Genomic DNA, 72,089 nt, shown 5'->3' on the forward strand with positions numbered 1-72,089 from the left:
ACCTTTTATACCGTCTTTACACTATACTACCGCCGTCTGTTTATGTGCGTATCGTTATCCCCTGACTCAGTGTATGGTTGTAGTAGGAATGAGAAAAGAGTGAAATGTAAAAATAAATGAAAACAATTATCTTAGAGCCATATGCGCTGTTTTAGTATCCTTAGGGTGATAAGAAACTCTACCAGTGACATGCCATTTCACGTTTAGTCGAAAAGGACTGGACTACGAATAACTTTGTAGGGCGAGCCAACATGTGAGAAATCTTTTTATCTTGCCTTTACAGTCTGATGAATTGGAATAAATAAATAACTAATCAGTATCGGGCCAAGTAATCAGCTACTGTTCCATAAATAATATCAAAATGACCTTTTCGGGAAGTGCGATGATTTGATAATGGATGCCACATATCACTAGGGATAATAGCCATTAAATCTTGTTCTAAAACTGTTCGCAGATGTCCTTGAGTCATGATGTCACGGGTAACGACTTCCTAATGACAGCTAAACATACGACATATTATCAAGCAACAACAAAAAGGAAAAAAAACTGCTTAGCGTATTCTCAGTTACTTTAAACTGCAATTCGCTTTCCTAACACCTAATGACACTAACAATCAGCTGCGCTCCTCTTGTGCTCCTCTTACCTGACTACATACGGAATATCACAGTTGAACTGTACCACGAAATATCAGTTGTTCATTCAGCAGAGACATCGTCACAGACGATTGGACTGTTTGGAAAACTGAAACTCACATGCACCACAGTCAGAAGTTGCACCTACAACACGTGTCTGTTAGTTCTACGCGTATCTTATCCTCACACACCTCTGTTTTCAGTTCTTACAGACCATTTATAATTTCAACAATCATTCGAAGTCAGCCCCACACGCGATTATTGTCTTTTTCACTGTATCGCTACTGCCACGCAGCGTACTTCATACCTTCACATTTTGACCCTTCGTATTTTGGCAGACGGTAACTGTTTTAGCTTTCACGACAGTAACAGCTGGAACGCTGTAAAATACTCTTTTCGCACGCGAAGCATGTAATGGAAATAGTATCTGGGGGTTGTGGTTCCGCTGATTGTCTCTCAAGCAGTATATTTGCAGTGCTCGCTCATTCTGTTTGTACGCCCAGCACAGGGTCTGATGCCAGAAAGACGGAGACCGCATTCCATTGAAGAGCCCTTCAAAAGGCCGAGTGCCCTTTTCTCTCTACGTAGAACGCTGGAGTAACAGATTGCTGCAAGGTGGGGAATTCTGCTCTCCACGACGAAGAAATTTCAAAGGCATTCCAGGTGTTAAGCACGTAACCTGTGGGCTCTTCTAGAAATTACCGAGAACGCTTACTTCGTTATTCGACGTACTGTGAAGGTGAAAGGAGCAGAGAGATTGTGTTGTTGCGTGTAATTCAGTATGGTTCTGGACAATTGCAATGGGTATACGTAATTCACTGATTAAAACAAAAACATTTAAGCAAAACATCCGAGGCTTTACTTTGTCGGGCAACTCGGCTAGGAGAAATGTACGAAGAAAAAAGTATCATACGATCGTCGGCACAAGACAGATAAATATTTACCGAGAAAAGGAGTGGAACGTTTGGTGTAATGCAAACTGAGGTACATAATCAAAAACCACGATTTCATACAAATATTTAGTTCTTTACTAGAAGAACTAAGCTCTACAGTTCCTCCGAGGCTTAAGCTGATAAATTTAAGAGCTTTCATTTATTTTTATTTTCGTAGACGAAGCATGCATTTCAGGCAGCCTGTGAAACCAATTAATGAATCTCTGGCACCACATATAAAATAAGAAATGTGAGCTCTTCTGCCACCACGGCAAATGGAATGGTTCAACGTGACACGTGACAGGCGTGTTATGCCTTGTACTGATCGTTGGAATGACAGTCAGCGCCATATGGTCGCGGTAAGTCTCTGCGTGCACTATGAGTGGAACACAGACCTTTTTTAAGTTGTCTGTTACATTTGAAAATTTCAACATTTTATTTGCCACTATTACAATTTAATTAATTTATATACTAGCTTCCCAGGCTTTCTGAAAAGATGCAGTTCTGTACCGAATAATGATTTTGAACAAATTAGTTATCTTTGGATCAGTCTTTGAAGTATACAGGAATACAATCGAATCAGAGCCTTCCTCGCTGGGAATAATGGGGCATGAATCTGAAAAAGGCACTCTTGTGTTCTGCTTAGGTGGAGGTCGTCGGGTTTTGCTGTACATTGAGTGGTGATATACGAGGTGCATTCAAATTCTAAGGCCTCCGATTTTTTTTCTCTGGACTGGAAAGAGATAGAAACATGCGCATTGTTTTAAAATGAGGCCGCGTTCATTGTCAATACGTCCCAGAGATGGCAGCACCGAATGGCAGATGGAATTTTACCGCCAGCGGCGAGAATGAGAACTGTTTGAAATACTTAAAATGGCGACGTTTTCCTTACTTGAACAGCGCGCAATCATTCGTTATCTGAATTTGCGTAGTGTGAAACCAATTGAAATTCATCGACAGTTGAAGGAGACATGTGGTGATGGATGGATGTGTCGAAACTGCGTTCATGGGTGCTACAGTTTAATGAAGGCAGAACATCGTGTGACAACAAACCGAAACAACCTCGGGCTCGCACAAGCCGGTCTGACGACATGATCTAGAAAGTGGAGAGAACTGTTTTGGGGGGTCGCCGAATGACTGTTGAACAGATCGACTCCAGAGTTGGCATTTCTGTGGGTTCTGTGAACACAATCCTGCATGACGACCTGAAAATGCGAAAAGTGTCATCCAGGTGGGTGCCATGAATGCTGACGGACGACCACATGGCTGCCCGTGTGGCATGTTGCCAAGCAATGTTGATGCGCAACGACAGCATGAATGGGACTTTCTTTTCGTCGGTTGTGACAATGGATGAGACATGGATGCCATTTTTCAATCCAAAAACAAAGCGCCAGTCAGCTCAATGGAAGCACACAGATTCACCGCCACCAAAAAAATTTCGGGTAACCGCCAGTGTTGAAAAAATGATGCTGTCCATGTTCTGGGACAGCAAGGGCGTAATCCTTACCCATTGCGTTCCAAAGGGCACTACGGTAAGAGGTGCATCCTATGAAAATGTTTTGAAGAACAAATTCCTTCCTGCACTGCAACAAAAACGTCCGGGAAGGGCTGCGCGTGTGCTGTTTCACCAAGACAATGCACCTGCACATCGAGCTAACGTTACGCAATAGTTTCTTCGTGATAACAACTTTGAAGTGATTCCTCATGCTTCCTACCCACCTGACCTGGCTCCTGGTGACTTTTGGCTTTTTCCAACAATGAAAGACACTCTCCGTGGCCGCATATTCACCAGCCGTGCTGCTATTGCCTCAGCGATTTCCAGTGGTCAAAACAGACTCTTAAAGAAGCCTTCGCCGCTGCCATGGAATCATGGCGTCAGCGTTGTGAAAAATGTGTACGTCTGCAGGGCGATGACGTCGAGAAGTAACGCCAGTTTCATCGATTTTGGGTGAGTAGTTAATTAGAAAAATAATCGGAGGCCTTAGAACTTGAATGCACCTAGTACAGCTAGGCAGTGTGCAAGCTGAGCGCATTTACAATACTATTATGCTAATCATTCACAGTGAAAGTGTGCTTCATGGGAAACGATTTTATGATTCGCATCGCGAAGATGTAACTTTCAAGAGTTGAAATCGTGCCTCACGTGTGGGGATTCGGTCATTGTATCGTTGTGAGGAGAGTGTGTTTCGAGGCACAGTACAGAGTCTTTTTGCTATTAATTCATCCGAATGGTTGTACAGTCAGTGTTTTCACTCTCCCCATCTGTCAATGTTTTGCGATTTGTAAGTATTTACTTTGGTTTTCATACATCTTGGAACTCCATATGACAGGTGTTTTCTGAGCAGTTATATTACACGTACTAATGGATTGACTTACTTTCTGGAAGCCTGTTAAATGGATTTACATTCAAATATTCTTTCAAATCAATTTTCCTTTACACTAATTTACCTATTTTGATGAATTAAGGCGAACTGCACTCAGTAGTTGGAATTTGATGGCTTTATGTGGAACATAATATTTGCTTCAACAGTTAGTAGAAGCTTTAGAGATTTCTTGCTACAATTAATATCAACAAGAGTGATAATCACTATAAATTTTATATTTCCCAATTGTTTGAATGATTTTCAGCAGAAAAGGCTGGTAGGTGATGATGTTGACGCAGCTGGCAGAGATTATTCCTAATGCCATGGTGAACAGAAAATGTGCGTATTCGGTGGCTTGTAACCGTGAGCTATTATAACAGAGTGGGTCCACATGCCTACAGAACTTTTTAGGGCTATAAGCCACGTTGATTTACACACCTTTATTTTTCTTGTAATGTATGGTGCGATCTCTCATGCTCATTAAATTCAATTTTCTTTTGCTACGCCAAGTGTGAATCGTTGTGCAAAGAAAGTCCCTACTGGTAGGTAATATCCTACAAACCTTTTGCAGTCAGATCGCCTTTGCAATGTGATTCATGGGTCTAGACATTAATACCAGGCATATCCGAATACACTTTCACACGTAATCCGTATTCAAAGCCCGTCAAGAACCTTACAAGTTCATACTGCTAAGGACATGCTGCCTATAGAGTGCATCCAACAGTCGTGGATTGCAACAGCAGATGGATAGGCCAAACTGCAGGAAATCACTGACAGATTCAGTGCTGAACTACAGTAGCCACTACCAAGCAAGCACATTATCCACAACGTCCTCATTACCGCTGGGGACAGAAAACACCGCCCCAGTAAACTTGATGGCAGTATACGAGTACCACTAAGACCTTATGAAAAAATGTTCAAATGTGTGTGAAATCTTATGGGACTTAACTGCTAAGGTCATCAGTCCCTACGTTTACACAATAATTAACCTAAGTTATCCTAAGGACAAACACACACACCCATGCCCGAGGGAGGACTCGAATCTCCGCCGGGACCAGCCGCACAGTCCATGACTGCAGTGCCCGAGACCGCTCGGCTAATCCCGCGCGGCAAACCGAATGAGACAATACATCCTGCTGTCCGATTGAGCTCCACTCTACGAAGTGGTGATGGTTGTGGTAATAGTATTCCCGTGATTTGCTGTTTGCGTGGGAAGAAGTGGGGACGCTAATGTACCTGACACTGCGTCTCAGCGACCATCGACTGAAGATTCTAGTATCCGTTCCGTGTGTACAAAAGCCTATTGCTTCCCATATTGTCACACAATGGTTTGAGTCACACTACAGAAGTGTGAGATTACCTGTGGGCCTCTCTCAGGTTGCCTGTCCCTTTCAATTTAGATGTACATGGCTGAGACCCAGGTCTGAGAAACGTCCATAAGATGTTGATGGCGGTGTCTCGTGCAGTAAGCATAAAAGTGGAACGATTTGATACACTTTGCTTGGCTGGCGTCTAATTCAGTTGCTTAAAACTGCAATGCTGAACTAAATAATTCCTTCTTCTTCTTCCATTTTCTGACAAATATCTTCTCTGCGGTGTGTAATGCATTGCGCAAAATGAATAAAATTCGTCCATTACTTTCTTTACTGACTCTGTCACTACCCATACATTACGAAAAAAACGCGATTCTCTCTCGTATTTCATAATCCGCGTTTCACAGTTAAATAACGTTGCTGCGTCGACTACTATAGTATAACAGTATGATAAATAGCAAGAACTGAATGTGCGACACAAGTGGTTAGATTTATTGCTGCCCTGTCTGCTATATTTAGCAAATTAAATAGATTGATTTAATCTTCTTACGGTAAGCATTGTATATTTGCAGAGCTGTTGACATGAAAAATGCGCTGTCATAAACTGATGAACGTGTAGGGGCTTTCATTTGAAATTTAATGCGATGTAAGCGCCCTGTTTTGTTATATGCAGAGAAACACCCGTTTTCGTTTTTGTACGGGCTTCATTTATCACACTTTATTTCGTTGTGCTGCTATCACATCATCACACCCTCCAGGTGGTATGTTTTATAACATATTTGATAAGTTTTTTTTTTTTAAGTTCCATGTTTTATTTTAAACAATCCGTATTATTTTATTCCCTTGTAAGTCTGTCGGTCACTGTATGTGTAAGGTGTCAGGGAATATGATCGACTTTTGCCGGGTCTGTGAAGAGGAACTGTGATTTCAGAAAATAAATTGCTCAAAACATGTTTTGTACCACCTGCGCACGTGTGAACACGAATGGCCTTAGATAAATGGGAACTAAGGAAAGGAATAATAAGTCTGATGAATTCTATTTGAATGTGCACGTCTGCGAAATCAAAATCTACTTCTCGACAACATTCAGTACTCATTGAACACGTTCAGGAATATAATCTGAGCGTCATTTTAAGTCCACGTCACATCAGTATCAACTATTTGACTTGTATATTATGTCATATAGAATAAAGCACTGAAACTAAGAAACTGAATCGATAGCAACAGTTGGTAAGAATAATGGAATGCAGTTCTGTAAACAGTACCGTTATGAAGTCATACACTTCTACCTTAGGTTTTTAATCGCATTCGGGGATTTATGTCTTGAGTAATCTACACACTGTTGCAAGTATTTTGCCGAGAAGTAGTTCACCAAGAAGAGAAGTAAAAAGGAGGAGATACCACGCAAGTTATTGGAAAGCGAAGTTTCAAGAAACGGTGAAGAGGGCGTGTGCTCCATTTGACGAAGGACTGATTCAGTATCTGCGGCTTTAATTTTACTCCGAACTGATTTGCCACTAACTCGATGTCATTTTTCTACAGTTATTCTCGACACCCCTATTCGACATTGGGAACACTTAACCGTACGCGAATTGTGAACGGTCAAAATTAAATATAGCAACGATATCTGGAATGGAATGCTATTGTACTGTCAGGCACTCTTGTACTTGTGAGATGAAAATGTCAGATTTAAATATGGTTAATGTCCAGAAAAGGTCATGCGTCCGCCTACGCGCATTCAACCGTTCTTTGTTTAGGTGCGTATGTGGACGTGTATGTCAGAGCTGTATAGTTTTACCTTAACAGTATACTTACTGCAGGCGCGATAGCTTCCCAAAGAGTAATTACTCTTGAAATTCAACTTAACTGTAATGGGTATAAATGTACAACCTAAAGTGATACATGAAAAATTGAGCCACACTGGGGGCTCTATCGCGGATTTACTAAAAATCCGTATTCGAGTACCGGTACAGGGTACATTTTCATATGTCACATTAGGTATGTACTACATCTATTACAGTTAAGCTGAATATCAAGAATAAATTTCAGTATTGGAAACGGCAGCTCGTCGTCAAATATAAAAATTCCGTAGAGCAGTTATCGTGTATCCCCACGTCACTCCAGGCAAATCCGGGATGGTTGCTTTGAAAAGGGCACAGTCGACTTCCTTCCTCAGCTTTTCAACTTGTGCTCCGCCTCTATTGACCGCACTGTCAACGGAACGTCAAACTCTGATCTTCCTTTATTTCTTCTATGGAGCAGGAATATCTATGAATTGAGCATTCATATTGGCAGAATATATTTTTGCCGCCAACGTACATTGCCTCAATTGAGGTGACAACGATAGAGCATAAGGTTTTCCCAAATTGCGGAGTTTGAGTGTCACTGTATCTCTAGTTCAGACTGATAGCGTTCAGAAATACTGTAGTAGCTGCACACGCGTTTTAATAGTTCTCATTTCATATTTAGAATGAATTCGGATTACGGCCTTGAAGAGATAAATACAACGGCTTTTTCGTTGTTTGTCGCAGTGTCACAGCCGAGACGTCAATAATTCTGTTTTTATCGTATGGAGCTTTGAAAAACAGCAAATTCGCCATTTAGCGCACATGGAAATATTTTAAGGGTGTGATTCTTCCTTTTTTTCCTTCTTTCTTGTACCTTATGTTGGCTCATCCTTGGAGGAACTAAAATATTCTCCACTATGATACAACAGTTTCTATTTTGATTACATTCAACTAATAATAATTGTTTGTATATCTTCATGATCCGGAGGTTCTGGCTTAGACTGTCGCATAAAAATCAGTCCCGCAGGTGAAAATTACTCGAAATGTACTTACCTTCAAGGGACTGACCAGCAGCACACTCCCACATTAGCGATCTTATCTAGCATTTGTAAATATGTGTCCGTACACTCAAATTTAACTCTATAATATTTGCTTTACGTTGCACTTCGATAGTTTTCAACACGTAAAGCACCTCTCGCTATTACAATACTAATTAGACGTTTGTGGTTCTTAACAACAAAAAGTAAAGTGTTCTCCTTTGATTCTTTCAATCTGAATCCGTAGCAGCAACGATTTTTCACCATTGCTGTTAATAATAAATACATGTGTAAAAACAAGGCAAATAACTGTCATATTAAAGTTTCGGTCTTAGCATGAAACATAAACAGCGTTATACTGAAGTGAAGTGAGAACTGACTTTTATGTTTGCAACATGCACGGTACGCTATGCTGATTATGCAGACATTTGTACTCTATGTAGCCTACTCTCGTATATGCCTGCTGTTTCCAAGTATGAGTTACGGCTCTGTTGTGTGGTTAGGCGCCCGAACACTATAAACTGCACAGATAATGTACCCCGATAAGAATACCGTCCTTCAAATGGCAACGGACTTCTTTCGCATTGCTGTTTCAGTTCACTTATGGTTTGATGAACACAAGGATGACATTCATACCACCAGTAAGCAGAAACTACTGTGGGAACTAGGGAGGAGATGGCCTACAGAATCAATCGGCGACCACAAGCAGATGGAAAATAAAAGCTGACAGCAACAGCTTACACAAAATTTGATGGTCCTTTAAGTCATCTGACTTCTCGGTTTCGACTTAGAGAAACAGAAACAGCTCTCATACACCCATAATTTTGGACACTGGTAAAAAATTCTTTGAAAAGCACTGAATTCTTTTCATTCTTTCCGCGTCCGACCACAACTCGTAACGTTTCTGGTCACACTGCACACCCATTTATTTTGCCTGAAAGAAGAAAAACGTTTAATTATAATCAGTCCCCTGGAGTGGACAGCGTTCTCACATAATTACCGAAACCCTTTGGAGAACTACTCATGATAAAATTATTCCACTTTGTATGCAAGGCACATCAGACAGATTAAATATCCTCGGAGTTCAAGAAGGCTGTAATAATTCCTATTCCAAAAAGCAAGGTGAGAATTTTATCGAAACATCAGTTTCATAAGTCAGGGTTGCAAAATATTGGCAAGAATTATTCATAAAAGACCAATATTGGCAAGAATTATTCATAAAAGAACAGAAAAGCTAGCAGAACCCGATCGCGGTGACGACCGGTTGGGTTCCGCAGAGATGCACCAGTTCACGAGGTCATACTGACATTACGGCTAATAAGATAGTCTGAATAGAGGGAAACCTACATTTATAGCGTTTGAAGGTTTGTGGAAAGTTTTTGAAAATGTTGAATGGAATATACTCTCGAAATTCTGAAGGCAGTAAGGTAAAATATAGGAAATGAAAGCTTATATACAGCTTTCACAGACAGCAGACCTCAGTTATAAGAGTCGAATGACATGAAAGGGAAGCAGTGTTTGGGAATGGAGTTAGTGTTGTATCATATCCCCCAATGTTATTAAATCTGTACATTCAGCAAGCAGTAAAGAACACCAATGAGAAATTTGGAAAGGGAATTGAAGTCCAGGAAGAGAAAATAAAAACTTTGATGTTTGCCGATGACACAGAAATTCTGTCAGGGACCGCACAGGATGTGTAAGAGCAGGTGAAATGCACGGTAAGCGTCCTGAAACGAGGTTATAATATGAACATCAAAAAAAGTAAAGTAATAAAATAATGTAGTGTAGTAGAAGTAAATCAGGTGATAGAGGGAATTACATTAGAAGTTAGATACTAAAAGCAGTAAATGTGTTCTGTTGTTTGAACAGCAAAATAATTGCCGTTCTCCGAAGTAGTGGTATATAAAATGCAGACTGGTGATAGAGAGGAAAGCTTACTGGTGATACCAAGAAAAGCGTTTCCGAAAAAAATCGGAATTTCTTGGCATCAAATTAAATTTCGGCATTAGGAAATATTTCCTGAAGGTATTCGAGTGGAGTTCAGAATTGTGCGGAAGTGACACGTCGTGAAATGTGATGGTACAGCAAAATGTTGACACTGATTCGAATAGGAGATAAAAAATTTACGGCATAATTTGACTTACAGAAGGGATTGGTTGACAGGACATATCCTGAGGCATCAATGAATAGTTAAAAGTATTGGATATAGGTTAGGCCTTCTATGCAAACCAGGGTTTTTTCTTGTTACGCAAACATGTTTCTGCACCTCTCTGCCATGTTCATTGGGTTTTATTTATTGAATAACTGTAAAAAGTGACCATACTTTAGGTTATAACTGATCTAGCAAAACGATGTCCAAAGACAGTTTTTGTTCTTTTGTCTTCTTGCTTCGATTTTACAATAATTGGTTGTCCAGGACCATTTGTATAGTGTTCTGTACTGGTAACTTGTCATCTGCAAACCAAAATGATGTAAATGGGAATTTTATCAATGAGTTAACCCATCCCTAGATTTTTAAAGAAATATTTTGATGTTGCAAAATATTTTGCGTGTGTATTTTGTTATTACTGACGTTTTATTGTGACTTATCCTCCTTCTTTCCAGTTCTGAGGACACTACACACACATATTAAACGTACTTTGCGTATTTTCGGTTTTTCGACGCCTTTTGATTTCACGAAAACGCGGTGCACGCGATGTTTGGTGTCCTGACCCCTCGGCGTTCGTTCGTTGTTTGCCTTGTGCTTCTTCTATGGTAGTTTGTGACAGTGTGCGATTTGCAGGGGGAAGGGGGGGATTTCCCCCCCCCCCCCCTCTGCATCAGACCATGCCCTCCTCTGGTTTTAGTTTATGTATCCCAACCTGGGATGTTTATTTCCCACGCACTGGAGTAAAACTTTACATATAATGTAAATTTGTGGAGCCGAGCACTGAAAGTTTTTAATAAGTCTTACTATTAACACTATTAATATGTTTCAGTTTTCTATCATCAGAATAAGTACAACTGTTCACAAATGTGCTTCTACGTTTTGAATTCCCCTCGTATATCTGTACCCGCATGTAGATGATTTTGTAAATAAGCTTTACCTATAATTTACTTTTAAAGATATAACAAGGGATGGATTTTCTGATAATGCATACAAGTCAATAGTGAGTTTCGGCATTAACATCTATTTATAAATAGCTGTTTAACCATGCGTAACACCACGGTCCAAGCTAGTAACATACATAATTCTACTAACCCCCTAAGACATCCCCCCCACTGGTAGAAGCACAAATCGCACCCTGGTTTGTGGTGTAGGCTGTCGTTGGATTTCAGTATTTTTAAATCTGTTGCTATTGTAGTTGGATGGCGGTTATGGGCTATTAGGCGGTCAGCACTTCAACCATCAATGAGATCTACGATTCTCTTGCACGTGAAACCTGCTGTGGAATCCTACCACTAGACTACTGCCATCACTCATTGTTTTAACTGTCAGTGTTTTGGGTATGAATCACAGGACCGCAGCCGTACACCGAGTTGAGTCGAACGTGCAGGCAAGTATCTCAAGCGACAAAAGTGCCACATCAAGCACCAAAATGCAGGTAGTACAACCAGTCAAATACGGCTAACTATGGAAACTGTGAGGTGTACCAAAAGATACTGGCAGCTTTAAAACCCACGTCCAAAATGGATGCTGCAGGCTCATCACAACCAACAGCGCCAACTCCTGCACTGTCAAAGTTCCCGATGCACCAAAACTCTGGTCTTCCGCCACATGTTCCTTCAGACGAGCAGCCGGCCCCTGCGTTTCAACAGGGTGCCATTCCACTCCATCTCAAGGTCATTGTGTGGCTGGCGACTAATCCTACACCTCAAGTTACTCCTCACCTCCCCTTATCCATATCTCACATATGCCACAGACCAATTAGCGCTATTAAAATAACTCAACCTTGTCAAATTATACAACACGTTGAACAACCAACCAGGCAAACGAATGCAGTGCCAGATGCTCTGAACAAATCCACAGTCATTGTGTCAGCCCGTAATAATTTCGCACCATTTTATAATTGTATTTAATGCATCGATTTTGCCTTCGTTGCAGAAGCTCGCGTTAAACCGCACAACTCCTTCATTCTCCATATTTATCACGTACTTCTTCTAGATGCAGCAAATCGGTCACAAGATGGGATCCCCATTCTGATGAAACAGGACATTCCACATAGGAGTCAGAAAGTACCTTCGCTTGAACGCATGGAATTCCCCGAGCCAGGTGGCGCACTGGTTAACAAGCAGGACTCACTTTCTGGAGAACAACGGTTCAAACCCGCGTCTGGCCCTCCTGATTCAAGTTTTCCGTGATTTCTCCAGATTGTTACAGGCAAATTCTGGGATTTTATTCCCCATCCTTTCCTAATCTGAGCTTCTGCTCCATTTCTAATGACCTCGTTGTCGACGGGACGTTAAACACTAATTTCCTCCTCTGTGGAATCCACAGCTGCCTACCTGTATATCTACCAGAAATCAGTCACTTTCGTGGCATTGTAACATCCCCCAGCTCAGATTCTCCCTCACACCGATCTAGATTCTCTTAGGCTTAAGCGATCGAATAATCTTCGAAGGCACCTTTCTTCTTGTTCTACCGTCTACCCGGTCTCTATCTACAATAACTGTCTTTCCCACTGCTACTTCCATACTGAATGGAAAACAGCAAAGATCATCGCTCTTCACAACCATGGAAAGATCCCCTTTTCCTGAAAAACTATATCCCTCCTAAATTTCCACACCTCCTTGGAGGTATCTTCTACTCTCAGCTCCTCTCTCTCCTCGATACCAATTCCATGAACGTCCCTCGGCAGTTTCGATTCCAGGCCGGCCATGGTATCGCTTATAATACACTCCTGGAAATTGAAATAAGAACACCGTGAATTCATTGTCCCAGGAAGGGGAAACTTTATTGACACATTCCTGGGGTCAGATACATCACATGATCACACTGACAGAACCACAGGCACATAGACACAGGCAACAGAGCATGCACAATGTCGGCACTAGTACAGTGTATATCCACCTTTCGCAGCAATGCAGGCTGCTATTCTCCCATGGAGACGATCGTAGAGATGCTGGATGTAGTCCTGTGGAACGGCTTGCCATGCCATTTCCACCTGGCGCCTCAGTTGGACCAGCGTTCGTGCTGGACGTGCAGACCGCGTGAGACGACGCTTCATCCAGTCCCAAACATGCTCAATGGGGGACAGATCCGGAGATCTTGCTGGCCAGGGTAGTTGACTTACACCTTCTAGAGCACGTTGGATGGCACGGGATACATGCGGACGTGCATTGTCCTGTTGGAACAGCAAGTTTCCTTGCCGGTCTAGGAATGGTTGAACGATGGGTTCGATGACGGTTTGGATGTACCGTGCACTATTCAGTGTCCCCTCGACGATCACCAGTGGTGTACGACCAGTGTAGGAGATCGCTCCCCACACCATGATGCCGGGTGTTGGCCCTGTGTGCCTCGGTCGTATGCAGTCCTGATTGTGGCGCTCACCTGCACGGCGCCAAACACGCATACGACCATCATTGGCACCAAGGCAGAAGCGACTCTCATCGCTGAAGACGACACGTCTCCAATCGTCCCTCCATTCACGCCCGTCGCGACACCACTGGAGGCGGGCTGCACGATGTTGGGGCGTGAGCGGAAGACGGCCTAACGGTGTGTGGGACCGTAGCCCAGCTTCATGGAGACGGTTGCGAATGGTCCTCGCCGATACCCCAGGAGCAACAGTGTCCCTAATTTGCTGGGAAGTGGCGGTGCGGTCCCCTACGGCACTGCGTAGGATCCTACGGTCTTGGCGTGCATCCGTGCGTCGCTGCGGTCCGGTCCCAGGTCGACGGGCACGTGCACCTTCCGCCGACCACTGGCGACAACATCGATGTACTGTGGAGACCTCACGCCCCACGTGTTGAGCAATTCGGCGGTACCTCCACCCGGCCTCCCGCATGCCCCCTATACGCCCTCGCTCAAAGTCCGTCAACTGCACATACGGTTCACGTCCACGCTGTCGCGGCATGCTACCAGTGTTAAAGACTGCGATGGAGCTCCGTATGCCACGGCAAACTGGCTGACACTGACGACGGCGGTGCACAAATGCTGCGCAGCTAGCGCCATTCGACGGCCAACACCGCGGTTCCTGGTGTGTCCGCTGTGCCCTGGGTGTGATCATTGCTTGTACAGCCCTCTCGCAGTGTCCGGAGCAAGTATGGTGGGTCTGACACACCGGTGTCAATGTGTTCTTTTTTCCATTTTCAGGAGTGTATAATCCGACTCTATGAGGAGATCAACAGGGCGGAATTATAGCGTTAGAACACGAGACTTTTATTCTTCAACACGGGAAAGGCTTTTGGTGGGGTTTGACACAAGGGTCTTATTCTTCGACACGGGAAAGACTTTTGATGGGGTTTGACACAATGGTCTCCTCTTCAAACTGCACCACTATAATTGTCTTTCCACCTTGTCAATATTCTACATCATACCCTCTCTAACATATCCTTTTATGTTACACACCAGTCCTGTAACTATTGTCTCAAGGCTATAGAGGCTGGAGTCCCTCACAGTCTGTCTTCCATCCTCTATGCTGTAAGCTGTCTATGCGAATGACACCACTTCACGTGTCAATAATCATATGGTTCCTTATGCCGACGACACTTCGTTTCTATCGCCCATAGCAACCTTAACTTCATTTTACTTCATTGTACTGTACCTGATCCGGCATCTTGAATTGTTAATACAGTGAGGCACTAAGGAGAAGATCAAAATTAACAGCAAGACACAAGCAATGGTCTTCAGAATGAAGTGCAATCTAGCTGCTAGTTACGTTGGCTGGCAGAATATATCATGCAGTACTAGGGCTTATTATTGATCACAGACCGATCTGGAAATATCATTTTTGAAGTCACATGCTATGTCAGCTCTATCCACTCCTCAAAGGGCCGGCTCTTGCCAGCCACAGAATGATGAAACTTTGTATAACATGTATTCTTTAGAATATGATATACAGTTGTGAACTCTGGGGACTTCATGCAGAATAAGGCGCGCCTTATTATCACAAACTCCTTATGGTTAATCCCTAATGCCCCCATTCGACGTTATGTTCACCTCCCTTTATTCCCCCAAGTCATCCAACGTCATACATCAAGTACCCTCGTCTATCTCAGGACAAAGCTACACCGTAAACTTTCTCTGTTCTTTAGTAAGTCAGCAATGACGACTACGCTTACCCTGCACATATGTCAAGAAAATTTTATTCATATTAGAAAGATTTATTCATTTTTGTCTTTCTCTTATTGTGTGTTTGTAGTGAAAGGCTTTGTCATAGAAATTATCACACTTAGAAGGCACACTGCAAAATAGACTCCTCCAAATTATAGATGGACAAATAGCCTAGACAATATATGTTGTTTCATTAGTGTTATTAGAGGAGTAGGCTTGACCAGCTTTAGAAGCGTTGAAATGTCCCTAATTTGTTTGTTACTCAGGGGACATCCAAAGTCACTGGCTCCTTTGACTGTTGTCGTTGTTTACAGTTCCATTATCTGCTGGAACGGTGTTACAGTTGCGTCAGAAAACATAATAGGAGGAAAATAATAAGAATCATAAATCCTAAAACGCCACATTTGTTAATTTAAATGGAACTTTGTAATTGACAGTATGAAAAAATATTAAAAACCCAATAAATCTAATAAAAATCAAACTTAACCCATTTATTTGAAATATCCGGGTTTTCCTCAACGCTGCTTATAAGCCGCACATTTCTGTAATCAGCGCTAAGAGACGCTTGAGGTGGCGTAAAGAGAGAGGCCACTCAACGGTGGATGACGGGAAACGAGTGAATTGGAGTAATGAATCATGCTATACCATGCGGTAATCCGAGGAAAAGTTTGGATTTCGGAATTACTTGGAGAATAATAACTGTCGTCATGGTCAGTGCCAACAGTGAAGTATGGAGGAGGTAGTGTTACGGTATCGCGTGTTTTCCATGGTTAGGATGTGGTCCCTTTAATGCGTTTCAGAAAACTCTAAATGCAGAAGGAAAGTTATGAACATATTTTACAGCGCTATGTTCTGTGTACAGTAGAGCAACAGTACAGAGACGATAATTGTATCAGCATGACAATCACCGTGCCATAACCCAGCTACTGTGAGGGACTGGTTTGTGGATAATAGCATTCCAGAAATGGACTGGCCTGCTCAGAGTCCCTACATGAACCAAATGGAATACCTTTGGGATAATTTAGATCGTCGACTTCACTACAGAGGCCAGAGTCCAACATCACTGCCTTCTCTGGGTAAGGATCTTACAGAATAATGGTGCTGCCATTCTCTCACAGACCTGCAGACACCTTACCGAAAGTGTCCCCAGCAGAATTCAAGCCGACACAAAGGTGAAGGGAGGACACTACTGATAGGAGTCCGGATACGTTTGATCAGATATTGTATGTTTTTCGCATTATAGCCCTTGATAAGCGGCTGCCAGGTGGGAGCAACGACGGCAAAAGGACGGCAAGTGATGGTCTGGCGGCGGAGTTTTTGCGCCATTTCCATTTCCATTGGAGGATCAACGGTAATTCGGCTGAGTAGGGAGCCGATAACCGTGTTCTTGGAGTGGTATCACTTTCTTTAATCTCAGATATGCGAGGAGCAATATTTTGAAACTTCCTGGCAGATTAAAACTGCTTGCCAGCCCGAGACTCGAACCTGGGACCTTTGCCACTCACAGGCAAATACTCTACCGGCTCTCCTCTCCGGCTCCAGAGCTTCCCTCACAGTCTCACTTCCACGAACAATTCTTCTCCCACTTTACAAATTTCACAGCTCTCTTGCATACCATACGGGAAGATAGGAAGTTGGGAGTAGAAGGAACGGTTCGTGCGAAAATGAGGCTGTCATGATGTGTTGTTAGTCATGTTTAGGTGGCTCAGCCGGTAGTCAACAAAAAATTTGCGTAATTATTTCGTTTTATTTGCAGGGGCATGTCTGTAGTCCTGCTACACATGGATATCCCGCCCCACGGTACCGTAGTTCCCCAATAGAAGAGCCAAAAGATAATCGCACAGGCCACGGATAAACTAGAGGCTCGTATTGTAGTTTGCTTTCTGCTTTTGAAGGGAACAACGCTGTAACTATACGTAACAACTGGGGGCGTTTATGGCAACAATGCAATATAATGACATTAATCGTGAGTGGTCTACACACTTCCAAAATGGTTCAAATGGCTCTGAGCACTATGGGACTCAACATCTTAGGTCATAAGTCCCCTAGAACTTAGAACTACTTAAACCTAACTAACCTAAGGACATCACACACACCCATGCCCGAGGCGGGATTCGAACCCGCGACCGTAGCAGTCCCGCGGCTCCGGACTGCAGCGCCAGAACCGCTAGACCACCGCGGCCGGCTACACACTTCCACTGTGGTCAGACGAGTCTGAATGGCGAAGAATGAAGTGTCATACCACATTTGAGCGCAGAACCGCGAATCTCAAAATAAATGCAGGCCGTGTTGCTCAGAGACACAGTCAAGGTGGGATAGGAAAAAGTTAAAATCAGTCATGGGTCGGTTTTAACACTTTGACACTATTCCGAAATCGTCGCCAGCTGATTTCGGCGTTTGCTCACACCCAATCAAATAGCCTGCTGAATCGCGGCAGCATAGAAATGTTGCAGTAATGAAGCCAATCCGGATGACTTCTTTCGTCGCCTGTTCCCCATAGACGAGTGCTTTGTGTATCAGTTTGACCCCAAGACAAAGGAGTAAAGTAAGCAATGAAAAAATCTGGATTCACAAACTCCGAAAAAGTTGAAGACCCAGTCATCATCGCGCAATCTAAAGCCGTCTGTTTTTATGGGACTCCCACGATACAGTAATAAAAGGTTATGCTCTCATGGGGCAAACCGTCGCAATACCAAGGCGAATCGTCGAGTGGAATTGTTCAAAGGGGTTCATGACAACGAACCAGCATTTCTCCGCAGGAGACGGTTACACATGATGCAGCTTTGGGCTACCAAACTTTTTCTCACTACTATAATTTCCTGACTTCTCCTGTCTTCTTCCTGTCTCTTCGTACAGAATAACCAATGCGTGTGAGGCATTTCCAGAATGGCGGTGAGGCTATTTTACAAGTGAAAACTCTACTGAAAATCCAAAATTAAAACTTCTACAATTAGGTCTGCGCCAATCGTCCACCATTCGGAAAAATGTATCGAGTTGTGTGAGAATGCGGGAGAAGGATTAATACCCTTGAAATGTTCAACGAATGTGCTAGTAAATAAACGCTTTTTAAATATTTCTACGCAATATAACTTTCTCAGAGACGCCGCCAATCACCTAACTGGATTTCCAGTTAACTACACTGAGGTGACAAAATTCATGAGATACCTGCTAATATCGTGCCGGGCGTTCTTTTTCCCGGTGTAAAGCAACAACTCGACGTGGCATTGACTCAACAAGTTGCTGGATGTCCCCAGGAGAAATATTGCTGAGGTGTTGCCAGTGCAGGATTTCTTGCACGAACCGACCTCTCGATTATGTCCCATTAATGTTCCATGGGACTCACATCGAGTGATCTGGGTGACCAAATCATTTGCTCCAACTCTCCAGAATCCCGAATAATTGTGGCCCGGTGACATGGCGCGTTCTCACCCACAAAAATTTCATCATTTTTTGGGAACTTAAAGTTCACGAATGCCTGCAGATGGTCGCCAAGTAGCGGAAAATAACCATTTCTAATCAATGATGGGGTCAGTTGGAACAGAGGACTAGACCATACCACGTAAGCACAGTGAAGACACCACAAGCTCGCACAGTGCCTTGTTGACAATTTGGGTCCATGGCTTCGTGGGGATTGCGCCACGCTTGAACCGTAGCGTCAGCTCTTACCAATTGAAATCGGAACTCATGTGATCAGGCAATGATTTGTCAACCGTGTAGGGTCCAAACGATATGGTCACGAACCCAGGAGAAGCGCTGCAGGCAATATCGTGCTGTTAGCACCGGCTACGTTCATTGTACACATTCATTTCTGTGGTTATTTCACGTAGCGTTCGTTGCTTGTCTGCTTCTGCCAAAACAGTATGCCCCTGCCCTGGGTCGTTATGTGAAGGCCGCCGGCCACTGCGTTAACCATCGTGAGAGGTAATACCAGTAATTTCGTATTCTCGTCACACTCTTGACGGTATGGGTCTCGGAATCCTGTATTCCATAGCGATTTCCGAAATGGAATGTCCCATTCTTCTAGCTCAAACTACCATTCCGCTTTCAAAGTCTGTTTATTACTGTCATGCGGATATAATCACGTCGGAGACAGTTTTGGATGAATTACCTGAGTACAGATGACAGCTCCGCAATGCACTGCCCTTTTATACCTTGTGTACGCGACACTACCGCCATTTTTGCTTGTGCATATCGCTGTTCCGTATCTTCCGTCTCCTAAGTGTATACACTCAGTTCATTTGTTATGGTCCCACGCCATCTCTTTTTACTTTTAGACATTCTATATGCTTGTGACTTTTACTTTACTCTTAGCCATTTTTCGGGACACCTACATCGTCCATTCCAGTTACAATTTCTGTGCGTCTCTCACGTAGCTGGAAGATGTGAGGCTGCAAATGACCTAACAAATATCGTCTTCAGTATCGTTTCACTCCGAGGACATGATTTTAAACATATTTATAACAATATGAAATTTGTCATGAAAAATATATCACTTTTTCAAACCAACAGCTCAGTTCATGGAATCAATACTAGAAATAAGAATAATCTTCACAAGGATTTAAAGTCACTTACTCTTGTACAAAAAAAGTGTGCATTATTCCTGAACACACATTTTCAATAACTTGGCAGAAGCCAGAAAAGCTTAACAACCAATGAAATTAAGTTTAAGAGAAGCGTAAAAGATTTATTGGTGGCCAACTCCTTCTACTACATTGATGAATTTCTCAGTAGAACCAACTGATTGGTATGTGTGTGTGTGTGTGTGTGTGTGTGTGTTTGTGTGTGTGTGTGTGTGTGTGTGTGTGTGTGTGTGTGAGTGAGTGTGCATGTGTAAGTACAATATAATCTTCTGCACAATTGTAAATAAGTGTGTGTGTGTGTGTGTTTGTGTGTGTGTGTCTGTGTAAGTACAATCTAACTTCTGCACCCTTTCAGTGCAGTAATGTGTTCATTGTAAATAAGTATTATAGTAGTTCTATTACACGTTTTTTTACCTTAAAAATAAAAAAAATCTTTTTTATTTTCAATTCAGTGCATTAGTGTTTGTAAAATGATTCTTTCTTATCGTGTTCATTAAAAAAGAATGACCATCATTCCGCTTGGGACCTGTGGATGGTACGTTAGCTTATTTGTTTCAGTTGTAAATATTCGTCATGTATTATTCTATTTCTGACATGTTCTACATCCTGGAGGACCTCCTCACTATCAACTGGAATGAAAGTAAATCTAATCTAATCTAATATTGAGGTGATACAGTACAACCTAGTATGGCGTCTAAAGCCCGTCTATCAAGCTTACTTGAAAGCGGCCGTTTTCTGCGCAGTAAGACGCAATGCCTAATTAACCACTCTGCAGCGCTGGTTTGGTGTCGACGGTGACTGCTGAAGCTCCATGAAATGTAGAGTGTGGAGGGGAGGGGCAAACAAGGACAGTCTTCAGCAGGCACACACAGTAGGCGACTGTTGGCGCGGCCTCGCTTCTCCGAAGAAGCTCCGTCGTTCATACGGACCGCTACAGCTACCCAGCCGCGCCGTTGCTGACGTTAATGTGACCTTCATGTTTTGAAGATTTGTACGGTCAGCCTTAGTAAGTATGCAGGCTTCCATACGGAAATAAATGCCTTCCATGTGTCCCTCAGTTAGTCCCATTAACTATAATAACTGAGTTGAAAGTAAAGCGAAATTACATTTTTTTTTCAAAAAATCATCACCGTTTTCTTGTGAGCGCGACGTTTCGGATAGGTTACTCTCTCTTTCCATCTTCTGGTGGAATTCCAAAGTGTCGCAGTCCATCTCCCTATACATGATGGGTATCAGTAGTTGGAGTTTAAAGCCCATAACAACCGGCTGTCTACGTGGATGGCAAATCGCGACCGGCGTTCATAGCTGCCCTATGCGATGCAGATCGTTGCCTCTCTCTTCTTATTGCTTTAAAGGCTGATTGCGAAGTTGCGCTAAGGGCAAGACCTTTATCTCAATTAACAAGATGGATCGTGATCCGTGCCTCGATTGGCTTCCTTAATAATGCTTTCACGGAAATCATTAGCTGAGCAAATGACATTTTTTAGAATTCGAACATCTGCTTTTCCCTTAATCTATGCTCGGTCAGAGCAGATTTGTTTTCCTGTCCAAGTTCTACGTTGTGCATATATTCTGTTCAACGTGAGAAGACACAGCGCTGAGCCTGTCACATGTAAGATATATCGAAACGGAAGTGATGGATCTCGCTTGTGCAAAGTCTGCCTGGACATCCAGAAACTGGAAGTCGTTAACTTTTAAAGGCCTGCGGTAAATTTGACCTTTGAAGAATCTTTTTGTGGTTTTGAGGAATTCATCTACAGAGTGTCTCCCATACTGCCGTACCGTGAACGTGTCGTCGACGTATCCGTAAAAGTGCTTAGGTGGGCGAGACGCTGTTCTTAGTGCAATCTCTTTAAACTTCCACATTGATGTTCAGCATGACAGGTGAAAAAGGTGAGTCCGTCTGAAACCAATCATTTCATTCGTAGTATATTATTCCCAAGCAGAGACGGAGCATGTTCAACACGTGAGGTTCAAAGCACATTTCAGAAGAACTAGAGTCCTTTGTATTTTGAACAGGAATCGTCGAGAACAATGAAACAAAGTCAAAATCCACTAATATGTCTCCTAGATACAGTGAAGTGGTTCTAGGATATCCAAAAACAGTGCCGAATTTATGATGTGATAGCTGCAGTGACCCACGTGCTCACCTAGTACAGTAGCCAGATGTTCTGTCAAAGCTTACATCAGTGACCCAGTGGAATCAACTATGGGCGTTAATTGCAAACCCTCTTTGTGTACTTTAGGGAGACATTATATTCCAGGTACCACTAGTACTTGTGGTTTTAACCCGCTTCACGAGGTTTCGCGGTATCTTCGAGGTGCCTAGCATTGTGGTCGTTTTGCTTGTGATGATGTACACTACTGGACATTAAAATTGCTACACCACGACGATGACGTGCTACAGACGCGAAATTTAACCGACAGGAAGAAGATGCTGTGATATGCAAATGATTAGCTTTTCAGAGTATTCACACAAGGTTGGCGCCGGTGGCGACACCTACAACATGCTGACATACGGAAAGTTTCCAACCGATTTCTCATACACAAACAGCATTTGACCGGCGTTGCCTGGTGAAACGTTGTTGTGATGCCTCGTGTAAGGAGGAGAAATGCGTACCATCACGTTTCCGCCTTTGATAAAGGTCGGACTGTAGCCTATCGCGATTGCGGTTTATCGAATCGCGACATTGCTGCTCAGGTAAATTTCATCTCTTTGGTTCCACCAAAGGTGACCAAAGGACCGTCTCAAAGATGATCATATATTGCACATTCACTATCTGCGGTTAGCAGACGACCATACATTCATTAATTTCGCAGATCTCACCAAATTGGATATGGAGATTTATTTTGTGGGAGTGCAAATGTGATCAATTAAATAAATAAATTGTCCTTCCTTCCTACACTGGTATCCTGCTTCGGTGTATTAAGTGAAATTTAGTTATTACTACAAAAAATATTTTGTTCTGACAAGAATAACGAAGAATGTTGCACCTCTTTTCAATGTCGGGAGGTACTGTACCCTTTCACCACCGGCTATCCATGCAGAAAAAAATTACACGGTAATATCCTTGCAATGCGAATGTAGTTCCGAACATTTTTTTAAGAAAACTGTATTCGAACAAACGTAGCAAGTCATCATAATAACCAGAAGGAGACCTTAGCCCCTGGTGACCTCGAATAGACGACAAAATGCTGTTACTTTACCAAATTATTCACACAGTTGTTGCATTATTGTACTCTCCACAATACGGAGTAACGTACACATACAAATTTACAACAATCCAATTGACAAATAAAACATTACATCATACAAAAAAAATAGTGGTGAGATAAAAATTTGCTTGGTTACCGGGATCTCCGTTATTTATAGGAGTAATCCAAACTTCCCTAATTCTATAACAAATATAAAAATACTAATTGTAGTCATAAAATTTTAAATAGCTCACCGTCCAAACACAGAGCAAGTAATCTGACATTCAGAAATTGCGTTGTAATAATCTTTACACGGCAATGTCTAAATACAAAACAAAATCAACAAAAGTAAAAAATTGCGTACACTTGTTACAGAATAGGTCTAGAAGTCAGTTAACCTTGACACCACCACACTGTCAACATGCCATACCTTTGCTCCCTTATACTTAACCACATAACGGATGGAGTCGTTTGGGAGATAGCATTCCAGTCTGCGATTTCGTCCTTTCACTCCGGCACCTCTCTCCATCGGCTTACATCTGCATTCACTTTACCGATTATTCATCCTGCTAAATATCCACTTAGAATTGTGACATTTCGTCTAAGAACAAAAAATACACAAATTATTCATCCTGAAAAATAGCTGTACACATTCTTGGTACCGTTTTGATTAGTTATACTGTTACCAGGCTTCAACAACAACAAAAAATATTATTTTTGTCATATTGCAAATGTTATGGTAAGAATTAGATTTACACTTATATTACATCTTACGTCAGTATTCCACAACGTTCACCCTCTGGATATCATACTCCCTTTATGTCCCTTCACGTTGTGCAGTTGTCCTCATCTCTTCATTCGTATTTCGGCTCTCCGTCCGTCCATTACTCCATCATTTCCTGGTCTTCCTTCGCCATTCGCATCAATCTCGATTGCAGCATACACAGGCCTCTTTGTAACATACATCTATGACATCTCACACAATTCAATTCTACTCACCTCTATTTACCACCGTTTCATCACGTCGAATCTCTCTCTATCTACCATCTTTATCAACTCATTAATCATCACGCCGTTTCTGCTTGATCCTTATTCATATGACAAAAAATACATACATACACCACTCTGTTGACTCCTGTTCATGACTCATTCGACCATACTTCCTGACATTCCGCCTGAAAATTCTTATGTTCGATTTGACGCTGCACAACGTTACACAACTCAAATAAATACACTGACTATCTACCATAACTTGCCTACTTTCTATCTATCCTTAACTTTTCCATAATTTGATGTTAGAAATGTGATGAAGCCCACACGATCGTTTTCCCTTGATCGCCTCAATCAGTACAGCATTTTCATAGACAATTCACCTCACTCTGAATGGTCCACTGTACACAGCAAAGAATTAGCTAGTTAGGAATCTGTGCTTACATGAAAATTAAGTGTGTGCAGAGAATATACAAGCTGGGAGAAAGGGACAGCACAAGTGTTAGAAACTTTGGTGCCAGTGGCCTCTTTCCCTAAAACCAGATTCAGAACAACCATACGCTGCACTTCATTATAACTGTCACCACGATAATGACATACTATAGATCAGATGGCAGCTAATCTAAAAACTTTGATCACATGGCTGATGTTACCTGTAACATCAGTGTAAACGTACCACATGCCATACAGATAACAATGTTGACTTTTTACATTGCGTGTTAAGTACCTGCAATAGTCAAATCACATTAATTAAACTGGACTCAATCGCATTATTACATAACATTTTAGCAACTGGTTTTTTTGAGGAAACAGTCCTTTTACTTTAGTGTTCCAAATCAAAATTTGCAAATTTTTTGTAAGCCTTAATGTCTTTTTGCTCTGAGAGACCAGCCTAACAGGTGCCATTATTGGTGTTTTATTCTATGATCAGAAGTATGGTATTTCCTACATATCAGTAGAGTATGTCTGCTACATAGACAATTTTCAGTGCCAGCGGCATGTGTTTTAAGGCAAGATGCTAAGGGCTGATATGTTGGATTAGTTTCTCCTATCCATCAAACCATTATGACAAGAATGAAATGCCAGGATTCCATGCTCTCCTGTCATTCTGATAGTTTCTGCAGTTCCTATCCTCGACTCTGTCTGACCTATGAGTCGTGTCTCCATTCACGATGTTGCTCTCGTTACCCAGTTCCTGTAACAAGTGCTGAAATGACGCAGAATCGCCTAAGCCTCTGCCTGTTATCGCTATATATCTGCGCAATTTCACTGGCAACTTCGTTATACAGATCTTAATGAGCTCCCCAGGTTCGTATGTCACATCCAAATACCTATTCTGACTCAGCATTTCCTGATAGCACGCCGCTGGATCTCTTATACCACCTTCGTTACAATTTGGCATCATAAATATGCTTTGCTTAACCTGGTCCTGCTTACTTTTCGAGCAGAATTCATTTAAAAACTTGTCGCAAAATTTCTTGTAGCTACCACAGTCTTTAATAACTTCCTGCAATTTCGCTCTAGCCTCGTCCCTCAAACGGTTACACACAAACTTCATTTTGAGGTGTGGTCCCCACGATGAAGGTCATGAATCATGAAACTGAGACAGCCTTGGACTATACCCAGTTGGGTTTGCCACCTGTTTTATCCGACACAACCGTTCTTCTGACTCTCTGAATTAGTCTTCCTCTTTCTGCCTATTTTCCTTTTTTGAATTTATCTCACTCTCCGTCTGCAATCTACCTGGTGGTGTGTCACCTTCGCTACTGCACGCTAATTGCAACTGTGCTAGTTCTTCCCTATGTTTCCTATTTATTTGTAATTGTGCCTCTTTAAACTGTAATAGTGATTGTACCTCCTCCTGGTCGGCATATACCTCTCGCTGCGTACTGTCAGACCCTGTCTCGCCTCTTATACTGATCTTTTTTACATCTGCACTAATCTTATTCATTCTGACCCCTACCTCTGCAACTTCATCCCTGTGTCTATTCAGCGACACTTTCTGCCGGGTGACTTGATGTTCCACGCTGTCTAATGCCCCTTGTTTCTCTGCAATTATGTCCTCCACTACCTCTTTGATTCGCTCATTCGGCAACACGTCCCTAGGGTCTGTAATATCACTCTCTATTGCAATTATTCGTACCTCCAAATTATTGGCTTTTTCTTTCACGGCGTCATGTACTGGCTACAACGCACCCAGATTCTTCTCCCCCTCATCTAACCGATTATTAACTACGGACAGACGTTCATTCATAACTGAGAGTAGCTTCCTCATTGCCTCTTTATTTCCCTTATCCATTGCCTCCAATCTTTCCTTTGTCTCCCTATCTCTCTCCTTATTATCTCTATCCATCCTCTGTAAAAACTGCAGTAGCACATTGACATTTGCTACTTTCGGCGCGCTCACATCGTTCGCCTGAGAAACCATAGCTTCGCAAAGGGTAACTACACTTCCACTGCATACCTGACATAGTCCCGGCTCGGCCGCGTCGTCGGGAAAAGCCGCCGTTTGTGGACAAAGCCCGCTGCCTAACGGATCACCTAGCAACGGTCCGCTGACCAATTCAGCCCCTTCTGAATATTCGCCGTTCTCGCTCATTAACCCAAGGTCGACAACTACTTCCTGCTCCGCTATGCCGCCTGCTACGTTCACCCCAGAATCACTCTTCTCCATGGTGACTACACTTTTCGATTGCGACCTAGTTACTACGGACATTACGCAAAAAAGATTTATACAACAATCTTCCAGCCTTGGACGACGTAGCAATTAATTACATAAAAAAATAAAAGATCCTCACTAATCCAGAAAGAAAAAATCTTATCAGCAAACCCCAACAGCACAATCCTGGCAGGGTCGAAATTATGAGAGACACCCACATGCCTTGCTCATACTGTGGCATCAAGCAGTCAGGCCTGCAAGATGAGTGGTCTGCCAAGCGAATGGATTCATTCTTATTTACCGAGTATCATGAGCTGTAGTACTCACAATTAAGTTACAAATTATTCTCCTGTTTGAGTATTATGCAATGGAAACGGGTAACGCACATCTGACTATTAGTAATTTACACAACTCTAACTGTTCACTACGCACTGGCAATACCACGTTTTATTTCTTACCCAACGGCTTTGATCAACACGTGGCCATCGCACAGAATATGAATGGCGCACACATTATAAATTCTGATATCATGACAACATACTATTCGAAGGAAAAGGCCATCAATCTTTTTCTTTTCACTGTCTTTTTTATTCCGATAAATTCTATAACCTAAACACACCATTACATTTTCTACAACAATTACACATTAGAAACTCCACCCAGTGGGCATGGCTTTACATTCTCTATCTTATGGTCTCGTAATTATCTAACACTACAGTCCACTTTCTGGATAGGATGGTGGATCTTTTGCTATATCTCACACTTCGACTCTCACACCCATCATCACGAAAATTTCTTCCAGACCGAGTGGTACAAAAAGGAACATGCATAACCCACTGCCTCTGAACCTATCTTGCTACTCTCCCACGCAAATCACACATACTTAAATTGCATGAAATACACCACACTGGCAACATGGAATACAACACAGGGAATAGTCACAACGTAATAATTACATCACTTTCAGCTTTCCCACTTCAATTAGTATTCATCCAAGTTTCACACGACACTGCCCCACTTCGTAACTTTTCTTTCCTAGTATGAACTCTGGAGGATATATGCACGTCTTCTTGTGCAATGCAAGCCAAGTGGCGTTGCTGGATAGACGGCTGACTCACCTTTCTTCACTCTCAGAGTATTATAGTTTGAATCAAGCGTCACACGGAAACATAACACGCAAAGTAATATTAAGAACATATTCATCACACACACACGAGTCCTCAACTGATACAATGGACGAGTACTTCTCCTTATCCTTTGTCTCATACACAGATTGAGACTCACACAGTACTCACCACGTGGAAGTACTCGTCTCTAATTTCAAGCCCTGCACACGCCATTTCTTAAATATTTCCAACTTATAGTACAAATGCCAGTAATTCAGCTTATTCCTACACATGGTTTCATTGTGACCGTTGGTCACTTCCGACGATTACCACGATCCCCTTAATATTACCTGCCTGACATTTAATTCTCCCCACAAAAGTTTCTGAAATTGAGAAATTATTATTCCAAACTACTCTTAAGTATTCCACATACATACCTTTCTCTCGACTCTTTTGTCTTTACGGAGCACACCTAAGACAGGTCTTACCAACACAAGATCCAGCGCCCGAGTGTTGGAACATGGCCGTTCTTCAGGTCAGCTCGCAGCTCCGTCAAGGTGGGGGACCACCTTGCTACCATATTGGTCAGCCACATTTCAGGCGCGCAAAGTTCAGGTAAATTTCATCTCTTTGGTTCCACCAAAGGTGACCAAAGGACCGTCTCAAAGATGTTCATATATTGCACATTCACTATCTGCGGTTAGCAGACGACCATACATTCATTCATTTCGCAGATCTCACCAAATTGGATATGGGGATTTATTTTGTGGGAGTGCACATGTGATCAGTTAAACAAATAAATTGTCCTTCCTTCTTACACTGGTATCCGGCTTCGGTGTATTAAGTGTGTGGTGTCACCGCTAGACACCACACTTGCTAGGTGGTAGCTTAAATCGGCCGCGGTCCATTAGTACATGTCGGACCCGCGTGTCGCCACTGTCAGGATCGCAGATCGAGCGCCACCACACGGCAGGTCTCGAGAGACTTACTAGCACTCGCCCCAGTTGTACGGACAACATTGCTAGCGACTACACGTACGAAGCCTTTCTCTCATTTGCCGAGAGACAGTTAGAATAACCTTCAGCTAAGTTAATGGCTACGACCTAGCAAGGCGCCATTTGTACCATTGCATGTATCTCAAGATAGTCTCACTTGTATCATCAAGAATGCTGTATACCAAAGGACGATATAAAAGTTAAGTGTTCTAGTAGCTACGTTCTTTTCTTTATGACATTCATCACGTATGCTGTTCCAGACTTCGCGCCAGTCGGCGTGTGTGTACGTGTGCCCTTTCGGCTACCCGTCTCTGTGGACTGGCTGCCTTGTCAGTCCACTACAAAGTGAAATTGAGTTATTACTACACAAAATATATTGCTCTGACAAGAACAACGAAGAATGTTGTGCCTATTTTCAATGTCGGGTGGTACTGTATCCATTCACGTTTGTTCGCAGCTTGTGGTCGTGCGGTAGCGTTCTCGCTTCCCACGCCCGGGTTCCCGGGTTCGATTCCCGGCGGGGTCAAGGATTTTCTCTGCCTCGTGATGACTGGGTGTTGTGTGGTGCCCTTAGGTTAGTTAGGTGTAAGTAGTTCTAAGTTCTAGGGCACTGATGACCATAGATGTTAAGTCCCATAGTGCTCAGAGAGCCTTTCACGCTTACTAAACTAGCGCATGAGGGCAAGTGCCGCTCTTCTTCGGAATTTCTCGGTAGTTTTAATCCTACTTGGTTCGAGTTCCAATATAAATAGCAATTCTTATGAATCTGAGGCTCGAGTGTTTTTCCAGCCACCAAGGTAACTGATGAATTACATTTCTTTAGGATTTTTCCAAGAAATCTCTGCTGTACAACTGCTTTTCCTACAATGAGTTTAAAGCCGTCATTCCACGGACGGCCTGCTAGATAAAAAAAACAAAGTCGTGTGACTAGTGCCTTCCGTCGGGTAGGCCGTTCGATGGGTGCAATTCTTTCGGTTTGACGCCACTTCGGCGACTTCCGCGTCGATGGGTATGAAATGATGATGATTAGAACAACACCCTGTCCCTGAGCGGAGAAAATCTCCGACCCAGCCGGAAATCGAAGCCCCGGGGGCGGGGCCTCCAAGATGTCTTAACTCTTCCCAGAAGCCAGTCATGAAATCGAACAAAATGGATCGCTCTTCATGTTTATGCACAATACTGTTAATTTAGCGCCACTGTTTTCAAGCGTTACAACTTTTCTTTCTACAAGAGCAGTATCCGCAATGCGCCTTACGATGTTTTTGACACAGTCCTTCAGATGACTTATAGAAATCATGAATTCAGTAACCCGGTGGGATTACTTGCAAAGTTACTTTTACTTCTGACGGTTTCGACCCACTAATAACGATGTAACTAGGTGTGTGTTCTAGGAAGATTTTTATTTCATCACTGAACTGATTTGGTATTATGTAATCTATTGTTCCTTTGTGCAAGAGCAAAGCATTAAACAAAATTCAACTTCATGATGCTTTGTTGATTACAAGTAACGTAATAGATTAATTTCTCTCTCATGAAAAAAATCAAGTAAAATTTTGCAAACAATTTCTTCGTCATGAGTTAAAAACAGTTCATTGCAGTAATCACACAGATCTTTTCTATCTGAACATAGTGGCATTTTACTCCTATTGACACTCGAACTGCTCAAACAGTTCTGCACAATATAAAAAAAATGAGAAGTGTATGAAGTGTTTGTTATATCCAGTAATGATTTTGTAACTTTAGTTCAGATAGTGGAATTCATCTAAGGTACTATGTACATGCCCACAATAATCTGATTTTGAAATAAGAATTATATAGATTTTTAAGTTTCTAGGTTTTAATTTCTTGGAGAATAAAATTACTTTGCTTTAAATTCGCGCTTGTTACTCATGACAAGTTTAGTTCACCGTTTTATCTCCAATGTTTAACGTCAAGTGTCTAAAGGAGCTGTTTCAGCACACGAGTTTCAGCATAAATAAAACTGTCACTCTCGTTGTGACTTAGCATAATAGAAATATGAACATGCAGGTAATTCTGTTATTTTGTGTGCCTTTCTATTATCTAAGGTTTTCGCATATCGGTTCTTAATGTTACGAACTTTGGAATTACAAGTTTATGTAGCTTGAAGATATGAAACAACGACGTACGTTGTTGTATGTGTTACACCTAAAAACTGGAGCCCATGAGTCCTAGGATTTGAGATTGGTCTTATTAGCCACTTAGCCACTTAGAAATAGCTTACTATAAGCTGTTTCTGTAAAACGGCGCACATAAACCTTAGAATATTGTAGCTCGAGAGTAAGGCAACAACATTAGCTTTAGGAAAATAAGACGATAAAGGAGCGCTATGTATGACATTTACAAAAGGAGGAATCTTCTAGAGAGTTCCATTATTTGTATCATCAAGTATGAAGATCACCACACACACTCTTTTAATATAAGCGGATGAGAAGAGGTTCGACTATCTCATCAATGAATTAAAGACGAGTGTTTCTTATGTCACCATGAACTTGAAACAGTCGATAAGTTAGGAAGAATGATGTACTAATGGAAGTACAGAAAAATTAACAACATATCGTATAAGATAATCATGGCATCAACGTAGCATCGAGAATATTTTCTGCAAAAAGAAGTTAAAATAAGTTAACACTGTTAATATGAACTTTGGCCAAATATTCCTCTTTTTTTATTGTTTGTTTACTTTATTTAAAAAAATTAATTCCTTTTGTAACAATTTGTAGGTTGGTTTGGTAGTGACTGAGTTTGTATCAACTTTTGTATAACGTTATAATTTATTGAGTTTCAGTACAATAAAAGGTTTTTGAAAAAAGTGGGAAAATGGTGTAACGGCAGCGTCTTCGGTTTGTAACATGTGTAACATGTATAGTTGTGGGTGTCGGCTTTAAATCCCGCTACTTCTTCTACTCACCTATAATCCTATCACCAGTTTTGTGAATTAAATATTATCTACATTCTTTGCACTGCACCTCAAATTATGTTTTTGAGCTATAAAACACATTTAACTACGAAATGTTACTCACTTAAACTCTACTATTAGGAACATAATTCATCAGCAATCAGTGATAATGTCAAGTATTTTAATTGATCTAAACAGTCTGCATGAATTGAGGAAGCAATCTCTTCTGAATAAAAAAGGGTTCTTTTGTTGGCAAATGATTTGTCTAAAAGAAAGAAATGAAATAGCTTAAAGAAACATTTGATGCACCTCATTTTCTGTACAAGTTTCGAGGCATCTTTCAAAGGCGTGTCAAATGTTTCGCTAATATATTTTATCTCTTTTAGACAAATCATTTCACAAAATATTTTACCAATTTATTTTTCATTTCTTTATTTTCAAATTTTATTAAGAAATCATGGTCTTACTGAGACCTCATTTTCGTTTTAAGTATATTACGCTATATAAATTTCCAAAATTTAGTACTTGATTCGAAGGAAGCCTTTTGACAGTTAAATGTAAGAACAATGTATTTTATATGAGCAAAATAGCTAGGCCTTGGAGAGATGATCTTTGACACTTCATTTACATAGCTAGCAGCAACTGTTCGTGAAATATTGAAATTTACAGTCAAATCACTATGTTTTCCCCTCTCTCCGTCTGAAAAGTTATACAAAATTCCATTGTGGAATTCAGAGAAAGCCTTGTTTTCACTTTGCAGCATTTCACCAAGAAGTTTCGAAAGTTAATCATATGACTAAACACGTCCTCTTCGCATGCTGTCATTCGCATTTGTTTCGATATCTAGCACTGTTTACGAAATATGATGCTTTTTACGAACACCTTTAACCCCATGCGCCGGTGAGTGGAAAAGGATACTATTCTTGTCTCAATTTTAGATACAATTTTGATATGCCAGCTACATTTCATACGCTGTAATGTATGGCCTACACAATGCGCTTTTACCTTAAAAATTTGTTGCAAGTATTTACTTTGTTTCGTGCAGGACAGCAACTAGGACAAATAATAAAAATAAATTCAGTCCTTTATCGAGCGAAGATATGGATCTGTAGTATGTGGAAGAATCAAACTTTTTCACCGATTTGTTTTCTTAAAATCGGGTGATAAGTATTTTATAGCATTCTGGGCACCCGCTCCAGCTTTTCGTCGGAAAGACTCACAGCTTTCGCTGTCAGCGTCGAGCGTGCTGCCTCGACGGTATACGAACTCGTTTGAAGCCAAATATCACCTGTTATAGAGGATGACAAGCAGGTAGACGGACGTCGCCAGTCTGGGCTACTTCCATAGCTAAAGCAGGAGTAAATTTTTGTCATGTAAAGCTGTCGCGTGCTTTTGGTCGCTTCTGTCGATCATGTAGAACGCAGTCTTTCCTACTCATCCCGCTCGGTGCTAGTGTTGATGTTAGTAAACAATTTTCTCTTGCCATCTTCCAATCTTGATATCCACGTTCGTTTTTTGAATTGTGACAACTCTTGGGTGATCTTTGCTGCTGTACCAGATAGTAGCAGAAATGAGAACAATGAGAAAACATCAGAATTGGTGTTCATGAAAAAGATGAAATTAAAATTCTGCTACCTAGGCAGCAAAATGATCTACGATGGACGGAGCAAGGAGGACGTAAAAAGGACACTAGCTTTGGTAAAGAGGGCATTCCTGGCCGAGAGAAGTCTACTAGTATCAAACAAAGGCCTTAATCTGGGGAAGGAATTTGTGAATGTGTACCTTAAGAGCACGGTGGTAGTGAAACATGCACTGTGCGAAGTGCAGAACAGCATTTAAGATGTAGTGCTACAGAAGAAGAATGTTGAAAATCAGGTAGACTGAGAAGAAAGAAATGAGGAGGTTCTGCACATAATCGGAGAGGTAAGCATCTGGAAAACACTGACAAGGAAAAGGGATAGGATTATAGTACATCTGTTAACTCATCAGGGTGTGACTTCCATGGTACTAGGGGAGCTATAGAAGTCCAGCAAATAATTAAGGACCTATGTTGCAAGTGCTACTCTGAGATGAAGAGGTTGGCACAAGAAAGGAATTCGTGATGGGCCGCATCATAACAGTCAAAATACTGATGACTAAAAACAGAAATGTTGGCCTTGGTCAAGATTATGCGTATGTGTGGACTTTGACAGGCGCATTTCCTTGTTTTTCCTGTCAGCTCTGGTTCTAAACTATCAATCTCTCTTCTCTCTCCCCGCTCTTCCCTGTTTCCTCCGTGGTAAAACGGTGCATCCGTGAAACTCAAGCGCTATTCGGGTGATGTATGATTATTAAAGTGCGAAGCTGCCCATTGTATTTTGCTCAGGGAACTGTTCATCCTTCCAAGAACCTCTCCCACTACTTCTAATAATGTTTTCGGTCACTTCTTCCTTAGTATCGTAAACTTAGCTCATCGTCCTAAAATGGATTTTCACAATACACATACGCACTTCCAGTATTATACTCCGGACCCCACAGGAACTCCACTACTGCATTAGATTGAATTACCAGTAACCAAACACTTTCTCTAAACTTCAAAATAGATTCCTCAATGTTCTGATATTGATTTAGTACGTTGTTCGTCCCATCTTTCATTATATTACATGCCTTGTCAACTTTCTCTTCGTCATTCCAAGGTGTAGGTATGTTCCACCTTAAACCGTTCTTGTGAACGTACGAATCCTACTCCTTTAAATTCCAAGTTAGTGAATTTAGCGTTCTGGGAAGGCCATTCAAATTTCTCGAATGGAACGACGCACATGACAATATTCCTTTACCCTCTTTGTAACTGCTGATCTATTCTGCCCATTTCTTGTGTCTCTGCTGCAGTTCTTTCTTTTTCGGCATCTATTATCCCTGTGGTCTTTTCATACTTTTCCGTAATGTCATGTACTCAACTTTATATAGGTATATCTTTTGAGCAATCTTTGTTTCGACCTGTTTGGTAACCTTCACAACTCTCTGTTAGTTCCTTTATGCCCTTGATTTTCTTGTCAACCTCACGTTGTACCGTTTTGAGTCCATCCTTCAATTTTAATTCCACTTTGGCAATCGTTCCTTGAAGCTTGGTTTGTCCTGTTTTCAACTTGTCCTAAACCACTCCTACTTTCGTTTCTGTTTTATTTCGGCTGGCCTCAGAGAGGATATAAAATGCCGACTGGTGACGACAAGGAAAAGCGTTTCTGAAAAAGAAAAATTTGTTACCATCGAGTATAGATTTGAGTGTTAGGAAGTCTTTTCTGAAAGTATTTGTATGGAGTGTAGCCATGTATGGATGTGAAATGTGGACGATGAACAGTTTAGATGAGAAGAGAATAGAAACTTTTGAAATGTGGTGCTACAGAAGAATGCTGAAGATTAGCTGGGTAGATCACGTAACTAATGAGGAGGTACTGAACAGAATTGGGGAGAAGAGGAATTTGTGGCACAAACTGACTAGAATGGGATCTGTTGGTAGAACACGTTCTGAGGCATCAAAGCATCACCAATCTAGTATTGGAAGAGAGCGTGGAGGGTAAAAATCGTAGAGACCAAGAGATGAATACACTAAGCACATTCAGAAGGATGTAGGTTGCAGCAGTTACTCGGAGATGAAGAAGCTTGCACAGGGTGGAGTAGCATGAAGAACTGCATCAAACCGGTCTGCAGACTGAAGACCACAATACAACAATTATTTCCGCTGACATTTCTTTCATCATACTGAAGTATTACCTGAACCCCAAGTTGGTGCTTATGTCACCTACTAGGTATGTTTCTCCTGTTGTATTAATAGCTAATGGTCGACCTGCTGATTCTTTTGTTTCTGCTGCCCTTCCGTCGTGTATAGTGCTACTTCGTACAATGTATTCAGTGGTCTAGTCAATGGCTGCCATCCAGATAGCTTTCAGTCTTCCTTGGATTCGAGAAAGCTTAGACAATCACCTAACCTATACTTATTGACAGAAGATGGTCGTACTGGTGAAAACGGCTGCTGTTGGATATGACAATAACAGCAGTTCTGTCACAGTCGCCACATAAAACGGTCCTAACTAATTCACCTTCTGACAAACTCCCACGACTACGTCTGTAGTGATTACATCAGTTTATATGTAGCTTACGTGTTCCACAGTAGATCCGATTGTAGTTAGCAATTAATGAAACACCGTTATCCTCCTCAATCTATTCTTAAACTTCTAATTGCCGGTGTGCAATATACGGTGTGAACTACGTAGTATCTCAGTACCCAAGTATACCATCACATCCACTAGCTGAGTGAATGAACTTGATGGGACATGTCCCTTTGTCAAATCGGTTTGCAAAGTTGAATGAACGCACCGATGAAATCCTCTCACAGCCAATGTCGAGCGCAATACGCGCACATACCCATAATCACTCTAACAAAACAAAATGCGCAATGAAGCACATAAATTGATAAGAGACAAATACTAGAGGCGCTTCTGTATTGATGCTCTCTGTAAACTGTTAGTTACAGGACGTACTTTGAATGCAAATGTTGGATAACAACACTTCTGTATAACGTCTCAATGTAAAGTATTTATCAGCTAAATACTGTTATTGTTTCACAACAGACTCTACCTTTCCTTTCAAGTTCAGATAAATTAATATCGTCCGTTATTTTATTTACTTATCATCTATGGCACAGCAATGAGATGGCGGCTGTCAGCTGTTCAATAAGTCATCGATGCTCCTACCTCAAGATGAACCACAACGTTGTGGGTACTATGTATGGGACGATACTGTCTCTGGCAGCCTGCAGGATCCCAGCTAGATCGCGATGTCTATTTTGCTAAGTGAATGAAAATCACGAAGCTGAAATAAAATGAAATGTGCTGGTGATCTCTTTCTTGACTATACACACTGTAAATGAGATTTAACTGATTTCAAAATATGTGAAACACGTTGCACCAGGCCAGCCTTGTGGCCATGGCCGCAGGTTCGAATCCTGCCTTGGGCATGGATGTGTGTGATGTCCTTAGGTTAGTTAGGTTTAAGTAGTTCGAAATTCAAGGGGACTGATGACCTCAGATGTTAAGTCCCATAGTGCTCAGAGCCGTCTGAACCATTTGAACGTTGCACCAGGTTAGTATTGTAGATATAGATTTTCACTTTTCACAAGGAAGGCTTAATGACCGGGTATGTGTGGAACAAGCCGACAGTTACAGCCTCCACCGATTCATAAGACGCTTACGATTGTTCCGGCTACTGGTCCAAGCGCCACCTTGAACTACTTGAGGCTTGCAACTTGCACATTCAGTTTTTACAGACTCTTAGTCTTGGCTATCAAGAAACACTTCTTTGCATGATAATACACCACTTTTTCTTCCGATGACTCGAAAGGCCACATGACCGCCTTTACACTACTCAGTCACACCATGAATGGCTACGCCAGTTACTTCTCTTTTAGAATGTTTGTGAACAATTATATAGAGATGAAATTTTTTTTTAATGGGCCGAAGCTTACAGCAATATAAAAGGAATATACATACAGGGTGACAATTATTGAACTATACAATAAAATAGTCATAACTTCGGAACGGCTTGCGTTAGGACGTTCAAACTGCACTGATGGGAGTGGGGCATGATGAAAATTAGTTTGCGCTGTGTGGTTTGGTTTACCGACGAAGCCCACATTCAACTGGATGGGTTCGTCAATAAGCGAAATTCGCACATTTGTGGGACTGAGTTTCTGCATTTTGCTATCGAGAAGTCTCTTCACCCCTCAACTGCTGACTGTGTGATGTGCAATGTCCAGCCACAGAATAATCGGTGCGATATTGCTTAACGGCACCGTGACTACCGAAGGGTACGTGAAGGTTTTGGGAGATGGTTTCACCCTCACTATCCAAAGTGACCCTGATTTCGACAAGATGTGGTTCATGCAAGATGGAGTTCGGTCCCATCGAAGCAGGAGAGTGTTTGATGCCCTGGAGGAGCACTTTGGGAACCGCACTCGGGCTCTGGGGTACCCAGAGGCCACTAGCATGGGCCTCGATTGGCCGTCGTATTCTCCGGATCCGAACAAATGTGACTACTTTTGGTGGAGCTATTTTAAGGACAAGACAACAATAACCCCGAAACAATTGCTGAGCTGAAAAAAAAAAAAGCCATTCAGGAGGTCAGCGACTGCATCGATGTTCCGACACTTCAGCAGCTCATGCAGAAATTTGTTATTTGTCATCGTCAAATCATCACCAGCGATGGCAGGCATATCGCACAAGTCATAACCTAAATCCGAACACCTCTAGTGACGTTTACATGCCGAAGTGTGTGCACGCTGTAGTTTGTAACAAATTTCAGTTTTTATATGGTTCAATAATTGTCACCCCGTACATATACTTAAATATTACAAATCAAATAATAATATTGGGTGACATTATTTGCATATATTTTATAACGCTTCTCTCCGTGAACCATGGACCTTTCCGTTTGGTGGGGAGGCTTGTATGCCTCAGCGATACAGATAGCCGTGCCGTAGCTGCAACCACAACGGAGCGGTATCTGTTGAGAAGCCAGACAAACGAATGGTTCCTGAAGAGGGGCAGGAGCCGTTTCAGTAGTTGCAGGGGCAACAGTCTGGATGATTGACTGATCTGGTCTTGTAACACTAACCAAAACCTTTCTGTGCTGGTACAGCGAACGGCTGAAACCAAGGGGAAACTACAGTCGTAATTCCCCCGAGGGCATGCTTAAATGATAATTTCGTCCTCTTGGGTAAAATATTCCGGAGGTAAAATATTCCCCCATTCGGATCTTCGGGCGGGGACTACTCAGGAGGACGTCGTTATCAGGAGAAATAAAACTGACGTTCTACGGGACGGAGCGTGGAATGTCAGATCCCTTAATCGGGCAGGTAGGTTAGAAAATGTAGAAATGGACATGGAAAGGTTAAAGTTAGATATTGAGCGGTGCGTTGCTCGTGTTCCCACCATAATGTATTTTACACCCTGTTTTTAACATATTTCCACCTCGATACATTAATTTAAATTACTACTGTCACTGAGTTGCTGCTTTGCCTGACCGTGACCGGCGGTAGCAGCGTGTATCGATATATCCCCTCTCGTAGTATCTTTGCTCGACTGCTATTACTTCCCGGTCGCTGTCTGTGGTAGGACAGTTCGGATTGCGAGTTAGCGTGGCGAGTCGGGTCTGCCAGTCAGTTGGAACGCGCCTGGAGCGCAGTCCGGACCTGCCAGTCGCGGAGTTGCAATGCAGCACTGGTGCAGTCGCGTTAGAGCAGCAGTGAGGTCTGCATCGACATGGCTCGCCCGACCATTGCCGCCACGCATCTCTTGAGCTGGGCCACGGTCTAGGTGGATCGCCGGTCGGTCGTCCTACCTGATGACACGTTTTGGCTCGCCGATCGTTCATGAGTCGTCTGCGTATGCGTGCATCGACTCCCGATTGTCTTCGTGTGTGCTTACTGTTGGGTAAGGTTCAGGTCTTCGTGCAAGTGTTTGTCAGGTTGTGTGTGTAGTTGTTGGATTTCCACTGACAACTATTTTAGATGTTGTCGGCATTCTGCGGGAGTCGGTCGATTGCTGCGGACCAGGGAAGTTCACGCGGTGCAGTCGGCTGGGTCCGCTACCGCTCCCTACGCAGTGTCGGAGCAGGTGTGGAGCTGTCCGATCACTACGAGCTTCGTGGTTCACCGACCCAGGCCGTCGAAGTTGAGTAATGGTTTCAACTACCCAAGCCATGACCATTCATGTTGTGGTGGTTCGTTTCAGTGGTTAGCCGTTGGGGAGGTTTTCCTGTAAGCAACACCGAGTGTTTCTATTGCTGAAATTTAGCCGCCATGCGGTGCAATTAACTATACTGGTGATTACAATTCGAGTGCACCAGCGGAATTTCCTGCCTTGTAGCCGTTCGTGTTCTGGTTACCTGCACTGGCCACTGACGTAAATCCTGGCAGTTTTTTTTTTTTTTTTTTCGGGTGAAGTTAACTGTATTATCTTGTTTCGTAGTTAAGTGAACCAGTGGAATTTTCTGCCTTGTGGCCGTTAATGTTCTAGTTACCAGTCCTGGCCGCTAACTTAATTTGTAGGCAGTGTCTTTGTCTCACCGGTTGTTGCTATCCAACATGGTGTGTAGTTTTGGCAGCTCCGTTCTCATACGCGTTTGTTTGGCGATAGTGATACTTGTAATATTTTTGGCGTCTTGAATTCTCGTGTACTCCGTCGTGGTAAGCAAGTGGTTGGTCGGTCGGTCCGTGACTGTCCCTTGGTTGGGTTCGAACGAATCGAGTGTAGTTGGGCTCACCGCCTGTCTCGCCTAAGTGAATGAGGGCAGACCGTTCCCCTGGAGGCTCCTGAGTGCTGTTCCCTTAATTATTCTTTGGCAATGTTAATGTTGTTGTAATTTATTTTAAAAGGTTTCTTGGGGCTTTATTGTATTTTTTATTTTCAATTGGGCAAAGTTAATTGATGGCCTTCAGCCCTGGAAACATGTTCTCAGAGTTCCTTCAAGTCCAAACATTTTTGCCCTCTGCTATTTAAGGGTTATTATAATTTCCTCTGAAAGATTTTACAAGTTGTTGTGGGCCTTCCGCCGTTGGTGTTGCAAAACGATATTTGTAAACTTAATGTATTGTTTTACCTATTGTTGCAATACATATATTTCCTTAATTTTCAGAATTTAACTTTGCAGCCTTCAGCCATCTTATTGCGTTTGTTTATCTCTTTCTGAGCACCTTGCGGGCCATCAACGCTTTTTTTTTAATTTTTTGGTCACCCGTCTACTGACTGGTTTGATGCGGCCCGCCACGAATTCCTTTCCTGTGCTAACCTCTTCATCTCAGAGTATCACTTGCAACCTACGTCCTCAGTTATTTGCTTGACGTATTCCAATCTCTGTCTTCCTCTACAGTTTTTGCCCTCTACAGCTCCCTCTAGTACCATGGAAGTCATTCCCTCATGTCTTAGCAGATGTCCTATCATCCTGTCCCTTCTTCTTATCAGTGTTTTCCACATATTCCTTTCCTCTCCGATTCTGCGTAGAACCTCCTCATTCCTTACCTTATCAGTCCACCTAATTTTCAACATTCGTCTATAGCACCACATCTCAAATGCTTCGATTCTCTTCTGTTCCGGTTTTCCCACAGTCCATGTTTCACTACCATACAATGCTGTACTCCAGACGTACATCCTCAGAAATTTCTTCCTCAAATTAAGGCCGGTATTTCATATTAGTAGACTTCTCTTGGTCAGAAATGCCTTTTTTGCCATAGCGAGTCTGCTTTTGATGTCCTCCTTGATCCGTCCGTCATTGGTTATTTTACTGCCTAGGTAGCAGAATTCCTTAACTTCATTGACTTCGTGACCATCAATCCTGATGTTAAGTTTCTCGCTGTTCTCATTTCTACTACTTCTCATTACCTTCGTCTTTCTCCGATTTACTCTCAAACCATACTGTGTACTCATTAGACTGTTCATTCCGTTCAGCAGATCATTTAATTCTTCTTCCCTTTCACTCAGGATAGCAATGTCATAAGCGAATCGTATCATTGATATCCTTTCACCTTGTATTTTAATTCCACTCCTTAACCTTTGTTTTATTTCCATCATTGCTTCCTCGATGTACAGATTGAAGAGTAGGAGCGAAAGGCTACAGCCTTGTCTTACACCCTTCTTAATACGAGCACTTCGTTCTTGATCGTCCACTCTTATTATTCCCTCTTGGTTGTTGTACATATTGTATATGACCCGTCTCTCCCTATAGCTTACCCCTACTTTTTTCAGAATCTCGAACAGCTTGCACCATTTTATATTGTCGAACGCTTTTTCCAGGTCGACAAATCCTATGAAAGTGTCTTGATTTTTCTTTAGCCTTGCTTCCATTATTAGCCGTAACGTCAGAATTGCTCTCTCGTCCCTTTACTTTTCGTAAAGCCAAACTGATCGTCACCTAACGCATTCTCAATTTTCTTTTCCATTCTTCTGTATATTATTCTTGTAAGCAGCTTCGATGCATGAGCTATTAAGCTGATTGTGCGATAAAAACGTCTCAAAAATGAGAGCGACAGGGACTGCAAAATGGCTGAGAAAGGATGGCTAGAGGACAAATGCAAGGGTGTAGAGGTATGTGTCACTGGGCGTAAGATATATACTGCGTACAGGAAAACTAAAGACACTTTGAAGGAAAGAGAACCACTTGTATGAGTATCAAGAGCTCAGATGGAAAACCACTTCTAAGGCAAGAAGGGAAAGCAGAAATGGGAAGGAGTATATAGAGGGTCTATACAAGGGCGAGGTATTTGAGGGCAATATTGTGGAAAGGGAAGAGATCGTAGATGAAGATAAAATGGGAGATAAGTTACTGCGTGAAAAATTTGACAAAGCACCTAAAGAATTAAGTCGAAATGAGGCCCCAGGAGTAGACAACCTTCCGTTAGAGCTACTGATAGCCGTGGGAGAGCCAGCTTTGACAGAACTCTACCATCTGGTGAGCACGACGTATGAGACAGGCGAAATACCGTCGTACTTCCCGACGACTATAATAAATCCAGTCCCAAAGAAAGCAAGCGTTCACAGGTGTGAAAGTTACCGAACTATCAGTTTAATGAGACACGTATGCAAAATACTGACACGAATTATTTACAGACGAATGGAAAAACTGGCAGAAGCCGACCTTGGGGATGATCAGTTTTGATTCCGCAGAAATGTTGTTACATGTGAGGCAGTACGGACCCTACAACATATCTTAGTTAGAAGGTGTATTAAGAAAAGGCAAACCTACGTTTCAAGCATTTGTAGACTTATAGAAAGCTTTTGACAGTGTTGACTGAAATGCTCTTTTTCCAATTCTGAATATGGCTGGGGTCAAATACAGGAAGCGAAAGGCTGTTTACAATTTTTACAGAAACCAGATGGTAGTTATAAGAGTCGAGAGGCAGAAACGGAAGCAATGGTTGGGAAGGGAGTGATACAGGGTTTCAGCATGTACACGATGTTACTCAGTCTGTATATTGAGTAAGCACTAAAGGAAACAATAGATAAATTTGGAATAGGAATTTAAGTTCATGGAGAAGAAATAATGACTTTGAGGTTTGCCGATGACATTGTAATTCTGTCAGAGGCAGCAAAGGACCTGGAAGAGCAGTTGAAACTGATAATGGTCGAAGTTGAGAGGATATAAAATATAGACTGGCAATGGCAGGAAAAGGTTTTCTGAGGAAGAGAAATTTGTTAACATCGTGTGTAGATTTAAGTGTCAGGCAGTTTTTTTTTTAAGTTTTTGCGTGGAGGATAACCTTGTACGGATGTGAAATATGGACGATAAATAGGTTAGAAAAGAAGAGAACAGAAGCTTTCGGTAGGTCATGTTACAGAAGAATGCTGAAGACTATATGACTAGATCATGTAACTAATGAGGACGTACTGAATAGAATTGGGGAGAAGAGGAATTTGTGGCAGAACTTGACGAGAAGAAGTTATCTGTTGGTAGGACATGTTCTGAGGCATCAGGGGATCACTAATTTGGTATTGGAGGGCAGCGTGGAGGGTGACAATCGTAGAGGGAGACCAAGAGATGACTACACTAAGCAAATTCAGAAGAATGTAGAGTGCAGCAGTTACTTGGAGAAGCTTGTACAAGAGAGAGCAGGGTGGAGAGCTGCATCAAACAAGTCTCTGAACTGAAGACCAAAACCCTCAACAACAACGCTTCCTACTAGGTACTGAATTATTGGAGGGTCTGTTACACTAAAGCGCCAAAGAAACTGGTATATGCATGCATTTTCAAATACAGAGATACGTAAAATTTGAGAGTACAGTGCTGCTGTCGGAATCGCCTATATGAGACAAGTGTCTGGCGCAGTTGTTAGGTAGGTTACTGCTGCTACAATGACAGGTAATTAAGAATTAAGTGACTCTGAACATGGTGCTATAGTCGGCGCACGAGCGATGGGACACAGCATCTCCGACGTAGCGATGAAGTGGAGATTTTTCTGTACGGCCATATCACGAATGCACCATGAATATCAGGAATACGTTGAAACATCAAGTCGCCAAAATCGCTGCGGGCGGAAAAAGCTCGTGCAAGATCGGGACCAACAATAACTGAAGAGAATCGTTCACCGTGACAGAAGTGCAACCCTTCCGCAAATTGCTGCAGATTTTAATGCCGGGCCATCAATAAGAGTCAGCGTGCGAACCATTCAACGCAACATCTTCGATATGGGCTTTCGGAGCCGAAGACCCACTCGTGTACCTTTGAAGACTGCATGAGACAAAGATTTACGCCTCGCCTCGGCCCGTCAACACTGGAATGCTCATGAGTGGAATGTTGCCTAGCCGAACGATTCCCGTTTAAAATTTATCGAGCGGATGGACGTGTGTGGTTATGGAGGCAACCTCATGAATCCATGGAACCTGCATGTTACCTGGTGACGGTTCAAGCTGGTGGAGGCTGTCAGTGGTGTAGGGCGTGTGCGGTTCGAGTGATATGGGACCCAAGATACGTCTAGATACAACTCTGACAGGTCACACGTGCGTAAGCATCCTGTATGATCAGCTGAATCCGTTCATGTCCATTGTGCATTTCTACGTACTTGGGCAACTACAGCAGGACAGTGCGACACCCCATACGTCCAGAATTGCTACAGAGTGGCACCAGGAACACTCTTCTGAGTTTAAAAACTTCCGCTGGCCACCTAACTCCCCAGATATGAACTTTGTTGAGCATATCTGGGATGCGTTGCAACGTGCTGTTCAGAAGAAATCTCCACGACCTGGTACCCCTACGGATTTATGGACAACACTGGAGGATTAATGGTATCAATTCCAATGTTGGGCAGGTGTACCAGTTTCTTTAGCCTTCCAATGTATGTTAGTTCCCGTTGGTCCATTGGTATTTGCATATATCCTTCTCAGCATCTCATCAGTATCCTGCACGGCACACCGAATGGTGGTTAACACAATACGGGTGTGGATGTCATGAATTATAATACAAGGCTAGTTAGTGAATTTTACTAAAACCTGTCACAGTCACCAAGTGTGAGATGTGGCATCAGATTCAATAAACATTTCGTTATGAATACCTATTTAAAATCTGTAATGTCTCTATCATCGCAATTTCGACCACAAGGTAATTTTGAAATAGGGAGAAAAGGGATTTACGATTCCTCTGGTATATGCAGACTGTTATTTGCATCCAGAATGAGATGTGCACTCCTCTTCAACGAAGTGTGTGCTGATATGAAACTGCCTGTGAGATTACAACTGTTTGCCGGATCCAGATTCGAACTCGGAGCCTTTTATTCACTGCATTTTCATAATATAAAAGAAAGGTAGGAGAATATTTTTCCTTGCGGTGAACTACATGGTACAAATTTCATAATGTGTGTAGTACCGTACATGTCATGCAATTCCCAGAAAATTCCGGCCAGTGATATGTGGGCATGGAGCTCGCGGGCGATAGGTTGCAGATGTGTTCCATCATGATTGGATCAGGTGAATTTGGTGACCCAGGCATCATTATGAGCTCACTGCCATGCTCATCAAACCACTGCAGCACGATTCTGTCCTCGCTATACGGACAGTTGTCCCACTGGAAGATGCCAGAGCTGTCGAGGACGACATTAAGCATGCAAGTAAGCATGTGATTCGAAATATTTTTCACCTAAGGATCCATGGAACCCCCTGTGAATGTGCCTCATAGCGTAATGCTGCCCCCAGCGGCCTGCTTCCGAGATGTGGTCCATGTTTCTATTTGCCGACCAACTGGATGAGTAAGTACCCCCAACACAACCACCGATCGAGTTTGACGGGAACCACGATTTATCAGACATGTATCCAATTGAGGCACTTTGCAAAGGAAGATTCCGTAGGTCATGTGCCTTTGTTTGGGAAATTATTTAAAAGTAATCAGCGGGTTATGTAGAATATTTCACCAAGGTTTTGTTTCATTAAGTCAGTGCTAGGGGACTGGGCAGCGTTTGCTTGATCCATGTCTGCGCAGGAAGAAGATGAAGAAGAAAAAGAAAATGTCATTCAGTGACTACAAACCATATCAGAGAAACTGCCCATCATAATGAGTGGACCACAGGACAAAACAATGGTATTTTATTTTTATAGTTGTATTTCGTTATCAGCAAACTTTGTGTTAGTTTATTTCTGTACCTTTCCGAGGCTTCAGAATAGTCGATTAGCTTGGCCGTTTCCGAGACGCTCGTTCGCCAGTGGCGGACTATAACAGGCTCTCCTCCAGACCGAGGATCACGATTAAAGACAGACCTTGGTGGGTACGTCACAGCACGTGACACTGCATATCTTACGTGTACCAAAAGTTATCTATGGCGAAGAGCGAGTAATTATTTTAGACAAGTTTTATAGTTTTTAGCTGATCGTTTGAATGCACACAAAATCTACGTAGCCTGTATTTCCCGAGGTCCCCGCTCAGTTGCTCACGTCAATAAATTTCCTCACTTAGAATGTGTGTGTATGAAAATCTTGGTTTCTATCGAAAATGGCTAACCATTTAGTAGAAATGCTTATTTAGAGTTTCAGAAGACGCTAGGCTGCAGATTTCCATTGCATGATTCAGTAAATTTAACGTTTCATTTATATAAATAATTTCCTCCTCTACTCGTCGATTATGATTCTTTTATTTTAATTGTCATGTTGTAAATGCTGAACGTGTAACACCAATATCGATTTAAGTATCTTGTATTGTGTAATTATGTGTATGTAACTATGATGTGGTTGTTCTTCACAAATGAAGGTCATTGAACTGTCAGAGAGAAAGTGGAAGTTTGTAATATATGTATTATGGAAACTAAAACAATGTTTAAAAGTAAAGAAAATTTATAAAATATGTATGTTCAGAAAGAGAAATTGTACTTTAAAAACTGGTTCATGCTTAGGGATCTTGTATTGTATAGTACAAAAGGTGTAAGGAACCCCTTCCGCTACGGAAGTGGCCTGGAGCGCGTTAAAAGGTGGTTTTGGCGGTCGATCTGAACGGCTACTTGGTGAGCATGATACGCAGTCCGTGGCTAGCTATTGTACGGTTAACATCGAGAGTGCCAAGTGAGGCATTTGGAAGCTAATCTATATTGAAATTGCCTCGGATGACGTTTCGGCTGTCGTATGGTGCTCTTGTTATTATTATGGAATAGCCCTAAAACGAGGATAATACGTCGCCAAGAAGACTTTATAAAAAGCATTCAACATCAAGAGTGTGATACCAGATAACCGCCACGTGCTTGACACCACTATAGCACCACTGCCCCGGCAACTTCAGGAACTAAGATATGTATCATAGTATGGACCAGTATGTTGCGTGAATTTTTTTCAGTAATAATCCCAGTGGTATAAAAATGTGTTTGAACCTTAAAATTGTCCTGATGATGAAACCAATGCAGTGTCCCATCCTAAATGTGCAGAAACCGAGTATCCTGTTTCTAACTAAATAATGGATTGCCTCTGTACTAAATGTGCTAAAGTTCAGCGCCTAAGTGTGTAGTGTTATCGTAAAAATACTTGCTTCACAGGTAATGGATAATGCACACAAATTGAACTTATAAGAAATGTAATTTTGATTTGATTATTGCTATGAACTATTTTCTGAAGTTAATTGAACTTAATTTTTCAAATTACTTGCTTTAAAGTATGAACATATAAACTATTTCAAGTTGGGTTAGAAAGCAATATTGGCAAATTGCATTTTGTTTCTGAAACAGTCACAGAATTTGCCTAAAAAGACAATTTCAGATTATGGGCCCCCACCATATTCTTTTCTCTTATAAGAAAGATAACCTAAATACTGCTTTTGCTAAAGAAATCTGAAGCATTTCCATAAAAGTGTGAGTATATAAAAGTGTCTGTGTAATGTTATTTAACTTTATTTATGGTGTCTGTATGCTAGTTAAACCAGGACTCTGGTCATGCTCAATTTTAGCCTTGTAAGGTCTTTAGTAACATCTTATTGCTGAGTTAGCTATCGATTGCAACAATAACTGTTATTACTATGAGTGAAATATTTTCTTAGAATTCCTATGATTGCTGATTTGTGTAAATAGTAACTACTGCTACCCACTACTCAGTTCGTCCTGTAGTCGTGTGTATTCATTGCACTAGTCAAAAGAAGTATTAATGACACTCAAATTAGTAGTTCATATTAAATTTTCTTGAAACACAATGTTTCAAATTATGATGCCTAATTAGGCTGGCGACCGTTTATTATTTCATTTGTATGCATGTCAGTATTAATATTACCTCCAAAGTGCAGTCTTTCAGTTTTCTATTAATTGCCACTTATACGAAACTAATGATGGTACACTCTGTCCATTAGGTAAAGACACGGTCAAACATCAAATTCCCGCCAGAGGGTAACGCTAGTTTGTCAGCATAGTGTTATATTTGGCGCAAGCTTGCTATATAGTATTATAAACGCTTTCGATCTGTTTCATGTATTTTGAGATGTTTGTCGTACATTACCACTGCCTGTCAAAAGAAAGTACTAAAGAAGCCAAGTAAAAGTCCACTGCCCGTATTCCACTCGTTCGAAGTAACTGCTAACGTATAACAAAATTACCCTGAGGTAATTGTTGACAAATTAGGTATATTGTTGTTTAGTTGTAATCTTAGTGTATGATAAAAACATGTTATATGTTTCGGAATATGTTCCGTAATTGGTAAGTGCTTTCATTTTACTTGTGGTCAATAACAGATATACTTTTTGGAAAGAAATGCAATTGTAAATGACTTTAAATGCATTCCTGCAGTTGAGTACTCATATCATCTTGTGTTTATATCGAATGGTGAAGAGCTGTACTAATACTTTTAACTTTTCAATGTAATTCACGTAAATTAGCTTCTCAAACTGAAATTATATTATAAATTGTTCGCCACATTAATTGTTTTACAAACTACAAAAAAAGTCCCCACTGTGGACATTGTTTTCTCACTTTCGTGGCATTGGTTTCAAGAAAGATGGGAGATCTGCTGAGTTAGTGTATGAAGTTGATAATTCATAAATTACGAAGTTAATGCTTCCCCAGAGGCAGTGCTGGAGTGCTAAATATTTGGTATTAAGGCGCGAGTTCACGCTATGATGGCCAATCTCCTGAGAACGTATTTTCTGACAAGCAAGGGCGAGTTCACGTAATGATGACCCATCTTGAGATAATATCTTCTAACAAGCAAGGGCACGAGTTCATTTGAGCTTGCTGCTGCACGTGTTCAGAATACGAGGAGTATCTAGGAGGGCAGCTAAAATCGCTACCCAGATACCGTAACAACTCGCCTAGCATGCTCTTCCCTACCGTGTCTTCGTGCAGAATTAATCTTCACCCAGCAGGATAGCGCTGGTCGATGTGTTAAAGCGCATGCTTCAGTGCGAAGGACAGGTAAACGTTGCTTCCCTTTGCAGCAGCCCTTGGTGTCAGCACAGGGCCAAACAAACCACGCTTACGTACACCTGCAAAGAACGACTGCGGGTCACACCATTGAGTAGCAACTAATTTTGCACTGTGAAGCATAATATCACTTTACCTCCAAATTTATATGTATTAAACTATTAGCCATAATGATAATAATAGAGATCATCCATTGGGTTTTCCAGTGTCGATGGAAAGTATTGTAAGAAAACCTGGGTCTTCACAAAACACACATTCCTTCCAGAATCATTCACCGAAACATATTTCGTTACATCTGTACCATCCTCGCTGGATCCATAATTTTATTACTTCTACAACTCATTACGTAACTTCAAAGATTAGCAAGAGCCAACAAGTGCTAAAATTACTGAACAGTCAGTTTAACACTTTGAGAGGTTCCATGCCGTCTTTTACATGTAGCCCCTCATCTTCATCAATTTTATTAATGTTCTGTGTCATTTCATGGTGGTAACAGATCGAACAATGTTATTGTAATGAGAGTATTTGTACTGAGAGCTAAAAATTACTTTTCACTTGATTCCTATGCATGTTGGGTTACTTCCCTGTGTGGCCTGTACAAGGCGAGCATCGGAGGACGCGGCACTATGCATTTCCGGTTGGGGGCTGCACTTCCTCGAAATCTGAGGGGTTTGTACAATGGGCCTAAGCGCCTGGTGGAACGACTGCCGTCTGTCGAGTTTCCCCTGTTGCAAGTAGGGCGAAACGACCTGCGAGATGTCTGAGTGTTGCCGCTGTTTATGTGTTTACCGTTCCGGCGCGTCCGGAACAAAGACTCCTGGCACCGACTGACTGCATTGTCCTCTTGATTTTCAGAATACTTGTGGACTGTGCCCTCCCGGGTGCGACTGTCTGGCACTGGATGGCCGGTGGCCTAGGTAGGTTGTTTTCGTAGCCTGTCAAACGGCAAGTTCAGTGCCCTCAGCTGAATAGCAGAAGCATGATTGGTCAACTTAAACTGAGGCTAATGACCTTCTCGGAACTCGAGGGAACGGTCGCTATTGGCACGAATGAAGAGACAGTTTGGGGGAATTTTGGAATCAGCACTGAATGCTGATGCGCGGTTTTCTAGGAGAGTAGGGAGTTGAGCAATGCTAGCTTCGCTCTTGCACTGCTCGGGCGCGGAGGATTCGGGATCTGATCTTCGTCGGAGTCGGACGGTCTTGCGACTTAGTCGCACTTTTTTCGGCAGAACTTAGAATTCTCCGACAGCCTTCGAGGCAAGGGGTTGAAGCAGAGTTGCTGCACACCACAAGTCGGTGCCTGCATCATCAGAAAGCTGCCTACCGACGACCTGCTACAAATTTCAGGATTGGTAAAGTATTTTGTGGCTCCAGCATTGTAATACCTATCAATTTTATACTGAATCCTCAGCAGCACGCGCGCTCGTTTTGCCACAAGTCCACCTTGCTTGTTTCTCCATGTGATCCCATGTGAGTTCTCACTACTAATCGCGATGTTGCAATACAGTCGAGAGAGTAACATTTCATTGATTAGGATCTCCAGTTATTATCGTCAAGCTATTGCATCACATAGATTAGGAGCCCTTGTTCTCGAGCCAACTCTTATTCGCATAATAGCTCAGAATACCCTATCGTTTAACATACAGTTTGTGTCGATAATCATGTGCCTTTATGTTCCGATGTATAATAAATCTCATTGTAATATTTAAGCCGCATATCATTTCGTAGATATATGCAGAATCCCATTTCCTGTTGTTTATTACGATAAAGTTTTTTTTTCTCTGAGTAGGTTACGATTTTTTTATTAAATTATTGTGAGACTACACTCATTATTTTACCAACTAGCACGGTCCACCATCATTTCCCTTTGTCACCGTTATGCGCATAATTAATTAGGTGGTAGGTAAGGAGGGGATCGAGTGCATTTCTCGTTCTCATCCAAAATTCGTTAGAATTAAAGAGGTACAAACTCTTCTCCACCCCAGCACCTTGCAACCTCAGGCATCCAAGGTGCTGAGAAGAATTATGTACAGAAGGATGGGACAAGAATGTGATGATAGTGAGGATCTGTTAGGTGATGATTAGTTTGGCTTTAGGAAAGGTAAAGGCACCAGAGGGGCAGATCTGACGCTGCAGTTGGTAATAGAAGCAGGACTGAAGTATAGTCAAGTCACGTTCATTGGATTTTTCGATTGACAAAAGCATTCGACAGTGTAAAAAGGTGCAAGATGTTCTAAATCGTGAGAATATTAGGGGTACACCAGCGGGAAAGACAAATAATATGCAATATGTACAACGAAAAACAGGGTACGGAAAGACTTGAAGACAAAGAACAAATTGTTCGGATTAAAAAGGGTGTGAAACAGGGCTGCTGTCTTCCACACCTACTGTTCAATCTACACATCAAAGAAGCAATGATGGAAAGAAAAGAAAGATTCAAGACTGGGATTAAAATTCAATATGAGAGGATATCAATGATACGATTCGCTGATGACATTGCTATCCTGAGTGAAAGAGAAGAAGAATTACATGATGTGATGCTTGAAATGGACTGTCTAACGAGTACAGAATATGGATTGAGAGTAAATCGAAGAAAGACGGAATTCTGTACTTAGGCAGCAAAATAACCCATGACGGATGGAGTAAGGACGACAGAAAAAGCAGTCTAGCATTGGAAAATAAGGCCTTCTTGGGCGGAAGAAGTCTACTAGTATCAAACATAGGTCTTAACATGAGGAAGAAATTACTGAGAGTGTACAATTGGAGTATAGCATTATACGGTAGTGAAACGTAGAATGTGCGAAAACTGGAACAGTTGATTAAGGATCGACATACGGATAAAGACAACGTTATTTCAGTATACATTGGAAAACATTCTTCTACGGACACGAGTAGGTAAATGAAAAACAAAAATAAAAATAATAATCGGGTTTCGAACACGGAGGGCAAATGCGTAACTCCGCGACGCTAGCCACTGTGCCAGAATTTCGTTAGAGCTTTTAACTCTCTAAAAAGCACGTAAAGTATCTGGGAAACTTTGACCATCGTTGTCTTGGAAACGGTCGAGTGTATACAGATAAGTCGAGACAAGTGTCCCCTAATTTTAACCCCTCTTCCACTGATCGAACTTTCTCGGGAGCCGGCATGTGGCACTTGGCGAGTTCTCCTCGTGTGTCCAAACGAAGAAAATTAGGCTGGTCAACCTACCCCTAAGGGTCACACAGCTATCAGTACCATACGGAACGTTCTCCTTTGTCTGTGTATCCCTTTAGTACGCGCCTTTCCAGGTCTACTGGAGAGTGATCTGAATCCTCAGTGGCGGCGAGCTAAAATCTTCATTCAGACAGAAATTAGGGTACTCTGAACACTCCATATGAGTTGTTGTGAACCACTGGCGAAACGCCGCGAATGATAAGTATAATGGACAGTTGAAGCATTGTCTGAACTCTCTTGCTGTCAAAGTTCTTCTTGTTATTGAGTGAGATATTTTATCACTAAGTATTGATACACTCTGTCTACACAAAGTAGTCCTGAAGAAAGTGGGAGAGCAACCAACACTGGTCTGCCCTGTAGAACCGCCATGATATGACAATATCGACAAGCCTGACGTTATCGTATCTCTGACCTAACAGCATACAGAGGTTTGCATATTCAGGGAGCTACTGGCCAAACTAGACATTACTCCTAAATGCTTTTGAAAACAAATGTTTCTTGACAGTTAAGTGGTTTTGGTGAATGAAAGGAATGTATTTCATAACTGCAAAGAGAGTTACTAAGAGATGACTTGATTGACTTGATTATCGAGAAAGAATGTGAGATGGACAGTAAAGAAATTCACAATAACTTTTCCGAATGTTAGTAGAGTGAGACAGTCGTACAGTGGAGTGTGTTGTTGTTAGTGTTGATGCGTGGCACTTAAACATCTCTCAGAACTTTATTTGTGAGCATAAGAGTCAGTAATGACAGAGTATCAGCCAAGATCCAGCCTGCCGCAGTGGCACAAACAACGGCCACAACCTGACAGATACTGCATTATGAGTCACTCGACGCCACTCACTGTCCATACATCACCTGTTAATGAAAGGCATGAATGTTCGCTAGCTAATTTCCATTTGTCTCAGAACAATAATCATTGTCCAGGAAAGCGACCCTGGGATAATTACAATGGGCAACAAAAAAATAATTTTTGAATGTTTCGAGCACTTCATCAGGCAATTCCTACTAATTTTGGGTTGAGAAAAACAAATATGACAATGAAAAATTTTTATTAGCTCTAGATTCTATGAGATACACAAGGTGGAAGTATTACACATTAACGGATTGAGAGAAAAGGATACATTTTAATTACAAACCTGCTAACAACAATGCAAGCGCATTTGATTTTTTTAACTGGTAATTACATGCTAAGAGTTCTAAATTGCTGGAAAAACACTTCGCAGATGGTCGTGTCTGAAGAGAATCATGTGGTGGCCTATTGACTTCTTTTAGCTTGCCTCTTGTAATGGAGTTCCGCAGAATCCCTACACAAAGACCAACAGTAATCCGCAAGCATTACTTCATTCCAACCGCCCTGATATCTTTGCTCCATAACAGAAATGTCCTGATGGTATCTCTCACCATGTTCATCACTAACAGCTCCACAACTGGGAGGGGTGAAAATGGATGTTAAGGGCGATGTTGCATCCAAGGTTACGGTGTTTTTGCAGGAGCACTGTCACCAAATGCTTGTAGTTGTCATCTCTTTTGTTGCGTAAAAATCCATGAACAACACCGCTGAAGGCTTCCCAAGCTTCCTTTTCTTTCCCCTCCAAAACTTGGTGAAATGCAAAATTCTTCACAAGTTCTCTTATTTGTGGTCCGACAAAAATGCCTTCCTTAACTTTTGCATCACTTAATTTCGAAAATTTCTCTTTTATGTACTTAAAGGCCCGTCCTTCTCGGTTCATAGCTTTCAAAAAGTTTTTCATCAAACCCAGCTTGATATGTAGAGGTGGAAGAAGAATGTCTTTTGGGTCCACAAGAGGCTTGGCAACGCCATTTTTCTCGCTAGGGTGAAGATTTCTTGCAGGCCAGTCTTCTTTAATACAATGCTATTTCCTATCTCTACTGTCCCACATACATAAGAAGCAGCAATGCTTTGTGTAATACAGTTTGGTTCCTAAGAGTATGGCAATGACTTTAAGATAACCACAGATTTTCCATTTGTGTTCATAATATTTAATTGAGTCCAAGAGAGCTGTCATATTTGCGTATGTCTCCTTCATGTGAACAGCATGACCAACAGGAATAGATGACAGAAGGTTCGCGCTGTGAAGTAACACAGCTTTCAAACTAAGCTTGGAGGAGTCTATGAATAGCCTCCATTCAGTTGGATCATGGTTCACATTCAAAGATTTCATCAAGCCATTAATGTCGCAGCAAACAACAAGATTATTTTTCTTCTCAAAAAAGGGAAGCAGTTCCATGTGACGTTTTCTGTACTGTCAGATTCTCACATCACTTTGGAGAAGATTCCATTGCTGTAGTCGAGACCAAAGAATTTCTGCATTCTCCTTTGACAGGCCAATGTCTCTAATGAGATCACTCAATTCCGCTTGACTCAGTCTGTGCAGTTTATCATCTTTTCCCTCAAAATCATGGTCATGGGATATGGAAGGCTTGTTTGGTTCTTCTTGTTCCACACTGTCCTCATTTTCTACTTCAAACACACAATATTCGGGTGAAGTAGAAACTGGTAAACTATCCGAATGTGGAATGGGTCGAATAGCAGAAGGAAGATTCGGGTACTGAACTGTTCCTATTTTCTTCATAGACAATCCTGTCTTTATAGGTGGGGTCAGGCAGAAATAGCATCGTATGTATGGTTTATAGGCTCCCGCTAAATCATAGACACAGCGAAAGCCATATATCGTTTCTTCTTTTTCAGCCATTCTCGCAGTGTAACTGAACATGCGTTGCAACATATATGTAGAGCCCAAGACTTATCCTGGTCCCCTACTTTCATACCGAAATAATACTGATAGGCAGTCTTTACAAGAGGCGTCAGATTCGTTTCTGTGAGGAAAATTTTATCTCACCACAAATATAACAAAAGTTTTTCACTATATTTACACACTTTTGTGGCATTTTTACAAATTTTACACTAAAAAAGCATTCGCGAACCAGAAATTTTGCATTAATTTGAGTAGAAGCTACATGTAAGTCACAGTCACAGCAACAGTATCTATGTTTATTACTTACAGACAGCTGAAGAGCATTTGTGTTTTGTTATTTGACAGGTGTGCCAGCTCCAAAAAAAAAAAAAATCTCCCGAATTTAAAATCTTCACTCTAAAAAATGAAATGTCACTTTATCTTCAAAACAAGAGCTAATCTGTCATTTTTATTGTGATTTTTGAATTCAGCAGATGGAAATACATGTAAATTTACTATTTTTAAGCCTGAAACATTTTCATTGTTGCCCAGTGTTATTAATACTGTGTGAATATTATCGATTTATTTTTAATACAGGATTTTTTTTAAAGTATTCCATATATGGGAGGTGCTAGTACGAACCAAACAGGAACAGAATGTCCAGCAAACATGTGCAAAAAATGCGTACCTGAAAGAGCAATGAACATTTTTGCATTGAAACACATCTCTTCTACTGCAAGCTGTTTTCTATTGCGAACGACCCACAGAATGCCGCTAACAAATGAGAGCACATTATTCTGTTAACATGCAAGAGCAGAGCTTCTAATGTAATACTCTTGCTCCTGCATACCACCTGCACTTTGTTGCTTCCATTTTCAACACCGTAACAGAAATTCATGCCAGCTATTTCCCGTGTCGAATAATAGGCTTCCATTATGCTGGTAAAACAACGAAATGGCTGCACTAGAACTGAAATATAAGCTTCACGTTCCCGTAACAGTGAATACGGATTGTAGTACCAACTCTAAGCCATGTATGCTGTATACATGGACAACGGAATATATCCTCATTTCAAACTTCCTGGCAGATTAAAACTGTGTGCCGGATTGAGACTCGAAGTAGGGATCTTCGCAATTCGTGGGCATGTGCTCTACAAAATGAGCTACCCAAGCACGACTCACCATCCGTCCTCACAGCTTTAGTTCAGCCAGTACCTCGTCTCCTACCTTCCAAGCTTCACAGAAGCTCTCCTGCGAACCTTGCAGAACTAGCACTACTGGAAGAAACGATATTGCGGAGACCTGGCTTAGCCTCAGCCCGGGAGATGTTTCCAGAATGTCCTCATTGGTTTACTGCATTCTGTAGGTCATTCGTAGTAAACAAGTGCTTCCAGTAGAAGAGATGTGTTCCACAGCAGCAAAGATTCTTACCAGATTGAAGATTATAATTTTAAACAATGTACTCTGCAATCGCGATTTGGTAATCGCGCTGTACTATATGACTGATTTGAAAAACTCGCTCTTCTTCTCTGAACTACTACAGGTTCCGCGCCCACAATGTGTAAAAATCAACATTGCAAATTGGTTCCGAAATGTCGAAAATAGCGGATTTGTGCCTTGTCGAAGAAATTTCCTGCTAGACATGCTCAAAAACAGAACTTGTAATACAGTAAATATCCATATAAACAAGTGATCTGGAGGACTAATAGGAAACAATCCCATACTTAACTCAAAATAAACTCGTGTGTCTTGAAATAATTTTCAGCTACAGCACACGATGTTTACATAGCGATAGCTTCTCTTAATTGCTCTCTAAAAATTTGCTGCACCGTATTTAATTGTTCAAGCACTTACATACAAAATCTTGGACTTTTATATCGACACAAATATTGATACACACACAAGGAAAATAAATTTCTTAGAAAGGGGTATTGTACAGTCCAGAAAGAATCAATGGTAGAAATGTTTGAATTATGTTATTATTAAATTCCTGTTTCTGGCGCACTTAATCCGTATGTTTGGTAGTGATTGCAACTGGTGCACTCAAATTGAGTGGCTCATATTATTAACGATAGTTATCTGCTTTACATAAGCTTCCCAAGCTGGGTAAGGTTATCAAATCTATCGACACTTAAGTAGCTTTTCAGGGTTTTCTTAAAAAAATCATTGCTGCAAGGTTAATTGCAACGCATTGTTTAATTCTCATTAGACATTCTCGTTAAGTGACTGATGTCTGCATTTCTTTGTGAGGCGGGCAGCAGTATGTTGTTGGTGTTCTGGATCCTTTCACTTGTGGCGTGCCCCGCAACCAGTGGGCGCCGTTTCCAAGTGTTTTTCTAGGTACGCGCCGCCCCCTACTCCTCAACCAGGCGTGCCGTCCTTGGCGGTATCCGGCTGGCCGACGCACCTGCTCGGGTTGAGCGGCATCGCAGGGCAGATGCTGCGCGAGATTGCGCCTGCGTACGGACGCACGTACAGCCGCCGCACGCCACTAGCGGGGAACACGTGCTGGCCAGAGCGCTTCTCCTCCCGTTCGCTCACCTCACCGCCTACTTACACCGGCATATCAGTACGTAGGCTCCGGACCGTTCTACTCCATCAGTGTTGTTGTTGTTGTGGTCTTCAGTCCTGAGACTGGTTTGATGCAGCTCTCCATGCTACTCTATCCTGTGCAAGCTTCTTCATCTCCCAGTACTTACTGCAACCTACATCCTTCTGAATCTGCTTAGTGTATTCATCTCTTGGTCTCCTTCTACGATTTTTACCCTCCACGCTGCCCTCCAATGCTAAATTTGTGATCCCTTGATGCCTCAGAACATGCCGTACCAACCGGTCCCTTCTTCTTGTCAAGTTGTGCCACAAACTCCTCTTCTCCCCTATTCTATTCAATAGCTCCTCATTAGTTACGTGATCTACCCCTCTAATCTTCAGCATTCTTCTAGAGCACCACATTTCGAAAGCTTCTATTCTCTTCCTGTCCAAACTATTTATCGTCCATGTTTCACTTCCATACAAATACTTCCAGAAACGACTTCCTGACACTTCAATCTATACTCGATGTTAACAAATTCCCCTTCTTCTTCGGAAACGCTTTCCTTGCCATTGCCAGTCTACATTTTATATCCTCTCTACTTTGACCATCATCAGTTATTTTGCTCCCCAAATAGCAAAACTCGTTTACTAGTTTAAGCGTCTCATTTCCTAATCTAATTCCCTCAGCATCACCCGAGTTAATTCGACTACATTCCATGATCCTCGTTTTGCTTTTGTTGATGTTCATCTTATATCCTCCTTTCAAGACACTGTCCATTCCGTTCAACTGCTCTTCCAAGTCCTTTGCTGTCTCTGACAGAATTAGTAGCAGTTGGTAATCACTTCTCAAATAGGTGATATCGGTTCTTACAGTGTCTGTTATAAGAAAGGCTACATGCATGCATCGTAAACAGTAACTCTGTGACTCGCATCGCTATACAGGGTAATCCAGCTGCCCCTGGATGTGTGTAATGTCCTTAGGTTAGTTACGTTTAATTAGTTCTAAGTTCTAGGCGACTGATGACCTGAGAAGTTAAGTCGTATAGTGCTCAGAGCCAGCTGCCCCTAACGATGTCGTTTTAGGCAACCCGCAATTACATTTCTGGCCCTCAAAAACTACGCGCCAGATTTTCGTATTCTTTCGCTTGCTACACGCAAACTGTTGGTCGTACAGAGAAGGTGGACAGGGCGTTTATGTAAGATATTTAATGTTGTTAAATTTTTTACTGGGACAAAGTGAATTTCAAATGCACCCCTACCCCACACTCATCCCCCTCCCCCCTGCGCGGTCAACATATCTAGTATGTTGCTCGTGGCATTTGCTCTTACCACTGTACAAAAATTGGCGACTGCACGTATTATTTCCCACTTTCGATCTTTTTTAGTCTTAATTGACTGCGCTTATTACGCCACTGGCTTAGCCGAGCACTTACAAATTGTAAAACTCACGTTTGTGCAAATTTTATCCAAAAATTTCGTAAATTTTAACTGCATAAAATAAACAATTACATCGCTATATTCGTTAGGCCTTCTGGTTACGAAACTACTGTAAGTAGTAAGTAAGCAGTAAGTAAGTTAATTTTATGCAAATTTCACCTAACAATTTTGTGAATGTCAAGAGAAAATGAATTATATTGTTTTATTCGTCAAACCTTCTGACCAAGAAACTACTGTACTTGTAAGGATTAAGTTTGGATCTGTCAGGGTGGCGTAACGTTTACAATAGTCGCTTTTCTTTCACTATTTTCACGGACACGTTTAAATTTATATTGTTAGCTACATGGCCGTGTATGCTTGTGGCGTAATAGCCTAATCAACAGAGACCAAAAAAAGTCTAATATCGGGAATAGTTCGTGTAGTCGGAAATTTTTGTTCACTGATAGGAGGGAAGGCCACCAACAACATGCTGTTGAGGGATGAGTGTACGGGTGGAAGTGCGTTTCAGCGTCACATTTGTTCGTTTTTGTTGAATACCTCCAAGACCGTTGCCTCAACGAAAACGTACCCCAGTGCAAAATTTAAGTTATTAAATTTCCTGCAGGAAAAGGTCCATTTCATTTTTTCTGTTGGACTAATAGTTTGCAGTTTGCCCATTGCGAGTGAAAAATTATGAAATTCTTGCTTGTCATCAGATTTAACATAGCGGGTGGCACAAAATGAAAGCGTTTGGGGCAGCTAAATCAACATGTAACGATGTGACTTGTTGCGTTCTACAGGATGTCCCATTTACCTTTACTGCACCTAATAACTTTTGTCCAAAAACAAAATAAAAATGAATCAAGTAAATGTAGTATAATTCCCTAGGGGGGCATCAACCAGCATGATTGCCTTGCTTGAAACTTTGTTCGTTACAAGGATATGAACAGCAGTACGTCTCATTAAGATATATCCTGTGCAACTTTTTTTTAATAGTATTCCACTTCCCCACCTCAACTCCTGATCAAAAACGTATCACATTGTGCCATTCTCGTATATATGATGTTCTGAAACATAAAACAAAACTGAGTTTGACTCTCTTGTGTTAGACCAAACTGCAAGTACTACGTGTAACAATCTCATGCCAGAAAATCGATAAACACTCAACCGAAATGTAGGGGGAAATACACACCCAACATTCAGCCAACCATCTTACGTTGAAGTTTTGTATGTGTTCAATGTAGACCAACGAAGTTAAGGTACGAGTAAAAGAGCTACTCATCCATTGATAGTGTAGCAAGGATGAAACTGATTACGTGTTTGTATCAGTCGATTACTGGTTTTAAGAATGCCAGTCTCGGGCTAAAGTTGTCGTTTGCTCACATATGGATTCATTGCAAGAGATGCAACAAAATTATCTTTGACGTCTTGGTCTGTGCGACTTCTATTACGATTGCATTGCATTGGGTTGAAACATAACTTTCTGAAGCGTTACAGAAAGGAGAAAGAATATGCGCCAAGAAGGCTGATTTTTGTCGGGATATTGCTCTGCCTGAGAAGCATGAAACCTACCTTCAGTCACGTTAAGCGTACTGATGATTCAGTTTTTAATGAAGGACTACCTTTATTTTGACGTTAGAAACTGCAAAATTTGTGTACCAATACTGTAAATAAGAAAACACTATTGTAAATACAGTTCTGCATACTTATATTCTACATGTATGAGAAGAATTTCTACCATCTCTTCATTGGTATACATTGTTGTCATATAAACCTTCAACCGAAGGCGGTTGACTGAATGTCCCGTGTGAATTTGCCTTGTGTTTCCATTTCCTTACTGTAACTCCTTAAGTGGACTAGTTACGGTACCCCAGGTACCTGTACTACACGCTAGTACAGGACAGTCAAAGTTTGTTTTTTATTACGTATACATGTTTACATGAAAGTAACACTGTTCGGGATTGCAGCCAGATAACGCCGACTTCCTGCCATGATATTCTGGCTGACAACCATTCAGTCATCTTCACTTTAGTTTTTTGCACTGGAGGTTGCTAGTTTTTTTTCTTTTTTCTTTACTGTGGAGGGCTGGCAGTGGCACAATCCGCCGCGCTTCTGCTGAGTGATGATACAGTAAATAAAATGATGAAATGGCACATATAAAAGGCGATAAATGGGAGACCTAAGGACATAATAAGGGGAACAATGAGCATTAAAATATGCACTTACAGAGATACTTTCATTGTGGAACAGTTTAAAATAAAGAGTCCACATAAGGATAAAAACACAGTTGGTGATGTGCACAGCACATAAAATACGCAGAAGTCACACTCACAAGTTAAAAGTTGGCCACAGTATTTAAACACATGAGAATGTCGACACTTTGAAACCACTGCACGAGATGGTGCACACACCAAGAAGAGCAAAACTGCTAGGAGGGGTCTTCCAATGGAGAAGAGGGAGAGGAAGGGGTGGGGGGAGGTGGGAGGCTGGAGGGGGTGGAAGGAAAAGAAAGGGGTCAGGGGACGCATTAAAGGGCAGTAGGTGGGTGGGGTCAGAGAAGGTGCGGGAAGGCAAGTTAGGAGGAAAAGCAGAGATTTGGAAGGGGTGCACAGAAATGGGAGAGGGCATAAGAGGGGGGAGAAAACCGCACAGGTAAGGGAAAAGGAGGGGTGGAGGCAGCCATGAGGAGGGGGAAGGAGGAGGTGGGGTTAGAGTTGGAGGGGTAGATATCAGAGTGCAACTCATCATCTGGGAGGGGTAGGTGCTGGAAGGTATGTTGGGTAAAGGAAGTGGTGGGCGTAGAAATGGAGACAGAGTGGAACACGAGGTAAAGGGGTGCCAGTGGGCTGGGGATAGAAAGGATAGGAGACCAGGGGTTGGGGGGATTAAGTCTTCAGATAATGTAAAGGATCTCTATAGGTTCGAGGAAAAGGAGGTGTGGGAAAGGGATGAGGTCATAGAGGATCCATGTGGGGGACGGCAGACATAGACAGAAGCCAAGATGGAGTGCCTGGCATTCAAGGAATCTGGATGGAGCAGAAATCCAGGTGATGCTGCCATTATAAATGATGTGACAGATCAAGGATTTATAGGTGTGAAGGATGGTGGAAGGATGGAGGCCCCAATCCCATCCAGACAGGAGTTTCAGGAAGTAGGAAGCTTTGTGTTGGATCATACGAACATGGGGACTCTAAGTCAGCTGACAATTGATGGTAAGGCCAATGTATTTCACGGAGGAGTGAGGTGGATAGTAGCCCATACCGAGCTACTGAGCGTCTCTCCTGCAGGGTCTTCCACTGGAGTTCATCTATCATCTCCGTAACGCTTTCGCGTTTGCTAAATGATCTTGTAACGAAGGGCACTGCTCTCCGTTGGATCTTCTCTATCTGTTCTATCAACCCTATCTGATACGCATCCCACACTGGTGAGTGGTATTCAAGCAGTGGGCGAACAAGTGTACTGTAACCTACTTCCTTTGTTTTCGGATTGCATTTCCTTAGGATTCTTCTAATGTATCTCAGTCTGGCATCTGCTTTACCGACAATTAATTTTATATAGTCATTCCATTTTAAATCACTCCTAATGCCTACTCCCAGATAATTTATGGATTTAACTGCTTCCAGTTGCTGACCTGTTATATGGTAGCTAATTGATAAAGGATCTTTCCTTCTGTGTATTCGCAGCACATTACACTTGCCTGCATTGAGATTCAATTGCCATTTCCCGCAACATGCGTCAATTCGTTGTAGATCCTCCTGCATTTCAGTACAATTTTCCATTGTTACAACCTCTCGATATACTACAGCATCATCCGCAAAAAGCCTCAGTGAACTTCCGATGTTTATGTATACTGTGAATAGCAACGGTCCTTCGACACTCCCCTGCGGCACACCTAAAATCACTCTTACTTCGGAAGACTTCTTTCCATTGAGAATGACGGGCTGCGTTCTGTTATCTAGGAACTCTTCAATCCAATCACACAATTGGTCTAATAGTCCATATGCTCTTACTTTGTTCATTAAACGACTGTGGGGAACTGTATCAGACGCCTTGCGGAAGTGAAGAAACACGGCATCTACCCGGGAACCCGTGTCTATGGCCCTCTGAGTCTCGTGGACGAATAGCGCGAGCTGGGTTTCACACGATAGTCTTTTTCGAAACCCATGCTGATTCCTACAGAGTAGATTTCTAGTCTCCAGAAAAGTCATTATACTTGAACATAATAGGTGTTCCAAAATTCTACAACTGATCAAAGTTAGAGATATAGGTCTATAGTTCTACACATCTGATCGACGACCCTTCTTGAAAACGGGGATGACCTGTGCCCTTTTACAATCCTTTGGAATGCTACGCTTTTCCAGAGACCTACGGTACACCACTGCAAGAAAGAACTTCATCCCACAAACTGAGATCCGGCACCGGTACAACAGAATGCCTGCCTGTTTGCATTCAACGTTCTGACAGTTACACCGGTTGTTAATGTACCAGCGTTTCAGTGTCGCACTTACATTAACCTGCGGTCTCCTAGTGTCAATCACTTAAATATGTTAACTAGAGAAATGTAATCCCGAAAGTACATTACTACACATTAATTATTTTTCGGTGGTGCGATTTTTTCCGTCAGTGTGTTATGTATCCCAAAATGCTCTGCCCCATATGGCGTAAAAACAGTCGTCCTTCTTAAATACAGATATTTACAATTATTTACCTGAAATGCAAATATCTTGAAATTAACTCAATAAAACGATGAGTGAAATATGTCAGGATTAACAATAAAGTGACCAGTAAAAGTCTCAAAAGTGTCCAAAACAACTGAGTGTTGAAAAGGGAGAAAGAGGAACGGAGGGAGAGGGAGGAATGGGAGGGAAGATGGGAGCGGACTAGTGCCTAACATAAATTAAGCTGGACACATACGTAAGGGCTTATAATACATCTCGAAAAAGATGAAAGGTTGCCGAAAAGATGGAACTCGCTTGGTACAACACATGAATCGTATGAGGAATGAGAAGGTTCTGTGCAGAATCGAAGAGGAAAGGAGTATGTTGAAAACGCTGTCGAGGAGAAGGGGCAGGATGATAGGACATCAGTTAAGATATCAGGGAATGGCTTCCATGGTACTAGAGGGGGCTATAGAGGGCAAAATCTGTAGAGGAAGGCAGAGACTGGGGTACAGTCGGCAAATGATTTAGGATGTAGGTTGCAAGTGCTACTCCGAGAGGAAGAAATTGGCGAAGGAGAGGAATTCGTGGCGGGCCGCATAAATTCAACCAGAAGACTGATGACTCAAAAAAAAATGTTTTCCAAGCCTCTGATCGAAAACTTCGAAAGAAAGTTTGTGTTGTTTTTGCCGTTTGGTTTGGTGCATTGCCAAGCAAGAGATCAACTCGCTTACTTAATTTTCCACGCATCTCGTTCTGTATTGCATTGCGCAGCGATGTCATTGCTGCACAGAACGAATCAGCATTAAAGTTGAGCCCTTTGCCAGAAACTGTGTACACAGTACCGTAATGGTCTAAGGAAAGGGTGATCCTGCCATTCCTTGTTAATAACGGAACTTTACAGTGGTACTGTGGAGGCGTGGAGGTACATTGTTTGTTGCAGCTGCAAAACGAAGAACTCATGTCTTATCACTCGTTATAATGCCGCTTGGAACTCAATGTCTTCGCAACGTAGCGTTCGAGTAAGTCCAGCGACGTCATGAACTTTGCATTTTTGTTTGCGGGTGCCAGTAGTCGCGGAACACAACGTGGGAATAATTTCCGATACTGCAGACGACCTCAGATGATGAAATAAGCAGTGCCTACTTACATGAGCATCTGCTGAGTAATTTCTGCGGTAGACATTCTGTGACTACTGCACATCAGTTTTTCGATTGTTTGTACATTGACGTATGTGATCGATTTCTATGGCATTCCTTTCCGATCAGCATGTATGCGCGGCTTTGGTCAAATTTTTGGAATCATTTCACTATGGCAGGAAGAGACATTGGATGAAATCCATATACAACCAGAATTTCACGGTGAATCTGACTCCAATGTATACTTTTTACCTTCAAGAATCTCATTGTCCTCAGGTATTCAACTTTGGAGAATGTTTACAGTTGCTGCACCAATTCGCTCGCACACTGTGGTGGTCCTTTTATCGGAATCACGGCATCACAGCACGAAACGGGAAATAGTTACTCCCTTTTGACAGCGCCCCACTCTTGCTGCACTGAAGTTCCAATGTGTGATGACCGTAGTGGTTTGTAGACACTGAAATGAAGTCTCTTATTCAATAGAAAATATTATAGGCTGTAGTGGCACAATATAAACATCTCAACCCCGAAGGGAGTAGCATCACTATCGGGAGTACAACTGGTACAAAAGATCAGAATTTAATTATCATCAGTCCGCTACAGGTAGCCAAAATTGATTTGTTGAACGCTTGCTTTGAGAAATTTTTGTTGTTGTGGTCTTCAGTCCAGAGACTGGTTTGATGCAGCTCCCCATGCTATTCTATCTGAAACATGCCCTTAGAAAATTTAATGAATTACTGTGCTGATAGACCTCTTACATTATTTGATTTTCAAACAGCTGAGCAAAACCGAACGTACTCAGACATTCACTAAAGTGACACACAATATTCTTAGCGCAACGCAGTCTGATTTTCAGTAATCCCTACAAAAGAATGGCCCTGACTAACATTAACCTATACCTTTCAAAAATCACTTACCTCATAAAAAGCTTCGTTACTCGAACTACTGCAATACAGCGAGCGCCAATACTGCCAGCTAAATAAAAGATTCTAACTACTGAAGGCACTAACTACTGATAGGCATAGTTAGCAAATGAAAGATTTTGATAGCGAACAAACAATGTATTTACCTTAATGGTGTTCAAAAGTCATAATATCTAAATCAGTCCATGATATCCAATAATACAAATTTACTGTCTCTGTCCAGATCATCCGCTCTCCAAACTCCGCCATCTCACTCCCCACATCCACCACTGCTGGCGGCTCACCTTCAACTGCGCAACGCTACGCGCTGTTATCAGCCAACTGCCCAACACTACAATGGCAAATATTGCAACAATGCCGACCAGCCTCAGACTGCACATAGCACAGTCAGTGATTTTCATATAGAGCGCTACATGGCGTCACCAATATAAAAACCTAGCTACATGTCGTTACCAATATAAAAACCTAAACAGCCTACTTACATAGCCCCCATGCTCCCCACAAAAAATTTTACAAACTGTTTGGGGCCATGGCCAATACAGATTTGAAAAAATTTTTTCATAATTACAATGACAAAGATATCAAATGCACACAATGATACAATGTTGTTAAAGGCGCTGCAGTCTGGAACCGCAAGACTGCTACGGTCGCAGGTTCGAATCCTGCCTCGGGCATGGATGTTTGTGATGTCCTTAGGTTAGTTAGGTTTAACTAGTTCTAAGTTCTAGGGGACTAATGACCTCAGAAGTTGAGTCCCATAGTGCTCAGAGCCATTTGAACCATTTTTTACAATGTTGTTCAAAAGCTAAAATTTTCTCACAGTCCATAAAGACAGTCCTGATCATCCATCACATTTTAAATTGCCGTTTTTTCTTCTAAGTTTGAGCAGTAAAAGAAAATGCACACCCACCGCAGAGTCAATCGACGTTTTGAAGAATCTGACCCACTGTAGTCCTGGTAGAGAGTATGGTATAGGTGGGCTACCAAAGATGCACACCCACTGCAGTCCTTGTAGAAATAATGGTACTGGTGAGTCAGCAAAGGTGTAGACCCACTGTAGTCCTTGTAGAAATAATGGAATTGGTGGGTCATCAAAGATGCAGACCCACTGTAGTTCTTATAGAGATGGCCAGCAGCCATCTGTTGTGACTGTTCGGGTACACAATCACCATTGAAGAGTCTTGCGATAATAGGGCAAGTCCATAACCACCGCTTGTGCACTCACAAAGTTTTTGGAATTGTCCTTAGAACCAGCAATGCTGTTAACGAGTCCCTTGCTGAATTATTAACACATGTGCAAACACTAACAGTCCCAACTTCTCGTATTGGAGCGCGAGTGTCCTCTGAGATATGTAATTCTTGTATTACCTGTGTCAACTGATCTTGTACTTCCCGTATTTCTCTTTGGTGTTGCGTTTTGATTTGATTTTGATTTTGTTTGAATTTTCTAATTTGTTTATACTCTTCTGTGTCAGTGAAGGCTAAAGGTCTTGAGTCATTCAGATCATCATCTACCTTTGTAGATAAGTTAGTGAACTGATCCGAAAGTTCGGCTACTTTCTCCGATAGTGAACTGATTTCCTCAGTGTGTTTTTCTGAACCAAGTTTCAGAGTGTCCATTTGTGTTGAAATCGTATCTACTGTGTCCTTTAAGTTTTCCTGTGTTTTTGCAAGTTGCGTAACCGATTCGGTAGATGCAACTGAGTCAATTTTAGCTTGCAAGGTGTCGTGATTTTCATAAACAATAGTTTGCAGTTCTTTTACGGCTGCTTCGTGATTCTGTAGTGCATTTTCATGCCGCGAAAAAAAGGTTGAAAATGCTCACAAATTTGTTTTTTTACGTCATTACAGACTTTTTGACATTTCGATTCAATGTTATGTAACTCAGCAATTAAATCTTCACGTGTTTTTTCAAGTGTGGTGTCTAGCTTCCGAAGATTTTCTCCCATTGTGTCTAACTTTTGAAGCTTTTGCTGTGTTTGTCTCTGATTTTGTTCCATTTGTTGCATTAATTGCAATAATAATGTATTAGTGTCTGGAATCTGTTTCTCTATGCTTTTTAGCAGTGCATTTTCACCGGAAACATTCACATTTTGACAAGCAGAAAATGTGTCTTGACTCATTTGAGAAAACGGTGAGGACCCAAAACCTGAGTCTACAGTATTTGCAATATTGTGTTCTGTCATTTCGCATTCCTGAGGCGAGCTGTTGCCGACCGATCGATCGATAATGCCTCCCTGTTCACTACGTGTTTCACTGTCTACTCCATTATTTGCCGCCGCTCCATTTCCCTATGCACAATTACCAAATTACTACTTTGAATGTCTGTTAATTCATTGCACAGTGGTACTGATAAGCTACGCTCGTCGTCACTATTATTTCTCAGTTTACTTTGGGGCGTAGTGTTACGTTTTTCACACGCCATTATTGTCACAATATTTCACACGATAACACAGAAAAGCACAATTTGAAGAGCAAAATAAGAAAACACATTAACATAGCACTGAAAAAAATACCTAGTTAATTGCAAGCGCAGCTGCGAAATACTTGGTGATAATCTACATGCATGCCACAACTGTTTTACTGTACAACAATGAAAGATTGAAATTACAAAGGAGATTCTCTCTACAATTACGCGCCAGCAATAAACAAAAGCTACACTAATTACAGAAACTACAAGAAAAAATCAGAAGATTCCAGTGAGGCATCCGCGGCCAAGGGTCGACATATGAAACGTCCCCTCAGAAAAATTAGTGAATTACTGTGCTGATAGACCTCTTACATTATTTGATTTTCAAACAGCTGAGCAAAACCGAACGTACTCAGACATTCACTAAAGTGACACACAATATTCTTAGCGCAACGCAATCTGACTTTCAGTAATCCCTACAAAAGAATGGCCCTGACTAACATTAACCTATACCTTTCACAAATCACTTACTTCACAAAAAAGCTTCGTTACTCGAACTACTGCAATACAGCGAGCGCCAATACTGCCAGCTAAATAAAAGATTCTAACTACTGAAGGCACTAACTACTGATAGGCATAGTTAGCAAATGAAAGAGTTTGATAGAGAACAAACAATGTATTTACCTTAATAGTGTTCAAAAGTCATAATATCTATATCAGTCCATGATATCCAATATTTCAAATTTACTGTCTCTGTCCAGATCATCCGCTCTCAAAACTCCGCCATCTCACACCCCACATCCACCACTGCTGGCGGCTCACCTCCAACTGCGCAACGCTACGCGCTGTTAACAAAAAATGGTTCAAATGGCTCTGAGCACTATGGGACTTAACAGATGTGGTCATCAGTCCCCTAGAACTTAGCACTACTTAAACCTAACTAACCTAAGGACGCCACTTACATCCATGCCCGAGGCAGGATTCGAACATGCGACCGTAGCAGTCGCGCGGTTCCGGACTGCGCGCCTAGAACCGCGAGACCACCACGGCCGGCCGCTGTTAACAGCCAACTGCCCAACACTACAATGGCGAATATTGCAACAATGCCGACCAGCTTCAGACTGCACACAGCACAGTCAGTGATTTTCATATAGAGCGCTACATGTCGTTACCAATATAAAAACCTAAACAGCCTACTTACATATCCTGTGCAAGGTTCTTCATCTGCCAGAACCTACTGCAACCTACCCCCTTCTGAATCTGTTTGGTGTATTCATCTCTTGGTCTCCCTCTACGATTTTTACGCTCCACGCTGCCCTCCAATACTGAACTGGTGATACCTTGATGCCTCAGAATAAGCCCTGCCAACCGATACCTTCTTCTAGACAAGTTGTGCCTCAAATTTCTCTTCTCTCCAATTCTATTCAGTACCTCCTCATTAGTTATGTGATCTACCCATCTAATCTTCAGCATTTTTCTGTAGCACTACATTTCGAAAGCTTCTATTCTCTTCTTGTCTCAACTATTTATTATCCACGTTTCACGTCGATACATGGCGACACTCCATAAAAATACTTTCATAAACGACTTCCTGACACTTCAATCTATACTCGATGTTAACAAATTTCTCTTCTTCAGAGACGCTTTCCTTGCAATTGCCAGTCTGCATCTTATATCCTCTCTACTTCGGCCATCATCAGATATTTTGCTCCCCAAATAGCAAAACTCATTTACTACTTTAAGCGTCTCATTTCCCGCAGCATCACCCGATTTAGTTCGGCTACATTCCATTATCCTCGTTTTGCTTTTGTTGATGTTCATCTTATATTCTCCATTCAAGACACTGACCATACCGTTCAGCTGCTCACCCAGGTCCTATGATGTCTCTGACAGAATTACAATGTCATCGGCGAACCTCATTGATTTTATTTCTTCTCCATGGATTTTAATTCCTACTCCGAATTTTTCTTCTGTTTCCTTTACTTCTTGATCAATCCACAGATTGAATAACATTAGTGATACGCTGCAGCCCTATCTCACTCCCTTCCCAACCACTACTTCTCTTTCATGCACCTCTACTCTTATAACTGCCATCCGGTTTCTGTACAAATTGTAGATAGCCTTTCGCTCTCTGTATTTTACCCATGCCACCATCATAATTTGAAAGAGAGTATTCCAGTCAACATTGTCAAAAGCTTTCTCTAAGTCCACAAATGCTAGAAACGTAGGTTTGCCTTTCCTTAATCCGTTTTCTAAGATAAGTCGTAGGGTCAGTATTTCCTCACGTGTTCCAACATTTCTGCGGAATCCAAACTGATCTTCCTTGAGGTCAGCTTCTACCAGTTTTTCCATTCGTCTGTAAAGAATTCGTATTAGTATTTTGCAGCCGTGGCTTATTAAACTGATAGTTCGGTAATTTTAACATCTCTCAACACCTACATTCTTTGGGATTGGAGTTATTATATTCTTCTTAAAGTCCGAGGGCATTTCGCCTGTTTCATACATCCTGCTAACTAGATGGTAGAGTTTTAGGACTGGCTCTCCCCAGGCCGTCAGTAGTTCCAATGGAATGTTTTCTACTTCCGGGGCCTTTTTTCGGCTCAGGTCTTTCAGTGCTCTGTCAAACTCTTCACGCAGTATCATATCTCCTATTTCATCTCCATATACATTCTCTTCCATTTCCATTAAATTGTCATCAAGAACATCGCCCTTGTATAGACCCTCTATATACTTCTTCCATCTTTCTGCCTTCCCTTCTTTGCTTAGAACTGAGCTCTTGATATTTATGCAAGTGGTTCTCTTTTCTCGAAACGTCTCTTTAATTTTCCTGTAGGCAGTATCTATCTTACTCCTAGTGAGATAAGGCTCTACATCCTTACATTTGTCCTCTAGCCATCCCTGCTTAGCCATTTTGCACTTCCTGTCGATCTCATTTTTGAGACGTTTGTATTCCTTTTTGCCTGCTACATTTACTGCATTTTTATAATTTCTCCTTTCATCAATTATATTCAATATCTCATCTGTTACCCACGGATTTCTATTGGCCCTCGTCTTTTGACCTACTTGATCCTCTGCTACCTTAATTATTACGTCTCTCAAAGTTACCCATTCTTGTTCTGCTGTATTTCTTTCCCCCATTCTTGTCAATCGTTCCCTAATGCTCTCCCTGAGGCTCTCTACAACCTCTGGTTCTTTCAGTTTATCCAGGTCCCATCTCCACAAATTCCCAACTTTTTGCAATTTCTTCAGTTTCAATCTACAGTTCATAACCAATAGAAATGTCTTACAATTTAAAACCTGGTTCCTGAATCTGTGTCTTACCATTACATAATCTATCTGAAACCTGTCCAGTATCTCCAAGCTTCTTCCATGTATACAGCCGTCTCTTATGATTCTTGAACGAAGTGTTAGCTATGATTAAGTTATGCTCTGTGCAAAAGTCTACCAGGAGGCTTCCTCTTTCATTCCATACCCCCATTCCACATTCACCTACTACGTTTCCTTCTCCCTCTTTTCCTACTATCGATTTCCAGTCTGCCATGACTATTAAATTTTCGTCTCCCTTCACTATCTGAATAATTTCTTTTATCTCATCATACATTTTTCAATCTCTTCGTTGTCTGCAGAGCTAGTTGGCATATGAACTTGTACTACTGTAGTAGGCATGGGCTTTGTATCTGTCTTGGCCACAATGATACGTTCACTATGTTGTTTGTAGTAGCTTACCCGCATTCCTATTTTCCTATTCATTATTAAACCTACTCCTGCATTACCCCCTTGAGAAGTATTCTAACTGAAATAAAATCTTTGGCGTTTCTGTTGTCTATTGCTTGATCATCATTCTAATCAGTGCAGACGCACTATATTGTGTAGTAAGTAACCGTGGCATAGCCTCAACCATAGTTTCCGCATAACTTTTCCGATAACTTCGCAGAAAATCCTTGG

Source organism: Schistocerca nitens, chromosome 6, assembly GCF_023898315.1.
Source record: "Schistocerca nitens isolate TAMUIC-IGC-003100 chromosome 6, iqSchNite1.1, whole genome shotgun sequence".
NCBI classification, from domain to species: domain Eukaryota; kingdom Metazoa; phylum Arthropoda; class Insecta; order Orthoptera; family Acrididae; genus Schistocerca; species Schistocerca nitens.